Genomic DNA, 72,089 nt, shown 5'->3' on the forward strand with positions numbered 1-72,089 from the left:
AGCATGAACATTATATCTGGATCTTGTTTATTGCGAGACGGTTACTCTTTTAAGTCTGAGAATAATGGTTGTTCTATTTCTATGAGTAACATCTTTTATGGTCATGCACCGAATGTGAGAGGATTGTTCATATTGAATCTTGATAGCGATACGCATATACATAACATTGAGACCAAAAGAGTTAGAGTAAACAATGATAGCGCCATATTTTTGTGGCACTGCCGCTTAGGTCATATTGGTGTAAAGCGCATGAAGAAACTCCATGCTGATGGACTTTTGGAGTCACTTGACTTTGATTCACTTGACACGTGCGAACCATGCCTCATGGGCAAGATGACTAAGACTCCGTTCTCCGGAACAATGGAGCGTGCAAGTGACTTATTGGAAATCATACATACCGATGTGTGTGGTCCAATGAGCTTGGAGGCACGCGGCGGATATCGTTATTTTCTCACCTTCATTGACGATTTGAGTAGGTATGGTTATGTCTACTTGATGAAGCACAAGTCTGAAACATTTGAAAAGTTCAAGCAATTTCAGAGTGAAGTGGAAAATCATCGTAACAAGAAGATCAAGTTCCTATGGTCTGATCGTGGGGGTGAATATCTGAGTTTCGAGTTTGGTGATCACTTAAGAAAATGTGGAATTGTTTCACAGTTGACACCGCCTGGAACACCACAGTGTAATGGTGTGTCCGAATGTCGTAATCGTACTTTGTTAGAGATGGTGCGATCTATGATGTCTCTTACTGATTTGCCGTTATCATTTTGGGGTTATGCATTAGAAACAGCTGCATTCACTTTAAATAGGGCACCATCAAAATCCGTTGAGACGATACCATACGAACTGTGGTATGGCAAAAGGCCAAAGTTGTCGTTTCTTAAAGTTTGGGGATGTGATGCTTATGTCAAAAAAGCTTCAGCCTGAAAAGCTGGAACCCAAAGCGGAAAAGTGCGTCTTCATAGGTTACCCAAAAGAGACAGTTGGGTACACCTTCTATCTCAAATCCGAGGGCAAAGTGTTTGTTGCTAAAAACGGAGCTTTTCTCGAGAAGGAGTTTCTCTCGAGAGAATTGAGTGGGAGGAAGATAGAACTTGACGAGGTTGTCGAACCTCTCATCCCTCTGGATGGTGGCGCAGGGCAAGGGGAAACCTCTGTCGTTGCGACGCCGGTTGAGGAGGAAGTTAATGATGATGATCATGAAACTCCAGTTCAAGTTTCTGTTGACCCACGCAGGTCGACGAGATCACGCGCTGCTCCAGAGTGGTACGGTAATCCCGTCTTATCAATCATGTTGTTAGACAACAATGAACCTGCAAATTATGAAGGAGCAATGGTGGGCCCAGATTCCAACAAATGGCTAGAAGCCATGAAATCCGAGATAGGATCCATGTATGAGAACAAAGTGTGGACTTTGGAGATACTACCTGAGGGCCGCAAGGCTATTCAGAACAAATGGATCTTTAAGAAGAAGACGGACGCTGACGGTAATGTGACCGTTTATAAAGCTCGACTTGTGGCAAAGGGTTTTTCACAAGTTCCAGGAGTTGACTACGATGAGACTTTCTCACCCGTAGCGATGCTTAAGTCCGTCAGAATCATGTTAGCAATAGCTGCATTTTTCGATTATGAAATCTGGCAGATGGATGTCAAAACGCCGTTCCTTAACGGTTTTCTTAAGGAAGAGTTGTATATGATGCAACCCGAAGGTTTTGTCGATCCTAAAAATGCTGACAAGGTGTGAAGCTCCAGCGATCCATTTATGAACTGGTGCAAGCATCTCGGAGTTGGAACAAACGCTTTGATGAGGTGATCAAAGCATTTGGGTTTATACAAGTGGTTGGAGAATCCTGTATTTACAAGAAAGTGAGTGGGAGCTCTGTGGCGTTTCTAATATTATATGTGGATGACATATTACTGATTGGAAACAACGTAGAGCTTTTGGAGAGCATAAAAGGTTACTTGAATAAAAGTTTCTCTATGAAGGACGTAGGAGAAGCTGCTTACATTCTAGGCATTAAGATCTATAGGGATAGATCAAAACGCCTGATAGGACTTTCACAAAGCACATACCTTGATAAAGTTTTGAAGAGGTTCAAAATGGAACAGTCCAAGAAAGGGTTCTTGCCAGTTTTACAAGGTACGAGATTGAGTAAGACTCAGTGCCCAGCAACTGATAAAGATAGAGAGCATATGTGCTCCGTCCCCTATGCTTCAGCCATAGGTTCTATCATGTATGCGATGCTGTGCACTAGACCGGATGTTAGCCTGGCCATAAGTATGGCAGGTAGGTTCCAGAGTAATCCAGGAGTGGATCACTGGACAGCGGTCAAGAATATCCTGAAGTACCTGAAAAGGACTAAGGAGATGTTTCTCATGTATGGAGGTGACGAAGAGCTCGCCGTAAAAGGTTACGTTGATGCAAGCTTTGACACAGATCCGGACGACTCTAAGTCGCAAACCGGATACGTATTTATTCTTAATGGGGGTGCAGTAAGCTGGTGCAGTTCCAAGCAAAGCGTCGTAGCAGATTCTACATGTGAAGCGGAGTACATGGCTGCCTCGGAGGCGGCTAAGGAGGGTGTCTGGATGAAGCAGTTCATGACGGATCTTGGAGTGGTGCCAAGCGCACTGAATCCAATAACCTTGTTCTATGACAACACTGGTGCCATTGCCTTAGCAAAGGAACCACGGTTTCACAAGAAGACCAGACACATCAAACGACGCTTCAACCTCATCCGCGACTACGTCGAGGAAGAGGACGTAAATATATGCAAAGTGCACACGGATCTGAATGTAGCAGACCCGCTGACTAAACCTCTTCCACGGCCAAAACATGATCGACACCAGAACTGTATGGGTGTTAGATTTATTACAATGTAATTCACATGGTGATGTGAGGGCTGGATTATTGACTCTAGTGCAAGTGGGAGATTGTTGGAATTATGCCCTAGAGGCAATAATAAATATAGTTATTATTATAATCCTGTATCAAGATAATAGTTTATTATCCATGCTATAATTGTATTGAATGAAGACTCATTTACATGTGTGGATACATAGACAAAACACCGTCCCTAGCATGCCTCTAGTTGGCTAGCCAGTTGATCAATGATAGTCAGTGTCTTCTGATTATGAACAAGGTGTTGTTGCTTGATAACTGGATCACGTCATTGGGAGAATCACGTGATGGACTAGACCCAAACTAATAGACGTAGCATGTTGATCGTGTCATTTTGTTGCTACTGTTTTCTGCGTGTCAAGTATTTATTCCTATGACCATGAGGTCATATAACTCACTGACACCGGAGGAATGCTTTGTGTGTATCAAACGTCGCAACGTAACTGGGTGACTATAAAGATGCTCTACACGTATCTCCGAAGGTGTTAGTTGAGTTAGTATGGATCAAGACTGGGATTTGTCACTCCGTGTGACGGAGAGGTATCTCGGGGCCCACTCGGTAATACAACATCACACACAAGCCTTGCAAGCAATGTAACTTAGTGTAAGTTGCGGGATCTTGTATTACGGAACGAGTAAAGAGACTTGCCGGTAAACGAGATTGAAATAGGTATGCGGATACTGACGATCGAATCTCGGGCAAGTAACATACCGAAGGACAAAGGGAATGACATACGGGATTATACGAATCCTTGGCACTGAGGTTCAAACGATAAGATCTTCGTAGAATATGTAGGATCCAATATGGGCATCCAGGTCCCGCTATTTTATATTGACCGAGGAGTCTCTCGGGTCATGTCTACATAGTTCTCGAACCCGCAGGGTCTGCACACTTAAGGTTCGACGTTGTTTTATGCGTATTTGAGTTATATGGTTGGTTACCGAATGTTGTTCGGAGTCCCGGATGAGATCACGGACGTCACGAGGGTTTCCGGAATGGTCCGGAAACGAAGATTGATATATAGAATGACCTCATTTGATTACCGGAAGGTTTTCGGAGTTACCGGGAATGTACCGGGAATGACGAATGGGTTCCGGGAGTTCACCGGGGGGGCAACCCACCCCGGGGAAGCCCATAGGCCTTGAGGGAGACACACCAGCCCTTAGTGGGCTGGTGGGACTGCCCACAAGTGGTCTATGCACCAAGAGAAGAAAAATCAAGAGGAAAAGAAAAAAAAAGGAGGAGGTGGGAAGGGAGGAGGACTCCCTCCCACCAAACCTAGTCCAACTCGGTTTGGGGGGGAGAGTCCTCCCCCTTGGCTCGGCCGACCCCCTTGAGGGTCCTTGGACCCCAAGGCAAGGCCCCCTCCCTCCCACCTATATATACAGAGGTTTTAGGGCTGATTTGAGACGACTTTTCCACGGCAGCCCGACCACATACCTCCACGGTTTTTCCTCTAGATCGCGTTTCTGCGGAGCTCGGGCGGAGCCCTGCTGAGACAAGGTCATCACCAACCTCCGGAGCGCCGTCACGCTGCCGGAGAACTCTTCTACCTCTCCGTCTCTCTTGCTGGATCAAGAAGGCCGAGATCATCGTCGAGTTGTACGTGTGGTGAACGCGGAGGTGCCGTCCGTTCGGTACTAGATCGTGGGACTGATCGCGGGATTGTTCGCGGGGCGGATCGAGGGACGTGAGGACGTTCCACTACATCAACCGCGTTCTCTAAACGCTTCTACTGTACGGTCTACAAGGGTACGTAGATCACTCATCCCCTCTCGTAGATGGACATCACCATGATAGGTCTTCGTGCGCGTAGGAAAATTTTTGTTTCCCATGCGACGTTTCCCAACACTCCACACCGCTCCAAATGGAGATTAGCATCTGCAAGGGTGTGAACTTCGGGATACATCATCGTCTCCATGTGCCTCCGTTGTCTCTTACCCGAACCCTTTACTTATGCACTTTACTTTGTGATAGCCATATTGTTTCGTGTCATATATCTTGCTTTCACTTAGTTGTTTATCTTGCTTAGCATAAGTTGTTGGTGCACATAGGTGAGCCTAGTTGTTTTTGGTTTTGTGCTTGACATATTAAACGTTAGTTTTTTTCCGCATTTGATCAAGCCTAAACCGTAATTATTTTAAAGCACCTATTCACCATCCCCTCTAGGCGACATTCACGTCTTTCAAGCATGATCAGTGTGAATACTTACTTAAAAATCAACAATGTAAGGTCTGAATTTATCACAAGCAAACACAACTGCTAAAAAATATTTTTCAGTAGTAGCATAATTTCGTTGAGTAGTGTCTAGAGTTTTTCTAGGATAATGAATAAAGTTTAATTTTTATATCCACTCTTTGTCCTAGAACAGCACCAATAACATCGTCACTAGCATCACACATAATTTCAAAAGGCAAGTTCCAATCAGGTGGTTGAACAACAGGTGCAGAAGTTAAGGATATCTTAAGTGTTTCAAAGGCTTCTATACAATCATCATAAAAAACAAATGGAACATCCTTTTGTAAAATATTTGTAAGAGGCCTAGAAATTTTAAAGAAATCTTTAATGAACCTCCTATAGAAACCAACATGATCGAGGAAACTACGAATACCTTTAATATCTTTAGGACATGTCATTTTCTCAATTGCATCAACTTTAGCTTGATCCACCTCAATACCTCGTTCAGAAATTTTATGACCCAAGACAATACCTTCATTAACCATAAAGTTACACTTCCCCAATTCAAGACAAGATTAGTTTGCTCACATCTCTGCAAAACTCGATCAAGGTTGGTCACACAATCGTCAAAATAAGTTCCATATACATAAAAATCATCCATGAAAACCCCAATAATATTTTCACAAAAATCAAAGAATATAGCAGTCATACATCTCTGAAAGGTAGCAGGTGCATTGGATAAACCAAAAGGCATATGTCTATAAGCATAAGTTCCAAAAGGGCAAGTAAAGGTGGTTTTCTCTTGATCAGATTGTGAGACAAGTATTTGAAAAAAACCAGAATATCCATCAAGAAAACAAAAGTGTGTGTGCTTAGATAATCTTTCTAGCATTTGATCAATAAAAGGCAACGGGTAATGATCTTTCCTAGTTCATTTGTTTAATTTTCTAAAGTCAATTACCATTCTATAGCCAGTAATAATCCTTTGTGGAATAAGTTCATTTTTATCATTAGGAACAACAGTAATACCTCCCTTCTTAGGGACACAATGAACGGGACTTACCCATCTACTATCAGCTATGGGATAGATTATACCTGCTTCTAGAAGCTTTAATATTTTAGTTCTTATGACTTCTTCCATTTTTTGGATTCAAACGACGTTCGTGATCAACAACGGGTTTAGCATGAGGTTCCATATTAATCTTGTGCTAACATAGAGTGGGACTAATGCCCTTAAGATCATCAAGAGCATATCCAATAGGAGCTTTGTGCTTCTTCAGAATTTTCAATAATCTTTCTTGTTCATGTTCTGAAAGGTTAGCACTAACAATAATAGGATATATCTTCTTTTCATCAAGATCAACATATTTCAAAGTGTCATACAATTGTTTAAGTTCAAACACATGATCGCCTTTAGGTGGAGGAGGACCTCCTAAAGTTTCAATAGGCAGATTGTGCTTAAGACATTGTTCAAAGAAAATTCTATTTATTTCATTTCTTTCATGCATATGCATATCGTTTTCATGCTCTAGCAAATATTGTTCTAGTGGATCAGTAGGAGGCGCGACAATAGAAGCAAGAACAATTATTTCATCCTTACTAGGCAATTTTGTAGGATCGAAAGTATGTCTAGAGGGGGGTGATTAGACTACTTGACCAATAAAAACTTAGCCTTTTCCCAATTTTAGTCGTGGGCCAGTTTTATCAATTATGGCAAATCAAGTACACCCTACACATGCAGTTTTAAGAGTATATCAGCGGAAAGTAAAACATGCAAGTGTAAAGTAAAAGAGTAAGGTAGGGAGATCAAACGCATGAGGTTAACATGACGATTTTTGGCATGGTTCCGATAGGTGGCTCTATCGTACGTCCATGTTAGTTGAGACTTCAACCCACGGAGGCTAAAGGCTGCAAGAGTCCATGGAGGGCTCCACCACGAGGGGTCCATGAAGAAGTGACCTTGTCTATTCCACCACGGCTTCCATCCACGAAGGACTAGCCTCACTCAGGGTAGATCTTAATGAAGTAGGCGGTCTCCTTGCCCTTACAAACATCTTGGTTCAACTTCACAACACGAAGTAGGAGGCTCCCAAGCGACACCTAACCAATCTAGTAGGCACCACCCTCCAAAAGGTAATAGATGTGGTAGAATGATGAACTCCTTGCTCTTGTGCTTCTAAAGATAGTATCCTCAACACTCAATCACTCTCTCGCAGATTTGGCATGGGTAGGAGAGATTGATTTGGTGGAAAGAAACTTGGGGAGTCTAGAGATCATGTTTCAAATAGATGGATTAGAATATCTTGATCTCAACACATGAGTAGGTGGCTCTCTCTCAGAAAAATGAATCTGGTAATGAAGTGTGTGTTCTGAGTGCTTCCTCTACTAATGAGAGGTAGGTGGAGGGGTATATATAGGCAGTCCCCAAAATCCAACCATTACACCTAAAGTGACAAATCCAGTGACACCGAAGTCATAAACTCTGTGGTACTGACTTGCACAAAAGGCAACAACTTTTGAATCTCGGTGGAACCGATATACACAACTCGATGACATCGAAAAGGTGGCTAACAGCCAGATGACCCAACTCGGTGACACCGATACCCAAACTCGAAATTTTTGATTTTGTGTACCGAGGCAACAGAAGGTTGGTCACGTGAACTCGGTAGCACCGATGCAGAATCGGTTGCACCGAAATGGCGAGTTTGGCTAGGGTTCTGTCTGGGTTGAAAATTCGTAGGACCGAAATGGGAATGTTGGTGGCATTGATTTTGTATATGTGGCTTTGGATAGTATAGTTATGTGGGAAAATGACTGAGTATTTTTGGTGGCTATGTGTGAGCACTTGAGCAACTAGTTCATTTTAATACCTCACCCCCTTTTAATAGTACTGGCTTTCCTATGGACTCAAAATTGATTTCTCACAAATATAAAATGAAGAGTCTTCTAGCTTCAAGCTTGGGCCAATCTTATTCCTTTCTTGCATCAAGGGGCATCTCCACATAAACCTTTAGCCAATGCATCTTTTGAACTTTTCTGAAATATACTTGGATAGAATCATTAGTCCAGTGATGCATATGTTGTGATCAATTATCAAAACCACCTTAGGGAGCAATTGTGTTTTCAAATTCCTCTTTATGAGGTTTCCTATTAAACTTGGAAAAATAAAATTCATGAGACTCATCACCAAAACTCACACTAACAGTTTCCTTTTCACAATCATTCTTAACATTGACAGTGTTCAAGAAAGGTCTACCAAATATAATGGGACAAAAATCATCTTGTGGGGAACCAATAACCAGAAAAGCAGTAGGGTATTTTATTTTTCCACACAAGGCTTCAACATCTCTAACAATCCCAAGTGGTGTGATGGTGTCTCTATCGTTTAATAGTAACATCTATGTCTTCTATTTCAACACGTGCTATTTCATCCATAATTTCTTGATATAAGATAAAAGGAATAGCACTTACGCTGGCACCAACATCACATAAACCATGATAACAATGATCTCCTATTTAAAATGAGACAACAGGTAAGCCAACAACTCGTCTATGCTTATCTTTATCATCAAGTTTAGTAATTCTAGCAGCTTCGTCATAGAGGTGAATGACATGCCCATCAACATTTTAGAGATCTTTAACCATCGCAACACTAGGTTCAACTTTGATTTGTTCCGGTGGTTTGGGTGCTCTGGTATTACTTTTGCGAACCATAGTTGAAGCTTTAGCATGTTGCTTTATCTTAACAGGAAAAGGTGGTTTTTCAATATAAGTAGTGGGAACAACTGGGCCAACATTGTAAATAGTAGTTTCCTCCTTAGCTATGTCTGGTTCTTTAATTTCTTCTTTAATAGGGGGGTGATATTTAAACCACTTCTCCTTAGGGAGTTCAATATGAGTAGCAAAAGATTCACAGAAAGAGGATACTATCACAGAGTCAAGTCCATATTTAGTGCTGAACTTTTGAAAAGCATCGGTATTCATAAAAGATATAACACAATCTAATTCAAGCATAATACCTAACTCGTTATCTTCGTCGAGTTTCCAAACTTTAGAGTTGCGTTTAATTCTTTCCAAGAGATCCCACCTGAATTCGATAGTCTTCTTCATAAAAGAGCCACTACAAGAAGTATCGAGCATGGATTGATTATCAAGAGAAATTCGAGCATAAAAGTTCTGAATAATAATTTATCTTGAGAGCTCATGATTGGGGCATGAATATAACATTGAATCAGCCTCCCCAAGCTTGATCGACACTTTCTCAACGAGGCCAAAAATTATATATATAATTCCGCTCACAATGAACTATATGCATATGATAATTTTTTTTTGGTGAAACTCCAATTTCAATCAATTCCAGTTCCAAGATCCAATATCATCGTATAGCCTATACCATGCCAATGCTCTTCCCTTAAAAGATAAAGGGGAAACCTTCTTCTTAGCTTCATCTCTAGGCAAACCTACAAGCTTAAATAATCCACAAATTTCATCCACAAATATGAGGTGAATATCAGGATGTTCGGTTCCATCTCCTGCATAAGGATTAGCTAACAATTGCTCTATCATACCCGAAGGAATTTCATAACCAATATTTTTAGTAGGTTCAGTAGGTTGAGGGGTAACTAATTGTGCTTCCGGTCGAGGTGAAGATACTGCAAACAAGCCCCTCAAAGGATGATTCTCCATAGTAACAAGTAACAATAAATTTCAGCATGTAGTAATAATTTTTCCTTACCGATTTCCACTTACCAAGAGCACTTCACTCCTGGCAATGGCGCGAGAAAAGATTATTGATTACCCACAAGTATTGTTGGAACTATGCCCTATAGGCAATGATAAATAAGTTATTATTATAATTCCTGTATCAAAGATAATCGTTTATTATCCATGCTATAATTGTATTGAATGAAGACTTAGATACATGTGTGGATACATAGACAAAACACTGTCCCTAGCAAGCCTCTAGTAGGCTAGCCAGTTGATCAAGGATAGTCAGGGTCTTCTGACTATGTACAAGGTGTTGTTGCTTGATAACTGGATCACATCATTGGGTGAATCATGTGATGGACTAGACCCAAACTAATAGACATAGCATGTTGATCGTGTCATTTTGTTGCTACTATTTTCTGCGTGTCAAGTATTTATTCCTATGACCATGAGATCATATAACTCACTGACACCGGAGGAATGCTTTGTGTGTATCAAACTTCACAACGTAACTGGGTGACTATAAAGATGTTGTACAGGTATCTCCGAAGGTGTCCTTTGAGTTAGTATGGATCAAGACTGGGATTTGTCACTCCGTGTGACGGAGACGTATCTCGAGGCCCACTCGGTAATACAACATCACACACAAGCCTTGCAAGCAATGTGACTTATTGTAAGTCACGGGATCTTGTATTACAGAACGAGTAAAGAGACTTGCCGGTAAAACGAGATTGAAATAGGTATGCGGATACTGACGATCGAATCTCGGGCAAGTAACATACCGAAGGACAAAGGGAATGACATACGGGATTATATGAATCCTTGGCACTGAGGTTCAAACGATAAGATCTTCGTAGAATATGTAGGATCCAATATGGGCATCCAGGTCCCGCTATTGGATATTGACCGAGGAGTCCCTCGGGTCATGTCTACATAGTTCTCGAACCCGCAGGGTCTGCCCACTTAAGGTTCGGCGTTGTTTTATGCGTATTTGAGTTATATGGTTGGTTACCGAATGTTGTTCAGAATCCCGGATGAGATCACGGACGTCACGAGGGTTTCTGGAATGATCTGGAGACGAAGATTTATATATAGGATGACCTCATTTGATTACCGGAAAGTTTTCGGCATTACCGGGAATGTACCGGGAGTGACGAATGGGTTCCGGATATTCACCGGGGGGCAGCCCACCCCAGGGAAGCCCATAGGCCTTAGGGGTGCCGCACCAGCCCTTAGTGGGCTGATGGGAAAGCCCAAGAAGGCCCCTGCGCAGGAGAGAAAGAAAATCAAAGAGAAAAAAGGGAGAAGTGGGAAAATAGAGAAGGACTCCACCTTCCAATCCTAGTTGGACTAGGATTGGAGGAGGAATCCTCCTCCCCCCACTTCGTCCGACCCCTTGGGGCTCCTTGAGCCTCAAGGCAAGGTCCCTCCCCTCCCTCCTATATATACTGAGGTATTAGGGCTGATTTGAGACAACTTTTGCCACGGCAGCCCGACCACATACCTCCACGGTTTTTCCTCTAGATCGCGTTTCTGCGGAGCTCGGGCGGAGCCCTGCTGAGATAAGATCACCACCAACCTCCGGAGCGTTGTCACGCTGCCGCAGAACTCATCTACCTCTCCGTCTCTCTTGCTGGATCAAGAAGGCTGAGATCATCGTCGAGCTGTACGTGTGCTGAACGCGGAGGTGCCGTTCGTTCGGCACTAGATCGGAGCGGATCGTGGGACGGATCGCGGGACGGTTTGTGGGACGGTTCGCGGGGAGGATCGAGGGACGTGAGGACGTTCCACTACATCAACCGCGTTTATTAACGCTTCCTGCTGTGCGATCTACAAGGGTACGTAGATCTGAAATCCCCCTCGTAGATGGACATCACCATGATAGGTCTTCGTGTGCGTAGGAAATTTTTTGTTCCCATGTGACGTTCCCCAGCAAGTATAAGGTATCAATCATAGTCCTTTCGATAAGTAAGAGTGTCGAACCCAACGAGGAGAAGAAGGAAACAACAAATGGTTTTCAGCAAGGTAATTTCTGCAAGCACTGAAATTGTAGATAATGAGTAGTTTGATAGCAAGGTAATTTGTAACGAGCAAGTAACGGTAATGTTAAATAATATGTAGAAAGGTAGCCCAATTCTTTTGAGGAAAAGGACATGCCAGAACAGTTTCTTATAATAGGCAAAGCGTTCTTGAGGGCACACGAGAATTTCATCCACTCACTTTCATCATGTTGGATTCATTTGTGTTTCCTACTTTGATAATTTGATATGTGGGTGGATCGGTGCTTAGGTGTTGTTCTTACTTGAACAAACCTCCTACTTATGATTAACCCCCTTGCAAGCATCCGCAATCACGAGAAAAGTATTAAGATAAAATCTAACCATAGCATTAAATATTTGGATCCAAATCGGTCCCTTACGAAATAGCGCATAACCTAGGGTTTAAGCTTCTGTCACTCTAGCAACCCCTACTCCACAATGCATCCTCTTAGGCCCAAGTATGGTGAAGTGTCATGTAGTCGACGTTCACATGACACCACTAAGGGGACCACAACATTCGTATCATCAAAATATCAAACACATATCAAGTTCACATGATTACTTGCAACAAGGTTTCTCCCGTGGCCTCAAGAACAAATGTAACTACTCGCAAGTGATAAACATGCTCAAGATCAGAGGGGCATTAAATAGCATAATGGATCTTAACATATAATCTTCCTCCAAATAAACCATATAGTAATCAACTACAAGATGTAATCAACACTACTAGTCCCTCACAAGTACCAATCTGAGGTTCCGGTACAAAGACTGAGCACAAGGGATGAACTAGGGTTTGAGAGGAGATGGTGTTGGTGAAGATGTTGATGAAAATTGGTCTCCCCAAGATGAGAGGGTTGTTGGTGATGACGATGGCTTTGATTTCCCACTCTCAGAGGGAATTTCCCCTGGCAGAATCACTCCACCGGAGGGCAAAAGTGCTCCTGCCCAAGTTTCGCTCCACGAGGGGCTGGCTTGCCCTAGCCCCCGATACTTCTTTCTTCTAGTATTTTTTATTTATTACAAAATAAATCTCCATGAAGTTTCAACCCATTTGGAGATGTGTAAAATAGGTATGTGTGACGTAGATTTTTCAGGTCCAGAACTTGATCTGTCGGCATTCTCCCTCTTGATGTAAACCTTGCATATTATGAGAGAAAAGGCATTAGAATTACTCCAACAAGTGGAAAAATGCATAAAAACACTATAAATAACAGTAACAAAACATGATGCAAAATCAACGTATCAATGCCATAACCAATATTTAGAAAAACAGCAAATTAAATCCTTCAACTATTGATATTTTTACTAACCAACAACCGTGCACTCACACTCTTTAATATTACCACATCAAGATCAATAACCCTCGATTTCTCTTTTATGTGCTACATGTGTTTTTGATTATGCACTCCTTGAATACCAATTATTTTTGGACTAGTCTTATAACCCATGCAAATTATCATCACTATTTATTAAATATCAAACAAATTTAATTGAAGAATGAGGGTGCAATTATTTCTATAAAATCTATACGCCACCGTGTTGTACAAGATATAAGTCAAGCACTAGAGCAAATGCTTAGCTCAAATGATATTAGTGAAACACATAAAGTATTCTAACAAATAATGGTGATCATGTGTATCTCTCAAATGGTTGTGTCCATCAAACAATGATTGTGGGAAACTAAAATAAAATAAAATTAAAATATGCGACGCTCCAAGAAAAATTCATATCATGTGATGAATAAAAATATAGCTCCCACTAACATACTGAAGGATTGAGATGAAAGAGGGGATGCCTTCCGGGGCATCCCCAAGCTTAGACGCTCGAGTCTTCCTAGAATTTGACTTGGGGTGCCTTGTGCATCCCCAATCTTATGCTCTCTGCCTCTCCTTATTGCTCCATCCATCGTGACCAAAAACTTGAAAACTTTGGCACAAAACTCAACAAAAAACTCTTGAGATTCGTTAGTAGGATAGGCGAACAACAAACATTAGGTAATGTTTTAAATTGATTGATATTTTATTATTGCATAAGGTACTGTATTCTAACTTCTCCATGACTTATACCTCCCGATATAGTCCATATCATCATCAAAACAAGCAAAAACAGAATATGTCTAAAACAAAACAGTCTATAGTGACCAGCAAAGACACCCTACTTATGTAACTCCGAAAATTCTGAAAAATAGGAAAACCTGAGAAATTTGTATAACAATACTGCGTAACAAATTAAGATCAAGAAGATGTTCTGGTAAAATCAGAGAAATCCTGAACTGGCCGCAAAATTTTCTATTTTTGCACTTTATTAATTCTACCCATCATTCAAATCACCCCAAAGACTTTAATTGGCACACACTAATTTGAACATAAAAACACAATAATTACAATAGCAATAATCATGTAATATCACACAAACATAAATTAGAACAAGAAAAATAAGATAACTATTGGGTTGCCTCCCAACAAGCGCTATTGTTTTACTTCCCTAGCTAGGCATAATGCATAGTTTCAAGTGTTGTCATCCCTCTTATCAAGCTCCTCAATAACACAACCATGCTTCTTAGGAAAAATAGGAGGCTTGCAAATAGGGTCTATTATCAAGTTTATAAAATTGGGATGCATAGTAATCATTTTAAGATCCTAGTTTCTTTTGGTAGGAGTGATACTAGTATTCTTGGGAACACATATAACCTTGGAAATTTTCTTTTGAGAGGTACTAGCATTAGCTTTGGAGGGAGTGAAAGCGGAACCATCTTTATCAATGAATTCCTCCATTTTATCAATTCTATTTAAACCTTGCTTGTCATATATTTCTCCTTTAATGCTTTCAAAGTAATTCCTACCTTTGACCCAAATTGAGTGATAAGATTATGAAAGTTTTTATCCAACTCCTCAGTTTGCTTTGGTAGTCATTTTACTTTCAATAACATCAATCCTTTGCATAACATGCTCCAAGTCAAAATAGTTTCATTAATGATAATAGGTGGTGAGACAACTAAATTTTCCATGGCTTTAAAAGCATCTGAAGTATGACTCATTACGAAATTACCATCGGTAATAGTATCAAGTACAAATCTATACCAAGTAGTAATACCCACCTAGAAATTATGAAGCAAGATGTTGGGGGATTGCTTTTGAGTTCATTTATTTTGAGCAATGCAAATCATATGCCAAGCATCTCTTAAACTTTCTTCTCCCCTTTGTTTTAAATTAAACACCTCATTATCGAGAGTGAAAGGAACAAAGGAAAAACTAGCCATAGTAACAAGCAGACAAGTAAACTAGCAAAGATAAATATATTTTTTATTTTTTTAGAAAGAAAAATATGACATCAAATAAAAATTAGAATAACTGAATGTTAATTTGTGAGAAGATACTTGATAGGAAATTGATGATACTCCCCGACAACGTCGTCGGAAATCCTTCTGGATACTTGTGATCTGCGTTGGGTTTTTTCCCAAAGAGGAGGGGATGATGCAACACACTATATATAAGTATTTCCCTCAGTGACAACCAAGGTTATTGAACCAATAGGAGAACCACACAATTTCATGTCTACAACGCGTGCACACAAAAAGAGCACACACTTGCATCCAATGCGGGCAAGAGGGTTGTCAATCTCCTTGAACTCGTTACTTGCAACTAATAAGTAGTGATAAATAGATAGATGAAATATATTAAATATAAAAGGTAAATGCAAATAATAAAATTCAGTGAGTATTTTGTATTTTTGTAAATATATTTGTGAGTTGATCCGGGGCCCATAGTTTCCATTAGAGGCTTCTCTCTCGTAGAAAGCATATGATGGATAAACAAACTACTATTGACAATTGATAGAAAAACCCATAGTTATGCAATAGTTATTCATGGCAATGATCATTACATATAGGCATCACGTCCATAAGCAAGTAGAACGACTCCTGCCTGCATCTACTACTATTACTACATCCATCAACGGCTATCCAACATGCATCTAGAGTATTAAGTAAAAGAGAGTAATGGTCGGAGAAGAATGACATGATGTAGACAAAGTAAATCAAATAATATGAATCAACCCCGTCGTTTTATCCTTAGTGGAAGCAATACAAATACGTGTATTGTCCCTTACTTTTTCACTGGGATATAGAGCACTGCAAGATTGAACCCACTACAACGCACACCTCTCACTGAAGATAGATCATTCTAGTTGGCCAAACTAAATTAATAGATTGGAGAGAATTAAGAATCTATCACAATCATGCATATAAGAACTTAAAGAAGACTCGAATATATTTCATGAATAATATGAACATAAACCTACAATTCGACGGATCCCAACAAACGCACCGCACAAAGTTATTATATAAGATAGATCACCGCAAGAATCACGGTGATCACACACACACACACATATATATATATATATATATTATATATATATATATAGAGAGAGAGAGAGAGAAAGAGAGAGAGAGAGAGAGTCATCTTGGTACTACCTGTGGACTCGTAGGTCTGTGATGAACAACTAACATATCACCATGGGAGCAGCAAGGTTGTTGTAGAGGCCTTCCATAATCGATCTCCCCTCACTAGTAGAAAATGGTCCATTTGTCCCGGTTCCAGAGGCCCATTAGACCCGGTTCTGGAACCGAGACTAAAGGATCGGGACTAAAGCCCAAAACCTTTAGTCCCGATTTGCTTACCAACCGGGACAGAAGGGTCTCTATGTGGCCGTTGCGGGGAGCCCAGGCAGGAGGGCCTTTAGTTCCAGTTGTTCACACCAACCGGGACCAAATGGCATCCACGCGTCATCATCTGCCCGGAGCTGGGTTTTTTGAATGGGGGGTGGGGGGTTTGGAGGGTTAATTTAGTTGTTTCATATTGTGTTAGCTAGCTAACAGAGAGAAGTGTCCTCTCTTTCTCCGTGCTTGATTGACGCTAGCTACTATACCTATAGAGATAACTCGACGCTAGCTAATAAGAAAATGAAGGAAACCATTTACAATCCCTAACATCTTTTACAATATAACATTTTTTACAATCCCTAACATCATCTACCTAAGATCCAATCACAAATAATCCACATAGTATTCTCCGTCCTTAGGTATGACGTGGTTAAGAAAGAACCCTGCCAATTCCTCTTGAATTGCTCGTACGCGATTATGTGTTAGGAGTTCATCCCGTATCTGCCAGATCTAATTTAAAGAAAGGGGTCAATGCATGCATATATACGAGTAAAACTCAACACAATTGATGGTAATATATAAAATAAAATTGTGAATATTATTTACGTACTTGATATTATTTCTCAGATAAGCCCACCCGCTCAGAGGTCGAGAGGCGAATGAACTCGCATACATAGTATGCACATAAATGAGTTCCACCTTCTTGGTACAAGCACTTTACGAGAATAGAGTTCAATCGAACTGATAAGCAAGCATGGTAATGATATATTGATGAAAATTTGAATAAATTAGAGATGCGCGGAACTAGCTAGTACTACTTACATTGGGTGCGTAAATTGCGGTCCTTATTTTGTCCAGAAAAAATCGTCACAAAGTTTCAGGGTATTTGGACTTTGTTTGGTAGAGTGTTCTTGAATAGCCAAAAACATGCAGAAAACAACAACTGACACTTGACACTGCGTGAATAGGTTAGTGCTAAAAAATAATATAAAACAATAAATAAATACCTAAAAAGCATCCTAGATTGATAATATAATAGCATGAAACAATAAAAAATTATAAATACGTTGGAAACGTATCACGAGCATAACATCTTAAGACGTGCGCGTTGGTCGTCGTTAATACATTGCGCTCTTAATAGGACCTTCCAAGCGCGTAATTTATTTTGTTACCGGGGGACGGCCGAAGTGGTTTTCTACTTCACTTCTCTAGATGGGCTGATTCCCAAGGCCAGCCAACTAAGAGCAAGTACAATAGGATGACGTAGGCGGACTGTAAGACTTAAAATAATATATTTGTGATGAGTTGGAAGAGAGAGAAGAGAAGAGAGAAGAGAAGCGGACTACAAACTAACAGCCGGCTGTAACACGTGCTCCTAGACACTTTATGAGAGAGGAAGGTGGGCCTTGTATCAATAAAGTAATATTCATTTACATCTACCTATTGTACTTACGGGCTATAAGCTTAGCTATAGATAACGTGTCAACATCATATAGCCACCAGTTGGCTGTACTATTAACCATGCTCTAAAGAGAACATCCTGGGATTGGGATGTGTGTGATTTGGTCCTCCTTTAGTGCGTTGCATGCTAAATAGGACCTCCCACGTGTGTGCGTCATTTCTGTTAGTGAGTCGTTGTATCAAGGAGCCGGAGATTAGAGCTAGAACACCTGGAGCTGGAGATGCTAGCCGACATGATCATCTGTTAGAGAGTCGTTAACGTTGTATCAAGACTATGGCATTAGATCTAACCTCAAGGTTGGTAGGCGACTAGGTCAATAGATTGGATGGTGACGAAAAATAGTGCAAGAAGAGTGTTTCTCATAGATGGCCATTTCGGTTTATGTACGATGAAAACCGGTAATACACTCGAACAAAATAATTAGTAATGAAAATACCAAACTCAACACCATAAACTGAATAAAACAGTGATATCAGTCAACTTAATTTAGTTTGATTCTTTGATTTTTGGTATAAAAGTGCTCACCTCTTATCATAATAACCGGGAAAAAAAATACTTAACTTAAGACCAAGGAACGACACGACAAAGTGTGAATTAAGCTCAGTACATTGAAGGCCCATGAATTAAATTTGTGAACTCGGGTTTTCGTACGGTGGTACATATTGTCTTGTATGAACTCGCTTAAGCTTGTGAGAATTCGAGTTTAATTTGTTTGTTTAATAATGTTGAAAAACTTTGCATGGGAAACATATTTTTTTCTACGCTCATCAAGATCAATCTAGGAGATGCACATCTACGAGAGGAGAGATTGTACCTACGTACCCTTGTAGATCGTTAAGCGTAAGCGTTCAAGAACGCGGTTGATGTAGTGGTATGTCTTTGCGATCCAGTCACGATCCGTCTCGTGAACTCCCGATCAAGCGCTGAACGTACGACACCTCCGGGTCCAGCACACGTACAGCTCGATGACGTCTACGCCTCCTCGATCCAGCGAGCAAGGATGGAGTAGTAGATGGGTTCTCCAGCAGCACGACGGTGTGGTGGCGGCGGTTGTGGTGCTATCCCGGTAGGGCTACGCCTAGCGCTACCGAAACCGTTAACGGAGGAGAAGACGATCTAGGAAGAGAGAAGGGCTCCAAGGGCTTCATGTGTGCTCTCGGGGCGCCCCTCCCCTCTATATATAGGTGGAAGGGCGTGGGGAACAACCCCTTCAAGAGCTAGGGCGCAACCAAAGGGGAGGAGTTGGAATCCTAGACCCCCTCCTTCCCTTCCATACAAAGGTGGACTTTCCACCTTTCCCAACTTCATGAGTCTTGAGGGACTTGTGCGCTTGGCCCGATAAGGCCACGACGTCTCCCCTCAGCCCATTCAAATACTTGGGATGTGGTGGAACCGTTGGTGGACTTTCGGACTCCTCCGAAAATTTCCAGAACCTTCTAGAAGCTTCCCGGTACAATATCAAAAAAACCTGAAACTTTTTCGGTAGCCAAAATATGACTTCCCATATATAAATCTTTACCTCTGGACCATTTCGGAGCTCCTTGTGATGTCCGGGATCTCCTCCTGAACTCCGAGCAACCTTCGGTCACCAACATATATAACTCAACAATAACATATCATCACTGAACATTAAGTGTGCAGACCCTGCGGGTTCGAGAACTATGTAGACATAACCGAGACATTCTTCGGTCAATAACCAATAACGGGACCTAGAGGCCCATATTGGCTCCTACATATTCTATGAAGATATTTATCGGTTGAACCACGATGTCAAGGATTCAATCAATCCCGTATGCAGTTCCCTTTGTCTATCGGTATGTTACTTGCCCGAGATTCGATTGTCGGTATCTCCATACCTAGTTCAATCTCGTTACCGACAAGTCTCTTTACTCGTTCCATAATGCAAGATCCCGTGACTAACTCCTTAGTCATATTACTTGGAAGCTTCTTGTGATGTTATATTACCAAGTGGGCCCAGAGATAACTCTCCGTCATACGGAGTGACAATTTCCAGTCTCGATCCACGCCAACCCAACAAATATCCTCGCAGATACATGTAGAGCACCTTTATAGTCACCCAGTTACGTTGCGACGTTTCATACACACAAGGTACTCCTCCGCTGTCAGTGAGTTACATGATCTCATGGTCGTAGGAACAGATACTTGACATGCAGAAAACAATAGTAATAAACTGACACGATCACATGATACGTTCATAGTCTGGGTCTTGTCCATCACATCATTCTCCGAATGACGTGATTGTGTTATCAAATGAGATCTCATGTTCATGGCCAGGAAATCTTGACCATCTTTGATCAACGATCTAGTCCATTAGAGCCTTCACTAGGGATATAGTGTTGTCTATGTACCCACACATGTATTTGAGTTTCCAATCAATACAATTCTAGCATGGATAATAAACGATTATCATGAACAAGGAAATATAATAATAACCAATTTATTATTGCCTCTAGGGCATATTTCCAACAAATAGAGAGATGAAGTCATTGATTTATGCGAGTATGATTGCTTATACTATAGCTCACCAAATGGGCCAGCATACGAGCACGCCGACACGGCTCGCCATGGGCCAGACACAACACGGGCTAAATGGGCTAGGCCCGTCACACGACACGCCCTGGGCCGTGCTTGGGCTGATAGGCCGAGGACGCGGGCCGACACGACACAACCCGTTTATCTTTTTTATCTTTTTATGTATGTATATATGCTAAATATAGTCGAATTGATAAAAACATGTCAATAGGCTAAAAGTAAGGTGGGCTTATGTGCCTGGCATGCGAACGGACCAGCTCGATTAGTACCTAGGTCGTGCTTGGGTTGTAAGGTGCAACACGAGGATCAGCATGGGACAACCCGTTTATTAAACGTCCCATAGCGGGACGGGTCGTGTCAGTCACAATTACGGCCGGCCAAGCCATGCCATGCCGGGCCGGGCTGACCCGACCCGTTTGGCTAGGTCTGACTTATACCACATGATTTTGTTTTTGAAGTCATGCCTCATTAGAAAGAACAGAAGATAGTCATATGGTTTATTTGCAGAAACCCAAGGCAAAATAGCTACGACATGTCCATAAAATAGGGCACAAATGGTCGACCTAGCTACCCACAAGGCATACACCCCACTAATGAGAGGATGCCGTCGAGGTTGAGCGCGGATGTTTGGTCTATGGAGACATCTACATCCTATATGGGAAAAATAGTAATTCAATAAACAGTCAAAGAATTCTAAAAATATTTTAACAATAAACTTGACCTTTTGTTGTATTCGTGAAAAAAAATTCACAAAGAAATAAAACTTTTTTGACTTCTTTCAAAAAACAAAATTTTAGTCTAAATAGTATGAATAGTGACCTGCAATAGTAAAAAAATTTGTTTTTTCATGTGAAGTCAATGTTTTTTTTGTTTTGAAAATTTATATACTAGTACAAAAGTGTCATAGTCTCTAGGATGTTAGCAGCCTCCTTTGCCTATTGAACCATCCTGACAATGACTGCCATTTGAAGCCTAATGGGTTCACGGTATTGAGTGGTACCTTGGAGGAGGTAAGAGTAACTCCAACAGCCACGCTAAAACGACTCTGCGCGAAAAAACGTCAATATGCCGCTGTGCGCGGGAGAAAACGACGCTCCAGCAGCCGCTGCATAATCGCGCGCGTGTTTTTTTTGCCAGCGCGCCGGATCGAGGGAGTCATATGTTGGGCTTTCGCTCCAGCGCGCGAGCACGACATGCTCGTCGCGCGAAAGCCAACTGTCGTTGAAGTGTCCGTCCCTTGCTCGCGCCGCCGCCCTATCCAATCCTCCGACGCTGCTCTGACGCGAGCCGCGGCGAATCCCGACGCTGGCGCTGTCTTGCCGCTCGCCAAGCACTCCCGCCGTCGACCGCATGGTCGCGCGGGAGCCGCCACCGCGCTGAATCGGACATTTGCCGGCCGCTTCCTCCGTGTGAATCCGGCGCTGGGGCGGTCACTCCTAGTTGCGCTGTGGCTGCGGAAGGCCCGCGCAGGAGCTCGCCGCCGTCGCTGCCATTGATTTCTGCACGCAGTCCGGCGAGCAGCGCCAGGCAAGAGTGGACAAGGTTTAGACTACTCTCAGTATGAATTGATAGGATGTCCCGTGCGAAGTGCGGAGGAGGGAAGAGAGGATTGCCCGCTTTCTGACCTCGTATCATTCCATTCGAGAAACCGATACGCACGATGAGCTTCAAAAGATCTCATCGAGGTGTGGTGGTCATGGAGAGGGCAACAAAACAACTAATGCATGAACTAGTTGTTTGTTCGTGTGTTTATTTGATGGTAACTTTGTGAACTATTTGTTTTATTTATTGTATTATTAAACTATTTATTTATTTATTGATGCACTATTGTTGTATGAATGATAAACTATTTGTCTGTGTTGTAATAATAATTAAACTATTTATTCTTGATTTATTTTTGATTTATTTCGTTGATCTTTGATGTTGTATATATGTTTGCAATTGTTGTTTGTGCTGCCGCGCAGGCTGCATAGAATCGTTGCGTTTCTTCCGCACTGTATTTTAAAGCAGTTGTTGAACCGCTCAAGTGTCGCGCGCGCTATACCATCGAATGCAGCGTTGCAAACGCAATTTACCGCGCGACACGCGTGTTGGAGTTGCTCTAAATTTTGGTGTGGAGAAGTGCCGTTTGGGCCGTTGTGATACGCTAGAGTTGCGGAGGTTCCTAAGCTCACCATGATCTTCTTCTTCCTCAAGCGTATCGATTCCGCCTCTGTTGTGATCGTGTTGCTGCTTATGCGCGCGGATCTCTCCAAGCTCTCTTCCGGCGTGGTGGACTTCGGGCCCTCATATATGCTCTCCGCTCAAGCTTTCTTCTAGCTCAAGGTGCCAATAAGATGGCGACAGCGAGAGCTCGACCCGCCATGGCCATCGTCCTCCTCATCACGCTCTCGGCCTCCCACACCGCGACATGCTTGGTCTGGCACGACCTCGTCGGCTGTCAGCCCAGCGGCTACCTCCCGGGCAGGTCCGGAAACTGCGAGATGAGCAACAGCCCGGACTGCTGCGTCGACGGCAAGCAGTACCTGCAGTTCCTCTGCTCGCCGCCGGTCTCCGCCACCACGTGGGCCGTCCTCACGGTGAACGGCTTCAGCAAGGGCAAGGACGGCGGCCTCCCGTCCGAGTGCGATGGCGCGTACCACGACGACTCGGAGATGGTCGTCGCGCTCTCCACGGGCTGGTTCAGCGGCATGTCCCGCTGCGGCCGCAGCATCAAGATCACTGCTGCAAAGGGTGGCAGCTCGGCGTACGCAAAGGTGGTGGACGAGTGCGACTCCGTCCACGGTTGCGACGCCGAGCACAACTACGAGGAGCCATGCGCCTACAACGTCGTGGACGCATCGCCGGCGGTGTGGGACGCCCTGGGCCTCGACCAGAGTCTCGGTTTGCAGGACGTTACCTGGTCTGATGAGTAATCAGTTGATACGCGAAAATTCATAGTTGAGGCCGAACACCTCGATGCGCTACATCTGGTCCGTTCAGTATCGTCTCCCTGTATTACCGGGACTTGCCTCCCGTATCGTCTGCACGATTCATTGTACGACGGGAGACACAGGAGAGAATCCGGTGCAGAATCTAGTCCATATCATCAACATGACGATCTGCACATGCATGTGAGCAGTACCAATGCGCAGGTCCAAATAGTGTACATCGTGGAAATAGTGTGTGGAATCCTGTCCAACAGGATGGTCAGGTCAAATCAATAATACTTTTCTATTTTTTATTAGGCCATTCATGAGGGAATGCATTTACCCCCAAACGCCCATCCCACCTGCATGCAACATCGCCTTCTTCCTCCTCCACTTGTGCACAACAATCAGCAAGCATGAACTGCCGACCCTACTGCAGTTGGAAAATGGATTATAAGCAAAACGATTATTCATTTCATCAAAACAAATTCCAGCTACACATCGGCCATTAAACAAACCACACACGTTATATGAAATCAATCCAACAGTATACGTCAAACTAAAATTATGAAATCAATTCCTCAACTAGTGTTGTTCCATAAAACCAATTCAAGATCCAGTCATTCACAATCATATCAAATCTAGTTACTTGCAGGCTCACAACTAAATTGACGGCAAACTAAATTCTGAACCTAAAATCAAAAATTTATATAGTCCGAATTATCAATGGTTAAGCATGAGTGAATTTTATCATTCAATTTAGTCCCCAGTTAAGGATTCATGTCAGCTTCAGGCCCACAACCCATCTACAAAAGTATTGAGACTATTTTTTCTTTAAGGATTCATGTCAGCTTCAGTCCCATGTCAGCTTCATGTCAGCTTCGGTTGAACACTTCGCGCCTGGACCAAGGGGCAAACATTTGTGCCAAGTAGTGACGCCTAGACAAATTAGCTCCTATTGCTAGTGCGGCATGCAAGGGGACAGCCACCTCACAGTTTGGAATCCCCACACACGCTTGGACGTACCAGATATAGTGCACAGAGGTGCTCGGTCACACAAACTTCGCACTCGTTGATATGGCCATATAAAACCCTGTTTTTGATCCAAATCTAGCACTTCTATCGATGGTTGTTCAAGAATGGGATTCTCCTATTCCGTTAAATTCATTTTGGGATACACGAAACTGTAGACTACTTGATAAATCAGTCTAGGACGCCACTACCTAGCGCGCCGCACCAGCCCCTTGTCGTGCGGCGGCTTTCCTTCATGCATGCAAATTAATACATCAGTGATGTCAGCAAAGATTCTTTCAATATTGAATTTTAATAAAGTTTTATCTCTTAAACTGTAAATTCAATTGACGATTCGCTTTCATCATTAGCTTTCTCGCAACGATATCTTCGAAATTAGATCCCATGTTGGCATATTTCAATAACTTTTTTTTCATTGATGGTTGCCAGATTATTATTATTTAGTTATCAGATTATGAACCACTTACTAACCATATTTAATTAACTTAGTTGTCAGAGAAAACTACATTCCAGTTCTCAGTTTCTAATTGTATCCAAGTTGCCATTTTATTTCATACAGTTTGCCAAAAAAATTACATTAAATTATTGGAATTACTTTTCAGATTATGAGCCACTTAATGGTCAGACTAAAGATAACTTAGTTGCCAACTATTTTTACATCTTAGTTGTCCAGTGTTTAGTTGTGTCCATCTTTAATTCATGTAGCTTGTCAGAAAATATTACATACTAGTACATGTCATTTGTATTGTGCCGAGTTGTCATTTTATTCATATAGCTTGCCAAAATAATTATATCAAATTACCATAATTATATGTTGTACTTGCTTACTTGATTAATTATGTTTAAAAAAATGCATATTTAGTCATATTAAAAATACCTAGCTATCAGGTTTAGACATTTATAATCCTATATTATAAGCTAGGACACTGTGTCTGTTGCAAAGAAAAAAAAAGAATAATATCCAAATTTATGCAAAGACAATAGCACCAGCATGTGCATGCCTCGCAGATGTGTAAAATGCGGTACTGTAGCAGGCTATAGATAAGTATTGTACTGTATAGCAGACTATAAACATCGTACTGTGTAGCAGGCTATAAACAGACAGTGCCCTGTATCTGCTTGCGTACGACGCGACCCGCCGCACGGAACCGTCAGCATGCGGCACTTCTAGTTAGATTTCCTCATCAGTCTAAGGACGTCTACACAAAACAATAGGTTAATGTAGGACCCGATGGGCGGATCAGTGCGGATGAGCGAATCAGCCACCTCGCCCCCGCAGAAGGACGGATCTTCCACCGCGCCGTGACGGACAAGCGAATGTGCCACCAAGTCGTCTCGGATATGTTTTTTTTAGGAAAGGATGTGTTTGGTAGAATGATGGAGTATGCATGAGTTTAACAAAGTTCTTTTCTCGACCTGTTTTTAAGTGTTTTGGTAGTGGATCTTCTTAACCTGCATGACATCAGCCCAAATACCCTCTTAGCATTTATGAAGAGTAAACATCCCAACAACCGTTCATTGGTCAGCATGCATTAACGAAGCGGTCGACAATGTGTTTCAAAAAATGTTTAAATTTTCTAAACAATAATTTAATTTCCAAAATACCAAAAATTATCCAGATTTTCAAAATGTGTTCAAATTTGCAAAAAATGTCCTGATTTTTAAAAATTGTTCATTTTTTCTAAAATATACAAAAAATGTACAAACTTTCATTTTTAAAAAAATTCAAAAAATGTTTTAAAATTTAGTTTTCCCATAAAATATTCAGATTTCAAAATTTCGAAAAAACTTCAGAATTTACAAAATGTTTCAATAAAAAAATAGTTTTCCCATGTTTCAAAAAATTGTTTACATTTTTGAAATGTTTTGTTGACTTATTTAAAAATACCGGTTGTTATAGTATTGGTCGGCATGTCTAAACAGATGCAAGCTACCAAATAGATTCCTAGCTTAACATGTCTTAGCACATACTCCCTCCGTTCGGATTTATTAGGTGTCGTGGGTATAAGTCTGACAGTAGATGTGTGGGGTACGAATGAGATGGGCAGAGTCCTAGCTATGGCGAGGTTGTATGAGTTCAGACCCCTCTACGGTGGAGGTAACAGCCCTACGTCTCAGTGCTCTCGGAGATTGTTACCGAGTGCAATATGGAATACAATGATTTTCTAACCCGTCTACCAGTGGGGGAGGGCGGCTTATATAGAGTGCGCTGCCCTCCACAACGGTTCCGGTATAAGGGCGGAGTAGTGGGGATTGAATGCAACGTATGCTCTAAATGCTAATGAATACACCTGGAAACGTACGACCGGTTCCCTCCAGGGAGGTTACGATGTACCGAGTGTATCCAGTCGGTTAGCTCAGTATTCTCCGAATGCTAGTATCCGACTGGATGATACAGGACCTGTCCCCGACTGGGTGATGGGGATTCCTTAATTCAGTCGGGGTAGACTTAGGGTCTTGTCCTTTGTGTGGGGTAGTCCTTGGGTAGGACCTGTATGGCAGGCCTATGACCCTACCCTAGGACTATGACCCCATCATTAGTCCCCGAATGGATTGGGGTTGATACGACGAAGCAGTGCTTGAAGTTCGGATCCGACTGGATTAGATTCGGCTTGGGCGTTGCTTGCCCCTATCCATTTTACCTTTTCTGACCAACGATCCGAGTGGAAGTGCTTGCGAAACCGACTGTCGGGAGCCGAGTGTTTCCGCGGCATCTTTTGACGCGACCGGTCAACTGACAGCGGCGGATTTTCCGGGATCTCAAATTTCGGGTTCCGCGCGCTCAGCGGGGACGACGTCAGCGCACTCGAGTAGCACCTGACGCCTCGATTCTCGCGCCTTCAAGTCCTCCACTGATATCGCCGCGGCCGGTCGGGCGGATAAGGTTTCGGGGCCACCCGCAAGTGACCCAGTCGGAACCCTATTTAAATCTGGGCGGCGAGGCTTCTTCGTTACGCTCGCCGAACCTTTCGCTCTCGCCTGCTCCGTCTTCCTCGCCACCTCCAGCGCTCCAACACTCCCTCCTTCCCCTTCCTCTCGAGAGTTCGTCGTCGCCTCCATGACCAAGGGTCAGACCAGCAAGATGGAGGCGAGGAAGAAGAAGGGCAAGGCGGCGGCAGCGGCCGCTGCCGGCGGGGTGGATCCAAGGAGACTTCCTTCCCTCTACGGTGACGGAGGGAGATCTGCTGGAGCTGGTGGAGCACGGAATGCTCGTGCATAAGTCCTGGAGACTGCCGACGGACGACGAGGTCGAGCCAGCGCCTCGGGAGGGGGAGCGCGTCCTGCTCCTCAGCCATGTTCACAGAGGTTTTTCTTTGCCCCTGCATCCCTTCTTTAAAGGCATCATGAATCACTTCGGGGCTCAACTCCACCACTTTCCTCCGAATGCCATCGCCCATCTTTCTGCCTTTATTGTTTTGTGCGAGTGTTTCATCGGTTGTCCCCCCATTGGGGTTTGTTTAAACACATCTTCTCCGCCCGATCCCAGACTATCAAACGACTTAGCCAGTCGGATGATAAGACTCACCTCCTCCAGCTCTGCGGAGGTTTAGGATTCCAGAAGAAGAGTCGGAGTAGCTATCCTGCTCTCCAGTTGAGTGAGTCAGTTAGGAACTGGCAGTCGACGTGGTTCTACTGCCAGGACATCGCGTGTCCGAATGCGCCGACTGGGCTGCCTCCTTTTAGCCTAGACCGGCCCGCCCCGCCTAAGCAGCTCGCGCTCTCGAAGGCCGAGAAGAACGGCATCCAGCCTTTGGTTGAGGCACTTGTGGATGTCGTCAGGAGGGGGGTCACCGGTATAGACCTGCTGGAAGTCTTCCTTGGTCGGCGAATCCAACCTCTGCAAGCTCGCGACCATGCTATGTGGCATTACACGGGGCCCGAAGATTCCACTCGGACCAACGTGGTGGGCGTGACCGAGGAGAGGGTAACCTCGTGGGTGCTCCAAATCACGGGTCCCTGTGAGAATCCCAAAGGAGCTCGCCAAGTGAAGCCTTACAGCGCGGATCATCCCCCACCGAATCAGGTGAGTGGCATTAGTCGAGTGCACTGAACTGTCTTAATTCCAGTCGTTTGCTTATATCTCCGTGTGATGCCTACTATTTCCGACTGAACTTCATGCAGGCGTGGACCAACTGGTTCTCCCCCGTTTTGAATGGGAATCCGGAGGAGGAGGAGGAGGAAGGCAGCCAGGCCGAGTGGGCCTAAGCCTCGGAAGGCTCTGCCGCGAATGAGGGTTGCTATCCCTGTCACCTCCACGTAAGTGTATCTAGCTTTCGGCTCTTTCTGATATCCGAGTGAACTTCTGCTTACTGGCTGACTGGATCTCACTCGACAGGGTCGCTACTTCTGCCACCTCCCCGGCGCGTCAGGAAGACGACCCCATGGACATGGACAACGTTGTCTCGTCTCAGCCAGGTGCGTTGTAGGAACGTCGAGTGTTTTATACCATTGCTTCTTTCTTTTTCTGAGACCTCGTGTCATTCGGCCTGTCAGGGGCGATCTGCCTGGATGAGGGCGACCGGGGGAGAGTCGACCCAGGTGTGGAGCCTGTTCTTGAGGCTGCTCCTCCCGCTGCCGCTCTCGCCGCCGACGTGCTGCCGACGGAGGCACTGCCGCCGACTGAACCAGTGCCGGTGGAGGAGGAGCCGACTGGGGCGGGCCTTGGGATGCCTCAGGAACCTCCGACGATTCCAGGTTCGCCGCATGCTGAATTCAGCATCCAGCGTCTTCCGGAGGAGCAGGTGGGAGCGGCCAAGGGGGCTATGGTGCAGGCGGAGCTGATGACTGGAGAGGCCAAGAAGGCCTATGACTCCATTGCGGCCTTGTACCAGCGGAGCTTGGAGCTGTGCGATGATATTCGAGTAAGTGGTCTAGTAAGTATTTACTTTTCCTCTGTAACCCACTGGGTGTTCTTGAATAGGAGCTGTTATTTGCAATGGGTTCACTCTGAGTGAACCCAGTGGGTGTAGTCCCCGAGACTTCTGTCGAGTGCTTGCACCGACAGTTGTCTTTATACGTGTCTGTAGATAGGAGTACCGAGTGCGCGTAGTTGATGTAGTCGGATTGCACTTACGGTAAGAGTCCCCGAGAGTAAGTTGTACTCAGGTCGGGTAGTATTGGCCTCGGAGGCATAGTTGATAACATGCATCTCAATAGGGCATGCCTGGTTGAGGTGCATGCCAGTGGGGTCACGCTTAGTGAACCCATTGGGTGTAGTCCCCGAGACCGCTGTCGACTGCTTGCGTCGGCAGGGGTCTGAAGAACTTAGACTGTTAACTGTTGAACTTTCTGATTGTCTCTTGTTTGTTGTTTGCAGAAAACTTGTGCAATGGGATCAGCCTATGAGAATCTCAAGGCGGAGAGAAATCAGTTCACGGGCGAACTTGATGCGGCTATGGTTGCAATGGCTGGCATGAAGGATGCCCTGGCGGAACGGGAGAAATCATTGGAGCAGGCGCGTGAAGTGAACAAGGTGTTGACTGAGGAAGTGGAAAAGATGGGGAAGCAGAGGACTGCGCTGGTGAGTCAGATGGATGTGCTGAACAAACGATGTAGAGCACAAGAGAAATATGTCAGCGACTGGGCTCGGCAAATGATGGCGCGTCTGGCTGGTAAGTCCGTATTTTTCCGAGTGGTTGTGCTATGCGCGTAGCACTCGGCGCTTATTGTCTGTTTGTCCTATTGTCGCAGATTTTTGCTTTGACGCCGAAGCTGAAGCGGCTGACGTGGAGCGTTCGATTCTTGAGAACGTTCCACTCAGCGACGACGCCAATCGGGATCTGCTCCGTGCGCACACCCGCGTGGGCAAAGTTGGTCCTTTCATCGGTCGACTGAGAGAAGTCGTCGGCCGAATCGACAAGGAGCTTTGGCCAGAAGATGAGTCGCGGCAGGAGATGGAGAACCTGATGAGTCGACTGGCGGAGATTCCCAATAGAGTGCAGTCGTGGAAGAAATCTGCAGCTCGTTGCGGTGCAGATGTTGCACTGTCCCTGGTCCGAGTCCATTGCAAGGAGGTGCGTGAGGAAAAACTGAAGACGCTGAAGGTCGCCAACACGAAGAAGCTTCGATTCGAAGACTTCATGGAGACGTTCCTTGAGAGTGCTACCCGCATCGTCGACGGAATCGACTTGGACACTTTCGTGGAGCCCACCAGTCCTGGTGCCGGCCCAGCTGACGCGTAAGAAACTTTATCCTCGGTATGCCGAGTGTTTATCTGTAAGGTACTCTGGCCACTTCTGTTGGCCGTCACACTTTTAAATCGGTGCGGGTAAACTTGATCCGCATCGAGTTAGCTATCTTTGCGAGAATTTTGGAATCCAATTTTTGCTCTTCTGTTGCAATGTTGATTCGAGTTTTTGGTTGGCGTTTCTTGGTGAAGCCAAAGGCAAACAGCCGATGCTGGATCGCTGTTAAGCTCCCTCCGAGTGTGACGTGAAGTGCACGCTCGGAGAAGGTTATTACTTAGGCGATGCTGGATCGCAGCTAAGCTCCCGAGTGTGACGTTAAGTGCACCCTCGGAGAAAGTTAATACTTAGGCGATGCTGGATCGCAGCTAAGCCCCCGAGTGTGACGTTAAGTGTACACTCGGAGAGAGTTAATACTTAGGCGATGCTGGATCGCAGCTAAGCCCCCGAGTGTGACGTTAAGTGCACACTCGGAGGGAGTTAATACTTAGGCGATGCTGGATCGCAGCTAAGCCCCCGAGTGTGACGTTCAGTGCACACTCGGAGAGAGTTAATACTTAGGCGATGCTGGATCGCACCTAAGCCCCCGAGTGTGACGGTAAGTACACACTCGAAGAGAGTTAATACTTAGGCAATGCTGGATCGCAGCTAAGCCCCCGAGTGTGACGTTAAGTGCACACTCGGAGAGAGTTAATACTTAGGCGATGATGGATCGCAGCTAAGCCCCCGAGTGTGACGGTAAGTCCACACTCGGAGAGAGTTAATACTTAGGCGATGCTGGATCGTAGCTAAGCCCCCGAGTGTGACGTTAAGTGCACACTCGGAGAGAGTTAATACTTAGGCGATGCTAGATCGCAGCTAAGCCCCCGAGTGTGACGTTAAGTGCACACTCGGAGAGAGTTAATACTTAGGCGATGCTGGATCGCAGCTAAGCCCCCGAGTGTGACGGTAAGTACACACTCGGAGAGAGTTAATACTTAGGCGATGCTGGATCGCAGCTAAGCCCCCGAGTGTGACGTTAAGTGCACACTCGGAGAGAGTTAACACTTAGGCGATGCTGGATCGCAGCTAAGCCCCCGAGTGTGACGTTAAGTGCACACTCGGAGAGAGTTAATACTTAGGCGATGCTGGATCGCAGCTAAGCCCCCGAGTGTGACGTTAAGTGCACACTCGAAGAGAGTTAATACTTAGGCGATGCTGGATCGCAGCTAAGCCTCCGAGTGTGACGGTAAGTACACACTCGGAGAGAGTTAATACTTAGGCGATGCTGGATCGCGGCTAAGCCCCCGAGTGTGACGGTAAGTACACACTCGGAGAGAGTTAATACTTAGGCGATGCTGGATCGTGGCTAAGCCCCCGAGTGTGACGTTAAGTACACACTCGGAGAAAGTTAATACTTAGGCGATTCTGGATCGCAGCTAAGATATTTTTTTTGAGACCGGAGTCTGCGACCGCGGAAGAACTTTGAACCTGCAAAAAACTCAATCTGCTTTATATTATTTCGCCAATACTTGTTCTTTACATCGCTTCACACGACGGTCACGTGTAGAAGCGCTTCAGGAGGTCTCCGTTCCATGCGCGCGGCTCGTCTATCTCTCTCTGAATGTTGTAGAGTCTGTATGCTCCGTTGTTCAGCACCTTGGAGATGATGAAGGGTCCTTCCCAGGCCGGAGCCAACTTGTGGGGTCTTTGTTGATCCACTCGGAGCACCAGGTCGCCTGCTTGGAATGTCCGACTTCTGACGTGGCGCGCATGAAAACGTCGTAGATTTTGTTGATAAATGGTCGAGCGAGTTAACGCCATCTCGCGCTCCTCTTCCAGAAGATCCACTCCGTCTTGCCTTGCTTGTTCTGCTTCGGCTTCGGAGAAGAGTTCGACTCGTGGCGCATTGTGTAGCAAGTCACTCGGAAGGACCGCTTCTGCTCCATAAACGAGGAAGAACGGCGATCGCCCTGTAGATCTTTTCGGGGTTGTTCGAAGTCCCCAAAGCACTGAAGGTAGCTCGGTAACCCAAGCGCCAGCGGCATGTCCTATCTCTCGCAGGAGTCGGGGCTTCAATCCTTGCAAAATAAGCCCGTTTGCCCGCTCTGCTTGTCCATTGGACTGAGGATGTGCTACGGAAGCAAAATCCACTCGGATGCCCTGGCTTGTACAGAACCCTTTGAATCTGTCCGAGTCAAAGTTTGTCCCGTTGTCCGTAATTATGCTGTGAGGTACACCGAATCTGAAGATGATGTCCCTGACAAACTTGACGGCTGTCGAAGCGTCGAGCTTCTTGATGGGCTTCGCTTCGATCCACTTCGTGAACTTGTCGACTACCACCAACAGATGTGTGTATCCACCTTGGCCTGTCTTGAACGGGCCGACTGTATCTAATCCTCACACTGCAAACGGCCACACTAGAGGGATCGTCTTCAACGCGGACGTTGGCTTGTGGGACTTGTTGGAGTAGAACTGGCAGCCCTCACATCGATCAACCATATCCTTAGCCATCTCGTTAGCCTGCAGCCAAAAGAAGCCAGCCCTGAATGCCTTGGCTACGATTGCTCTCAAAGAGGCGTGATGACCACAGGTCCCCGAGTGAATATCCTCCAGAATCAGCTGCCCCTCCTCTGGGGAGATGCATCGTTGAAGAATGCCTGAGATACTCTCCTTGTACAATTGGCCTTCAATGACAGTGAATGACTTCGATCTGCGGACGATCTGCCTGGCTTGGACTTCGTCTTCTGGAAGTTCTTGCCTCAAGATATATGCCATGATCGGCACAGTCCAATCGGGAATGACAGCCAGAATCTCCATGACCAGATCAACCACAGCAGGTACATCGACTTCAGTCGGATCTGTTGTGCTCTTGGGTTGTACCGGTTCCTCTGTGAAAGGATCTTCTTTGACTGAGGGGAGGTGGAGGTGCTCGAGGCAGACGTCACTCGGGACTGGTCTCCGAGTGGATCCGAGTTTTGCTAACTCGTCAGCTGCTTGGTTCTTCAGTCTTGGAACATGGTGGAGCTCTAGACCTTCAAACTTCTTCTCCAGCTTCCTCACTGCATTGCAGTATGTGGTCATGGTGGGGTTCCTGACGTCCCACTCTTTCATCACTTGATTGACCACCAAATCCGAATCGCCGTAGACCATCAAGCGACGGACGCCGAGTGAGATGGCCATGCGCAATCCATAGAGGAGAGCTTCATATTCTGCCTCGTTGTTGGAGGAATCAAAGTGTATCTGCAGCACGTACTTGAGCTTGTCGCCCTTTGGTGATACGATCACAACACCAACGCCGGAGCCATTCAACATCTTAGACCCATCGAAGAACATTGTCCAATGAGCCGAGTAGATGTGGGTCGGTTGCAGTTGTTCTACCCATTCTGCTATAAAGTCAGCCAGGGCTTGAGACTTAATAGCTTTCTTGGCCTCGAACTTGATGTCACAGTACAACATCTCCATTGCCCACTTCGCCACTCGGCCTGATGCGTCTCGATTGTGGAGAATTTCTGACACGGAGCATTAGAAATGACAGATACCGAGTGGTCTTGGAAATAATGAGCCACCTTCTTCGCAGTCATATAGATCCCATAGATAAGTTTTTGATAATGGGGATACCTCTGCTTGGAAGGGGTCAGGACTTCGGAGACGTAGTACACTGGCCGCTGAACTTTGTATGCTTTGCCTTCTTCTTCTCGCTCGATTGTAAGAACAGTACTGACAACTTGATTTGTAGCCGCGATATATAGAAGAAGGGGCTCTTTACTGAGCGGGGCAGTAAGAACCGGCTGGATGGAAAGTAGGACTTTGAGGTCGTCGAATGCGACTTGGGCTTCGTCTGTCCACTCGAAGGTATCTGATTTCTTCATGAGTCGGTACAGAGGAAGTGCTTTTTCGCCGAGTCGACTGATGAACCTTCTTAAAGCCGCTAGGCAACCTGTGAGCCGTTGAACATCGTGTATTCTGACCGGCCTCTCCATTCGGATGATGGTCCCGATCTTTTCGGGGTTGACGTTGATCCCTCGTTCGGAAACGAAGAAACCGAGTAACTTTCCGCTGGGAACACCGAATGAACATTTGGCTGGGTTGAGCTTGATATCGTACCTACGAAGGTTGGCGAATGTTTCTGCCAAGTCAGTCAGCAGGTCGGAACCTTTGCGTGACTTGACTACGATATCATCCATATATGCCTCCACATTGCGACCGATCTGGTCGAGGAGACATTTTTGGATCATGCGCATAAAGGTAGCTCCTGCATTCTTCAGACCGAAAGGCATAGTGATGTAGCAGAAGCACCCGAATGGGGTGATGAAGGCTGTCTTTAACTCATCGGGACCATACAGACGGATCTGATGATAACCCGAGTAGGCATCGAGAAACGACAGACGCTCGCAACCCGCAGTCGAATCGACAATTTGATCTATGCGGGGGAGCGGAAAATGGTCTTTCGGGCAGACCTTATTGAGATGCTTGAAGTCGATGCACATTCGGAGCGACTTGTCCTTCTTGGGCACCATGACGACATTGGCGAGCCACTCGGAGTGGTGAACCTCGCGAATGAAGTTGGCTGCCAGCAGCTTGGCCACCTCTTCCCCGATTGCCTTCCTCTTGTGCGCGGCGGACCGGCGCAGACGTTCTCGGACAGGCCGAGCCGTGGAATCCACGTGCAGTCGGTGCTCAACCAACTCCCTGGGTACACCTGGCATGTCGGAGGGTTTCCATGCGAAGATGTCCCAGTTCTCACGGAGGAATTGGGTGAGCTCGGCTTCCTATTTAGGATCGAGGGTGGTGGAGATGTTCGTCGGGGCAGCAGTGGCGTCCGTCGGGTGGATGCTAACCTTCTTCGTCTCTTCCGCCGACTGAAATGCAGACTCTGAAGCTGGCTTCTTCGAGCGCATCAGGTCGGCGGGGTCGACTATTTTCTTGTACTCGTCCAGCTCGAGGACGGCCATCTGCTGGTCGGCAATTCTTGATCCCTGCTGCAGACACTCTTCAGCTCGCTGCCGATTGCCTGTGATGGTGATCACGCCTTTCGAGCCTGGCATCTTCAGCTTCAGGTACACGTAACATGGACGGGCCATGAAGTGCGCATACGCTGGGCGACCCAGAATTGCGTGATAAGCGCTCTGGAAGTCAACCACTTCGAACGTTAGCCTTTCCTTGCGGAAGTTCTTGTCGGAGCCGAAAACAACGTCCAACGCGATCTGGCCGAGTGATTTGGCCTTCCGTCCAGGGACGACTCCGTGGAACTGCATGCTGCTTTCGCTGAGTCTGGACATCGGAATGCCCATCCCCTTAAGGGTGTCGGCGTACATGATGTTCAAGTCGCTGCCACCATCCATGAGGACTTTGCGCAGTCGGACTCCTTCTACTACCGGGTCGACGACCAGGGCCTGTCTTCCCGGGGTGGGTACACGTGCCGGATGATCCGACTGGTCAAAGGTGATCGCAGTCTGGGACCATTTGAGGAACTTGGGGTTGGAAGGGGTGGCCATGTTGACCTCTCGGTTCACTAGCTTCAGTCGGCTCTTGCTCTCGACGTCAGCAAAGATCATCAGGGTGGCGTGGACCTGGGGGAACGGATCTTCCTTATCCTCCTCATCCTGTTCATGGTCCTTCTCACTCGGCTGCCCTTCGCTGAATCCCTGGATCAGGAGGCGACACTGTTGAGTGGTATGCTTCGCATATATGGGGTTGCCTTCTTCATCCATCTTCGTGTGCACCGGACAAGGCTGGTCCAGGATGGGATTATTGAACGGCTTCTTCTTGGGGGTAAACTGCGCCTTTCCTTTGCCCTTGAACTTAGCATTGGTCACGGCTGCAGCCTCTGCTTGAGGTGTGGGCGGAGCTTTCTGTTTCTGCTTCCGAGTGTTACCTCCGTCAGCATCGCCGACTGTCTTGTGCTTGCCGCTCCGGATGCGGTCCTCCTCTTCGCCATTTGCATAGCGCGCCGCTATCTCCATCATCTTGCTCATGGAGATGTCGCCTGTTCGACCGAACTTTAAGTACAATTCTCTGTACCGCACGCCTGCCTTGAAGGCGCAGACTGTTTGATGCTCGGTGACGTTCTCCACCGTGTGGTAGAGAGTTGTCCAACGCTGGATGAAGTCGCGCAGGGACTCATTCGGCTTCTGGACACAGTGCTGGAGCTCCACAAGGCCTGCAGGGCGTTTGCACGTCCCCTCGAAGGTCCTGACGAATACTCGGGCCAGATCTGCCCAACTGTAAATGCTCGAGGGGGCCAACTGGTTTAGCCACGCTCGTGCCGAGCCGTCGAGCATCAGAGGGAGGTGCTTCATAGCGACATGGTCGTCCCCGCCTCCGATCTGGACTGCCACTCGGTAGTCGTCCAGCCATGTTTCTGGATTGGACTCTCCTGTAAACTTACTGATTCCCGCTGCCAATCGGAAGTTGGGCGGGATGTTAGCCGAGCGGATGGCTCGACTAAAACACTCGGGACCGGACACGATGGCCCTGCTTCCACTCGGACGGTCCATATCGTAACCATCACGGTGGGCTCGACCCCTGTCGACTCTTCGTTGGGCGATACGTCCTCTTGCGTCGGGTCTTGGGTCGTGAGTGTCGCCGACTGAACGTCGATCATCCTGATGCCGGGACCCATAGGACCCACCTCGCGGAGGGGTGCGTGAGCGGCGGCGATCTCCATGAATCAAGGAACGACTGCCTCCCCTGTGGCGCTGATGGGATCCAGGGCTGTGAACCGACCGATGTGTGTTGGCGTGGACGGAACTATTGTAGATCCGGTTGTGCGACTGGGAGACTGCCGAATTCTGCTGCTGCGCCGTGTGCAACAGGGCTCGGATCTGCTCGATCCCTCTACCAGCCTCTAAATCAGTCGGCTGGAGGGAATCGGCTATCTTGGCTGCAGCAGCCAAGTTGAGGAGGGGCGTGCGGAACAACTCTACGTTGCTCCGCCGAGTGTGTCGACTGGCAGAACGGCGAGGTGGACGGCGCGCACCGGATGCTTCGCCAACCTCGCGCTCGCTTCGACCAGCTTGACGGGGATCTTCATGGGTGTTGGCCATGTGAACTTCTGCTGCAGGCCCGCGGCCCGCGTACTCGGAAGGAAACTCAGTCGGAACTGAGCCCGAGTGCTGGGAACGCGGGGCAACCACAACAGACTCCAGAACTGCCACTTGAGAAGACGCGATCTGATGCGCTCGGGCATGCTGCACCCAACGTTGGAGACGCGGACGGCGGGACCGCTTGTTGCGGCGTATGATGGAGGTGCGGGCCAACAACGGAGCCGATTGTTGGAGAAGAAGAACGCCGCGGGCGCCGGCACGGAAGTGCGTGGCCCCACGACGGGGAAGCGCCTCAACTTCGAGAGGTGCCTCCCGAAGCAACACCGAATCGCCGACGGTGAAGGAGAGAGCGCCGAAGAAGATCTGGGGACCCATGCTCGAAACTCCACCGGACGACATGACGAAAGGAAGTAGTCGCAAACTCGCCGGAAATCGCTTAGACGCCTGCCCCACGGTGGGCGCCAACTGTCGTGGGTATAAGCCTGACAGTAGATGTGTGGGGTACGAATGAGATGGGCAGAGTCCTAGCTACGGCGAGGTTGTATGAGTTCAGGCCCCTCTACGGTGGAGGTAACAGCCCTACGTCTCAGTGCTCTCGGAGCTTGTTACCGAGTGCAATATGGAATACAATGATTTTCTAACCCCTCTACCAGTGGGGGAGGGCGGCTTATATAGAGTGCGCTGCCCTCCACAACGGTTCCGGTATAAGGGCGGAGTAGTGGGGATTGAATGCATACGTTACAGGTAACGTATGCTCTAAATGCTAATGAATACACCTGGAAACGTACGACCGTTTCCCTCCAGGGAGGTTACGATGTACCGAGTGTATCCAGTCGGTTAGCTCGGTATTCTCCGAATGCTAGTATCCGACTGGACGATACAGGACCTGTCCCCGACTGGGTGATGGGGATTCCTTAATTCAGTCGGGGTAGACTTAGGGTCTTGTCCTTTGTGTGGGGTAGTCATTGGGTAGGACCTGTATGGCAGGCCTATGACCCTACCCTAGGACTATGACCCCATCATTGGGCCCCTGGGTGGAGGGAGCGCGCCCGCTCCTATTAGGCCCCTTCATCGGTGTACGGTTTGTCTTCACGAACATAGTAATTTTTCATGCATGAGCTCATATACATTGAACGACTAGTACTACTCCTAGCACAATGTCATGGCTAGCCAACCAATGCATGCACTTTTAGTCCTCTTTCGATTGGCCTTGCATGCACCATGCGTCATCCGAGGCGGCCAAGTAGAAGCATCACTGTGCACGTGAGCTGGCGCTGGCTTCCGAAGTGTCATGAAATTAAACGGCTGCATACTTTCAAGGATTAATCATCTTGCCTTGGTACATGCGATTTGGTCAGGGGGCCTAATAAACTCGGACGGAGGGAGTACATCAGTACCAAACAACACCAAATATATGTATTCAACGTGCCTACAGTAAACATGTATTAGAGAAAAACAACCATGCTAGGTTGAGAATACTACCAAACACATCCTCGGATCCGAGGATCAGCTACCTCGCCGCAATGAATGATCCCTCATCCCTCAGATGGGCAGACATGTGACTAGATCGATGGTGCTATGATTATCAAGATTGTATTGACCTTGTTGTCTTCAACCGCATTCAACCCCATGACACGACAAAAGGGAGCGTATGATGCTTTTGAGAGATTGCACAAGGGCACCTCAAGTCTCAATACCTCCAATCTCGTCATCCTGAAGAGCAAGATGGATTTGCTTAAAATGAGGAATGGTGAAACACCAACTGACATATTTCACAAGACTAAATAATCTAGCATGGGATCACCTTGGCCCAGGAAGATTTCATCAAGGAGAAAATTTGAAGGGCCATCATGCCTACTCACTCGGACATGGTGTTTGATATCCAACAAAGACCCGACTATGTTAATCTATCACCGAATGACTTGTTCACATTGTTTGTCTCACGCGCAAACTTTTCCAGTGTGGCCAAAGAGATGCGAGTGGCTCAATCAATCACGGTCAAGGCTTCATCGACACTCGCAATAGTCCTTGCCCAGGTGCAGGGGGGCTAGACCCTCCATAACAAATTGATTTTTCTACTATGATAATGATTGTTGCAGTCAATTTTTTTACTTCATATGAATTTTGCCCCCTCATAAACAGACTTGCCCCCTCTATGCATTGTCCAGGTGTGAATTCATACGCCCTCGATAGCTATATATGGTTGCAGAGTGATGGTCAGGGAATGCCAAGTCATGGTTCATTGATTCTGACCTGGGACAATGCGTTGTAGGATGGAAGAGATCAGGCCTAAACATGGATTTTTTTACTTCATATGAATTTTGCCCCCTCATAAACAGACTTGCCCCCTCTATACATTGCCCAGGTGTGAATTCATACGCCCTCGATAGCTATATATGGTTGCAGAGTGATGGTCAGGGAATGCCAAGTCATGGTTCATTGATTCTGACCTGGGACAATGCGTTGTAGGATGGAAGAGATCAGGCCTAAACATGGACCGAAAGTGGGCTATAATTTATTTTTCGCCAGTCGGGTCTTGAACTCGAGACCTCTTGACTCTGATACCATGTAGAAGTGCATGCTTTAACCAGTGCAACCAAAAGACCGGTCTGATAAAAAAGACTAGACAACACATTATATGTCAACAAAGAATCATCTTGTGACTACAAAAATGTAGTGAAACTATACAAAATATTATGCGTTGATACTTTGCACCACATCATAGGTAGCGGACTACGTTGCATCCATTCATTCGGTCCGTCGGGAAAGTCTCTTTTTCTAATTTAAAAATGGATAACTTAATTGCATGCCGGCCCATTGTCAACAAGTATACATGTAACACATGTTTCATCAAAATATACCATTCAAAGAAGATGTAAGAATCACATCGACCGTGTACAGAATTGACTTCAATAAAAGTGACAGAGCTCTATTAACTATGGTAATGATGTGTATTTTACATACTCCTCGATTGCTTGATGCATTCCTTGATTACGAACAGGACACTTTGACGGCAACCCACAAAAATCTGCCACGGTTACATTGTGACCAAGTGTATTTCTGGAGTTGTAGTGCTTCGACCATTCGGCAACATCTTTTATAAGAACAGAAAAAATACCTTGCGTTAGTATTTAATTAAATATATAATAAAATATGTACAGAAATGAACCAGAATATAATGTATGGTTGCGTACCATATAAGCTTCGCTGATGAAGACACTAGGCCATCCAACATATGAGAGATGTCTGTTAGCATTGGACAAAACACAAATTAGCAATGCAAATTCATTACTTGATTGGAACGATAGACCGATGTACATATAAAGCCAAATTAAACTTGTTCCTAGTTCAGTAGTAGATGCATCAGATGAGATAATAAATCACATACCCCGCAACCCGTCCAATAATGTCGTGCGGCTGAAGCCATTGCTGCCCAATCGGATAGAGAAATCGATCGTCCACTGAATTGTTGTCTCCTTTGGTGAGTACTTGAATTTCTCCTGTATCCGGGTGCTTGTGAACCTATAGCAATTTAAGAAAAATATTCAGGTAAATTCAAGTCAAAACAGAAAATGACGTACAAACAGCGAATCAAGTAGGGGAGGAAATGTTTGATCGGTGTGTAGCGACAGATACTAGCTAGAAGGTTTGTCGTTACCTCGATCACACGATGGACAACCGGAAGTTCGAAGCCATCAACTTTGAAAAGAATGATCTCCCCTACGTGGAAAGGTTGATTGCTCTTGTTGTGCACAAACACCATATCGCCCTGCAAAACAAGCACATATTCCATGCATGCATCCATCAACATGTCGGTCGAAATTAACTGGGGCGGCAGATTGATTGAAGTGCACTTAGAGAAACCGTGTACCTTTTTAATTCCAGGCTCCATACTTTCCGACAAAACCGCCATCGCCGGTGCCTTGACACCCGTCACTAGCATCAGTCCCTCGGGCACCAGCACCAACAGTGCGACGACCATAACTGCATTCCAAGTTTAGTTAAAAAATCTCCAAAAGGAGAAGAACATATAGGCGCATTAGCAACGCTGAAGAACATTGAACAAAGAGGCCTATATATGTATGTATATACCGAGGAAGGTGACGGATTGCGTGAGCACATGCCGGATCTTCATGGTCTCCTCTTGACCGGACGATGGGGAAAACACAAACTAGTTTCCTGATCGATTATATCTAGTATATGTTTCCAGCCAACGTCTAGTCTTGCTTTGCAGCCATGGAGGTAGGTTATGGATATATAGACAAAGCTGAGGAGGATAGAAGCTAGGTAGGTAGATTGCTCGATACGAATCGGTGACGGACACCATCGATCACCTCATCACCACACGTACAAGATTCGGTTTCCGGGTCCGACTCCGATCGTGCGATGGAATCATATACGGTGTCTGTCCGTATGTGCGGTTTGCAACTGATTTATGGGAAACGCTTCCAGGCGCGTCGTTCGAATTGTTCGGCCGGTCGCACGCGGCTGCGCGCCTCGCTGGTCAGGGGTATGTAATATTTTTTTGTCAGATTTGCTGCAACTATGTGTAAATTTGATACAAACGTTTTTTATTCTGCGACAATCTGTCCATTCAAAAGGCTACATCCATGTTTTTTTGTTGCCACTCGAGTTCGTTGAATTTTTTTGCTATAACCGTGTTAATTTTTGCTACAACCGGCATCATTTTTTACTGTAACCGTTCACTAAAAAAGTTGCATACGCGTTCGTCAGAGCTGCAACCCGAGTTCGCTGGATTATTTTGCTACAACCCTTATTTTATTTAGCTACTACGCATTATCTGCTTCGTTTTTTTGCTACGATCACATTTTTTTTCTATAACTATATTTTTGTTGCAACCGTTGACTAAAATTGCTGCATCGTGGACGGAATTTGTTGCATCAAGAAAAAATTGCTGCATGGATAGATCTAACGGTGCGCCCCGTAGATCTGACAGTCACGCTGCGACCGGCACGAGCGTTCACGCCGGCGCGCCGACGCCCAGTACTGGCCCTGATTTATCTGTTCTGTTTATTAAAAGTTAATTACGTGCACGTGATAATTGTTGTTGAGTAAATAGGCAGAATTTCCATGATTAATTTCAGAATATAAAGCATGACGATACTAGCTACTAACATGTAAAATTCTAACGTACTAGATGCAGTAGACAACATGAATAGCAGCAACACAGTATAGCAAAACATGTACGCATCTAACATGTTCATTAGGCCAACGGAAGCACGACGCACGTACCGAACGTTTGCAGATGAAGAAGATGTGTTCGGTGCAGTTATGTTGTTTACGATGACGGAACAAAGTAGACGACGCTTGAGGCGGCGGTACGCAGCAGCCCCCGACTTGCTAGGTAGACGACCCGTTGTGGAAGCAACGAGCAGTCGCGCAAAGCGCTTTCCAAAAACCTAATTTGCCCTTTCACGTACAGGATCACAAAGGCGACTGGTTCCGGAGACCTGCTCTCCCATTCGCCGGTGAACGCCGGCGCTCGGGATGGAATAGACTACGGAGGCGGCGCAAGGAACAAGGAGCAGCAAAACCTAGATTGGTTTCGATGTGTACAGCGCCCACGGCGCGTTCCTTTTATAGTGCGGTTCAGAAAACCCTAACGGGTGCGACGTGGCCCACGCCGCACATCCGAGTCGGTTGCAGCACACGATTCGGGAGCGACCCGAACCGACCCAGCTGTGACGCGTCCGTCACGACTACGAATTCAGTTTTCCAAAATAGTAAAAATAAAGACAGATGTTGTCCCGGCTAGAATTCACGAAACGATGATCGCGATGTGTCGTGTCATGTTGAGCAAGCGGCGAAGGAGGAGGAGTGCGCGAGAGGCTCTCCTCTTCCCACTCACTTACAAGTGCTACAACACTCCACCTTATAAGGTGGTGTACATCTCCTCCAACTTTTCATGTGGGACTAAACTTCCCACTTCCACCACTTGCTTGTACACATGGGCCACTCTGAGATTTCAAAATTTGCTAGTTGGGCTCCCCATGTATGGGCCCAAATTCTAACAATTGCACCCAGCTACAGGTTTTTTTGAATGTTGACAAAAAAGCTGTCAGATTCATTGATTATTAGATATAAAAGAACGAAGAGGCAGATCCAACTCGCTATCTCAATCGTCTAATTACATTATCAACGATCATAAAGCATCGTTAACAATCGTTAATGAAACCCCACCCTAATCCCCTCGCTAACGTCACCCCCACTCTCCACGGCCGAGAACCACTCCCACCGTCCCACGCACGCGAAGTCGGCCGCTCGGTCCGCCCCCGTCTCGCGCAACCGTTGTTGCTCCCACCGCTCGCACCTGCCCGCCCGCGCCCCCGCTCGCACCTCTCGCTTGGTCCGTCGCCGCTCTCCCCCGCCCGCATCGCTCGCTCAGCCCCGCCACCGCCTCACGTCGCCGCTGCTCAGCGCTCGCCTCCGCACCGCCGGATCGGCTTGTCCCCGCCGGTTCCGCCGCTCGCATGCGCCCCCACCCGCGCCCCCGCCCGGCCTGTCGCCGCTCGCCCTGCCGGCCCTCTGTGCGCCAAGCCGGGCTCCTCGCCCCGCGCCCATCTCCCTCCTCGTCGAGGCTCCTCTCCCTCCCCGTCGGCCTCCCTCTCCGCCTCTCCACCACCACCGCGCCCCGTGATACGTCCTTTTTGAATCATGCTTTCATGTTGATATTTATCGCTTTATGGGTTGTTATTACACTTCACGATACAATACTTATGCCTTTTCTGTCTTATTTTGCAAGGTTTACATGAAGAGGGAGAATGCCGGCAGCTGGAATTCTGGCCTGAAAAAGGAACAAGTTTGAGATAGCTATTCTGCGCAACTCCAAAAGCCGTGAAAATCAACGAGGATTTATTTTGGAATTTATGAAAAATACTGGGCCGAAGAAGTACCAGAGGGGAGCCAGCAGGAGGCCACAAGCCTGTTAGGCGCGCCCCCCTGGCCGCGCCTAGGGGGCTTGTGGGCACCCTGGTGGCCCTCTGGCCCCCCTCTTTTGATATAAGAAGGGTTTCGTTCCGAAAAAATCAAGGGGAGGCTTTCGGGAGGAATCGCCGCCGCCATGAGGCGGAACTTGTGCAGAACAAATCTAGAGCTCCGGCAGGGTCGTCCTGCCAGGGAAACTTCCCTCCCGGAGGGGGAAATCGTTGCCATCGTCATCACCAACACTCCTCTCATCGGAGGGGACTCGTCACCACCAACATCTTCATCAGCACCATCTCATCTCCAAACCCTAGTTCATCTCTTGTAAACAATCTCCGTCTCGCGACTCCGATTGGTACTTGAAAGGTTGCTAGTAGTGTTAATTACTCTTTGTAGTTGATGCTAGTTGGATTACTTGGTGGAAGATTATATGTTCAGATCTTTGATCCTACTCATTACCTATCTGGTCATGATTATGATTATGCTTTTTGAGTAGTCACTTTTGTTCCTGAGGACATGGGATAAGTCATGCTATAAGTAGTCATGCGAATTTGGTATTCGTTCGATATTATGATGTGGTGTATGTTGTTTTTCCTCTAGTGGTGTTATGTGAACGTCGACTACATAACACTTCACCATTATTTGGGCCTAGAGGAAGGCATTGGAAAGTAGTAAGTAGATGATGGGTTGCTAGAGTGACAGAAGCTTAAACCCTAGTTTATGCGTTGCTTCGTAAGGGGCTGATTTGGATCCACTAGTTTAATGCTATGGTTAGACTTTGTCTTAATTCTTCTTTCATAGTTGCGGATGCTTACGAGAGGGGTTAATCATAAGTGGGATGCTTGTCCAAGTAAGGACAGTACCCAAGCGCCGGTCCACCCACATATCAAACTATCAAAGTAGCGAACGCGAATCATATGAACATGATGAAAAGTAGCTTGACAGAAATTCCCGTGTGTCCTCGGGAGCGTTTTACCTCCTATAAGGGTTTGTCCAGGCTTGTCCCTTGCTACAAAAGGGATTGGGCCACCTTGCTGCACCCTTGTTACTTTTGTTTCTTGCTACTTGCTACGAATCATCTTGTCACACAACTACTTGTTACCGATAATTTCAGTGCTTGCAGAGACTACCTTGCTGAAAACCACTTGTCAGATCCTTCTGCTCCTCGTTGGGTTCGACACTCTTACTTATCGAAAGGACTACGATAGATCCTCTATATTTGTGGGTCATCAAGACTATTTTCTAGCGCCGTTGCCGGGGAGTGAAGCGCCTTTGGTAAGTGGAAATTGGTAAGGAAACATTTATATAGTGTGCTGAAATTTATTGTCACTTGTCACTATGGAAACTAATCCTTGAAGGAGCTTGTTCGGGGTATCTTCACCTCGAACGGAAGCACAAGGAGTTGCTCCTCAACTTGCTGCATGATGTCTACTACGCAACCTTCTTCTTGTAGACGTTGTTGGGCCTCCAAGTGTAGAGGTTTGTAGGAGAGGAGCAATTTTCCCTCAAGTGGGTGACCTACGGTTTATCAATCCACGGGAGGCGTAGGATGAAGATGGTCTCTCTCAAGCAACCCTGCAACCAAATAACAAAGAGTCTCTTGTGTCCCCAACACACCCAATACAATGGTAAGTTGTATAGGTGCACTAGTTCGGCGAAGAGATGGTGAAACAAGTGCAATATGGATGGTAGATATAGGTTTTTGTAATCTGAAATTACAAAAACAGCAAGGTAACTAGTAATAAAAGTGAGCACGAACGGTATTGCAATGCGTGGAAACAAGGCCTAGGGTTCATACTTTCACTAGTGAAGTTCTCTCAACAAAGATAACATAATTGGATCATATAACTAGCCCTCAACATGCAACAAAGAGTCACTCCAAAGTCACTAATAGTGGAGAACAAACGAAGAGATTATTGTCAGGTACGAAACCACCACAAAGTTATTCTTTCTGATCGATCTATTCAAGAGTCCGTAGTAAAATAGCACGAAGCTATTCTTTCCGTTCAATCTTTCATAAAGTTCATACTAGAATAACACCTTAAGATACATATCAACCAAGACCCTAATGTCACCTAGATACTCCATTGTCACCTCAAGTATCCGTGGGCATGATTATACGATATGCATCACATAATCTCAGAGTCATCTATTCAACCAACACAAAGAACTTCAAAGAGTGCCCCAAAGTTTCTACCGGAGAGTCAAAACGTGTGCCAACCTCTATGCATAGGTTCCCAATGTCACGATCCCGCAAGTTGATCACCAAAACATACTTCGAGTACTCACATGAATCAAACGTGTGCCAACCCATATGCATAGGTTCCCAATGTCACAAACCCGCAAGTTGATCACCGCAGATAGACACGTGCAAGACATACATCAAGTGTTCTCACAGACTCAATCCGATAAGATAACTTCAAAGGGGAAACTCAATTCATTACAAGAAGGGAGAGGGGGAAGAACATCATAAGATCCAACTATAGTAGCAAAGCCCACGGTACATCGAGATCAAGACATCTCAAGAACACGAGAGAGAGATCAAACACATAGCTACTGGTACATACCCTCAGCCCCGAGGGTGAACTACTCCCTCCTTGTCATGGAGATCGCCGTGATGATGAAGATGGCCACCGGAGATGGATTCCACCTCCGGCAGGGTGCCGGAACGGGCTCCAGATTGGTTTTTGGTGGCTACAGAGGCTTGTGGCGGCGGAACTCCCGATCTAGGCGTTTCCTTTTGGGGGTTTCTGTATTTATAGGAATTTATGGCAGTGGAATTACGTCGGTTGGGCCCACGAGGAGGTCACAAGCCTCGTAGGTGCGTCCTAGGGGGTGGTCGCGCCTCCCGGGCTTGTGACTCCCTCCTGGCTCTTCTGACCTTCTTCCAAACCTTCGGGGGTCTCTTTCGGTCCAAAAAAATCATCGCAGAGTTTCATTCCATTTGGACTCCATCTGAAAAAGGGTCAAAAACACGGAAAAAACAGAAACTGGCACTTGGCACTGAGTTAATAGGTTAGTCCCAAAAAAGATATAAAATAGCATATTCATGCATATAAAACATCCAAAGTTGACAAGATAATAGCATGGAACCATCAAAAATTATAGATACGTTGGAGACGTATCAGTGCACCTACTGAAAAAATTTGCTATGAATTTCCTTCGGGTATGCTTGAGAAACTGCTAGCTAATCCTTTTACAGGAGATGGAACATCACATCCCGACTGGCATCTAATCTATGTAGATGAAGTTTGTGGTTTATTTAAGCTTGCAGGTTTGCCCGAGGATGAGGTCAAGAAGAAGGTCTTTCCCTTATCTTTGAGGGATAAGGCGTTGACATGGTATAGGCTATGTGATGATACTCGATCATGGAACTACAACTGGTTGAAATTGGAATTTCATCAAAAGTTGTATCCTATGCATCTAGTACATCGTGATAGGAATTATATTTATAATTTTTGGCCTCGTGACAGAGAAAGCATCGCTCAAGCTTGGGGGAGGCTTAAATCAATGTTATATTCATGCCCCAACCATGAGCTCTCGAGAGAAATTATCATTCAGAACTTCTATGCTCGGCTTTCTCATGATGATCGCACCATGCTTGACACTTCTTGTACCGGTTCTTTTATGAAGAGAGATATTGACTTCAAATGGAATTTATTGGAAAGAATTAAACGCAACTCTAAAGATTGGGAGCTTGATGAAGGTAAGGAGTCACGTATGAATTTCAAGTTTGATTGCGTTAAATCCTTTGTCGAAACAAATACTTTTTGTGATTTTAGCACTAAATATGGACTTGGCTTTGAGATAGTAGCTTCATAGTGTGAATCATTTGCTGCTCATATTGATCTCCCCAAAGAGAAGTGGTTTAAATATCATCCTCCCTTAGAAGTCAATGTAGTTAAACCCAATCCAGTTGAAGAGAGAGTCATTGCCTATAATGATCCTATTGTTCCTAGTGCTTACATTGAGAAACCACCTTTCCCTGTTAGGATAAAGGATCATTCTAAAGCTTCAACTGTGATACATAGGGGCCACATTAGAACACCTACACCCCTGAGCAAATTAGAGTTGAACCTAGCATTGCTATTATCAAAGATCTCCTGTCCGACAATGTTGATGGCCATGATATTCACTTCTGTGAAGATGTTGCTAGAATTGCTAAACCACATGCTAGAGACAAACATAGGCCTGTTGTTGGCACGCCTGTTGTTTCTGTTAAGATAGGAGATCATTGTTATCATGGTTTATGTGATGTGGGTGCTAGTGTTAGTGCAATACCTCAATCCTTATATGATGAAATTAAAGACGAGATTGCACCTGTTGAGATGGAACCTATTGATGTCACTATTCAGCTTGCCAATAGAGATACTATCTGCCCTCTGGGAATTGTTAGAGATGTTGAAGTCTTGTGTGGTAAAACGAAGTATCCTGCTGATTTCCTCGTTCTTGCTACCACACAAGATAGATTTTGTCCCATCATATTTGGCAGACCCTTCCTCAATACCGTCAATGCTCATATTGGCTGTGAGAAGCAAATTGTCACTGTTGGCTTTGAAGGTGTGTCACATGAGTTCAATTTCTCAAAGTTTGGGAGACAACCTCAGGAAAAAGAGTTGCCTAGTAAGGATGAAATTATTGCCCTAGCTTCTATTGTCGTGCCTCCTACTCATCCTTCAGAGCAATACTTGCTTGAGCATGAAAACGATATGCATATGGATGAAAGGGATGAGATAGATAGAGTTGTCTTAGAACAATATCCTATCCTTAAGAATAATTTGCATGTTGAACTGCTTGGAGATCCAACTCCACCAAAGGGTGATCCCGTGTTCGAGCTTAAATAGTTGCCTGATACTCTTAAGTATGCTTATCTTGATGAAAAAGAGATATATCCTGTTATAATTAGTGCTAGCCTCTAAGAGCATGAAGAAAAGAAGTTACTAAAAACTCTGAGGAAGCACCGTGCTGCTATTGGATATACTCTTGATGATCTTAAGGGCATTAGTCCCACTTTATGCCAGCACAAGATTAAAACTGATCCTGATTCCAAACCAGTTGCTGATCATCAAAGGAGATTAAATCCTAAGATGAAAGAGGTAGTAAGAAAAAAAATATTAAAGCTCCTGGAAGCAGGTATTATTTATCTTGTTGCTCATAGTGATTGGGTAAGTCTGGTGCATTGCGTCCCTAAGAAGGGAGGTATTACCGTTGTCCCTAATGATAAGTATGAATTGATCCCACAGAGGATTATTACTGGCTATAGGATGGTGATCGATTTTAGGAAATTGAATAAAGCCACTAGGAAAGATCATTACCCTTTGCCTTTTATCGACCAAATGCTAGAAAGACTATCTAAACACACACACTTCTGCTTTCTAGATGGTTATTTTGGTTTCTCCCAAATACCTGTTGCACAATCTTATGAGGAGAAAACCACTTTCACCTGCCCTTTTGGTACCTTTGCTTAAAGACGTATTCCTTTTGGCTTATGTAATGCACCTGCCACCTTTCAAAGATGCACGATGGCTATATTCTCTGACTTTTGTGAAAAGATTGTTGAGGTTTTCATGGATGACTTCTCCATTTACGGGTCTTCTTTTGATGATTGCCTCAGCAACCTTGATCGAGTCTTGCAGAGATGTAAAGATACCAATCTTGTCTTGAATTGGGAGAAGTGCCACTTTATGGTTAATGAAGGCATCATCTTAGGACATAAAATTTCTGAAAGAGGTATTGAAGTCGATAAGGCTAAGGTTGATGCAATCGAGAAAATGCCATGCCCCATAGATATCAAAGGTATAAGAAGTTTCCTTAGTCATGCTGGTTTCTATAGAAGGTTCATTAAAGACTTCTCTAAGATTTCTAGGCCTCTTAACAATATCTTGCAAAAGGATATTCCTTTTGTTTTTGATGATGATTGTGAGGAAGCCTTCGAAATACTTAAGAAGGCTTTGATAACTGCACCTATTGTTCAACCACCTGATTGGAACTTACCTTTTGAAATCATGCGTGATGCTAGTGATTATGTTGTTGGTGCTGTCCTAGGACAAAGAGTTGATAAGAAGTTGAATGTTATTCACTATGCTAGTAAAACTCTAGACAGTGCCCAAAGAAACTATGCTACTACTAAAAAGGAATTTTTAGGAGTCGTGTTTGCATGTGAAAAGTTCAGGTCTTACATTGTTGATTCCAAAGTCACTATTCACACTGATCACGCTGCTATTAAGTACCTCATGGAAAAGAAAGACGCTAAACCTAGACTTATTAGATGGGTTCTCTTGCTACAAGAATTTGATTTGCATGTTGTCGACAGGAAGCGTGTTGATAACCCAGTAGCAGATAACTTGTCTAGGTTGGAGAATGTTCTTGATGACCCACAACCTATTGACGATAGCTTTCTTGATGAGCAATTGAATGTCATCAATGCTTCACGTAGTACATCGTGGTATGCTGATTATGCAAACTATATCGTTGCCAAATATATACCACCTAGTTTCACATACCAGCAAAAGAAGAAATTCTTCTTTGATTTGAGACATTACTTTTGGGATGATCCTCACCTTTATAAGGAAGGAGTAGATGGTGTTATTAGACGTTGTGTACCTGAACATGAACAGGGACAGATCCTACAGAAGTGTCACTCCGAGGCTTGCGGAGGACACCATGCGGGAGATAGAACTGCACACAAGGTATTGCAATCAGGTTTCTATTGGCCCACTCTCTTCAAGGATGCCCGTAAGTTTGTCTTGTCTTGTGACGAATGTCAAAGAATAGGTAATATCGGTAAATGTCAGGAAGTGCCTATGAATTATTCACTTGCCATTGAACCATTTGACATTTGGGGCTTTGATTATATGGGACCTTTTCCAAAATCCAACGGGTATACTCATATCCTAGTTGCTGTTGATTACGTTACTAAGTGGGTAGAAGCTATCCCAACTAGTAGTGCTGATCACAACACCTCTATCAGGATGCTTAAAGAAGTTATTTTCCCTAGATTTGGAGTCCCTAGATATCTGATGACTGATGGTGGTTCACATTTCATTCATGGTGCTTTCCGTAAAACGCTTGCTAAGTACGATGTTAACCATAGAATTGCATCTCCCTGTCATCCTCAGTTCAGTGGTCAAGTAGAGCTAAGCAATAGAGAGATTAAACTAATTCTGCAAAAGACTGTCAATAGGTCTAGAAAGAATTGGTCTAAGAAGCTCGATGATGCACTGTGGGCTTATAGAACTGCCTATAAGAATCCCATGGGCATGTCTCCGTACAAAATGGTTTACGGCAAAACATGTCATTTACCTCTTGAGCTAGAGCATAAGGCTTATTGGGCAATCAAAGAGCTCAACTTTGATTTCAAACTTGTTGGTGAGAAGAGGTTATTTGATATTAGCTCACTTGATGAATGGAGAACTCAGGCATATGAAAATGCCAAGTTGTTCAAAGAAAAGGTTAAGAGGTGGCATGATAAAAGGATACAAAAATGTGAGTTTAATGTAGGTGATTATGTCTTGCTATATAATTCTCATTTAAGATTTTTTGCAGGCAAGCTTCTCTCTAAATGGGAAGGTCCTTACATTGTTGGGGAAGTATATTCTTCCGGTGCTATCAAGATCAACAACACGGAAGGTAATTTTCCGAGAGTAGTAAACGTGCAAAGAATCAAGCATTATATCTCAGGTACTCCCATAAATATTGAAAGCAATGTTATCAATACCATAACTCCAGAGGAGTACATAAGGGATATTTACCAGCCTCTTTCAGACTCCGAAAACGAAGAGGTATGTGATTCGGTAAGTAAACCGACTCCAAAACTTTTCTAGTAGGATTTTTTCTCCGTTTTGGAATTTTTAGAAAAATAGAAAAATGTAACGCAGTCCGGAAAGCGCACGAGGAGGCGACAAGCCTGCCAGGCGCGGGCCACCCCCTGGCCGCGCCTGGGGGGCTTGTGACCACCTCGTGTGCCTCCCGGACTCCGTTTTCTTGCGGAGTACTCCTTCTGGTCGGAAAAAAATCATTATATATTCTCACGTAAGGTCTGACCCTCGTATCACGCAAATTTCCTATGTTTTCGTTTCGAGCCTGTTTTCTGCCGCAGATTCAGAGCAAAATGTCGTCTGAGGAATCTGTGGGGGAGAACGATCTCCCTCTAGTCTATGAAGAAGTAAATGTTGATCTGAAAAGAATGGAGGTCATGGAGGCAAAGGAAAGGCTACCTAAAGAAACTAAGGGCAAACGTAAGGAGAAGAATCCGGCGTTGGACGAAGGGCAATCTGTACTCAACAAGGAAGAAGCTGAGGAAGAGGATTTTCTTCAACCTTACCTCCACCCTTTACCTCCATCCTTGATCGAGCTCTTGAGGTTATGTGAAATAACTCGTGTTCGTAATACTTATCTCACGCGTGAGGTTGTTTTGCTGGAGAAACATATCGCAGAGCTCCAAGGTATAAATCAAAGATTGATGGCCCTCTTGGAATCGAAAGACAAAACAACTCCACCACCATCACCTCCAAAGGAAGACAACTAAGCATGGGTATGGGCAATCCCCTTGGCTTGTGCCAAGCTTGGGGGAGTTGCCCCGGTATCGTATCACTATCACATCTTTTGCTTTTACCTTTTCTTAGTTCGATCCTTTTTGGTTTTATCTTTCTCTAGTAGAATAAAGTTCTTAGTGTTTTAGGCTTGACTTTTGCTTTGTGTCACCCCCGATGTATTCGAGCTCGTGAGCCATATAATAAAGAGAGTTTTAGTTAAGAGCCATATGATAAAGAGAGTTTTAGTTAAGGGCCTTGCCTCATGCCATGATCAAAAGAATGAGAAAAGAACAAAAGCATGAAAGATCATGTAATGATCTTATGGGAAGTGATGACTTCACATATAAAAAGAATGTTGATTGAAACTTGTTGAGGGTGGACAAACGTAGACCTTGGTCATTGTTGCAATTAATAGGAAGTGATAAAGAAGGAGAGGTTCACATATGAATATATCATCTTGGACACCATCTATGATTGTGAACACTCACCAAACTATTACATGCTTAGAAGTAGATGTTGGACAAGGAAGACAACATAATGAATTGTGTGTGCTTAGTTCCGAACAATGTTATATGACTAGAGATTCCTTAGCATGTGAAGCTTGCTTCCACCTCATATTAGCCAAAACTTTCGCACTAAGTAGAGATACTACTTGTGCATCCATAAACCTTCAACCCAGTTTTTCCATGAGAGTCCACCATACCTACCTATGGATTGAATAAGATCCCTCAAGTAAGTTGTCATAGGTGCAAGCAATAAAAATTGCTCCCTAAATATGTATGATCTATTAGTGGGTGGAAAATAAGCTTTGTACGAACCTGTGATGAGGAAGACATAAAAGCGACAGACTGCATAATAAAGTTCTTTATCACAGGAGGCAATATAAAGTGACGTTCCTTAACACTAAGAGGTCGCACATCCAAACCTTAAAAGCGCATGACAACCTCTGCTTCCCTCTGTGAAGGGACTTTCTTGTATCTTTACTTTTTGCCCTTGAAAGAGTCATGGTGATCTACACCAATTCCTTATTCCGCCTTTATCTTGGCTAACGTCATATGCTAGTGAAAGATATATATTCATATGTCAACTTGGAAGTAAGTATTCATGAATTGTTATTGTTGACATTACCCTTGAGGTAAATAGTTGGGAGGCGAAACAATAAGCCCCTGTCTTTCTCTATGTCCAACTGAAACTTTGATCTCATGAGTACCATGTGAGTTGTAGCAATTGTAGAAAACGAAAAGATGATTGAGTATGTGGATTTGCTTTACAAGCTCTTACTTGACTCTTTCCTATGTTATGATAAATTGCAATTGCTTCAATGACTATAGGCTATTGGTTGTTAATTCTCATTAAGGTTCTTGATCCTTACTTTACTTTGTGAAGGAATTATCACTTTAGCATGAGAGATTATATGTTTGTATTGCTGTTCTGAATATGATCATGATGCCTCCATGTCTGTATCTTGTTTTGTCGACACCTCTCTCTCTAAACATGTGGGCATATTTATTGATCTCGGTTTTCACTTGAGGACAAGCGAGGTATAAGCTTGGGGGAGTTGATACGTCCTTTTTGCATCATGCTTTCATGTTGATATTTATCGCTTTATGGGCTATTATTACACTTCAAGGTACAATACTTATGCCTTTTCTCTCTTATTTTGCAAGGTTTACATTAAGAGGGAGAATGCCGGCAGCTGGAATTCTGGCCTGAAAAAGGAGCAAGTTTGAGATACCAATTCTGCGCAACTCCAAAAGCCGTGAAAATCAACGAGGATTTATTTTGGAATTTATGAAAAATACTGGGCCGAAGAAGTACGAGAGGGGAGCCAGCAGGAGGCCACAAGCCTGCTAGGCGCGGCCCCCCTGGCCGCGCCTAGGGGGCTTGTGGGCACCCTGGTGGCCCTCTGGCCCCCCTCTTTTGCTACAAGAAGGGTTTCGTTCCAAAAAAAATCAAGGGGAGGCTTTCAGGAGGAATCGTCGCCGCCACGAGGCGGAACTTGAGAAGAACCAATCTAGAGCTCCGGCAGGTCGTCCTGTCGGGGAAACTTCCCTCCCGGAGGGGGAAATCGCCGCCATCGTCATCACCAACACTCCTCTCATCGGAGGAGACTCATCACCACCAACATATTCATCAGCACCATCTCATCTCCAAACTCTAGTTCATCTCTTGTAACCAATCTCCATCTCGCGACTCCGATTGGTACTTGAAAGGTTGCTAGTAGTGTTAATTACTCTTTGTAGTTGATGCTAATTGGATTACTTGGTGGAAGATTATATGTTCAGATCTTTGATGCTACTCATTACCTCTTTGGTCATAATTATGATTATGCTTTGTGAGTAGTCACTTTGTGTTGGGTAACGTAGCATAAATTCAAAATTTTCCTACGCATGTTCAGATCTTCCTATGGAGAAACCAGCAACGAGAGAGGGGTAAGAGCATCTTCGTACCTTTGAAGATCGCTAAGAGGAAGCGTTTGCTAGAACGCGGTTGATGGAGTCGTACTCGCGGCGATTCCGATCTAGTGCCGAACAACGGCACCTCCGCGTTCAACACACGTGCAGCCCGGTGACGTCTCCCGCACCTTGATCCAGCAAGGAGGAGGGAGAGGTTGGGGAAGAAGACCAGCAACACGACGGCGTGGTGTTGGTGGAGAGACGAGGTCTCCCGGCAGGGCTTCGCCAAGCGCCGGCAGAGAGGAGGAGGAAGAAGTGCAGGGTTGCGCCGAGGGAGAGGGAAAACTGTGTCCTCCAAAGGCCAAAAGTGCCCACTATATATAGGGGAAGGGGAGAGGGGGTGCCACCCCTAGGGTTCCCACCCTAGGGGGTGCGGAAGCCCTCCCAGATGGGGAAAGTGGCGGCCAGATGGGGAGGAGGGGGTGGCGCACCCCTCTGGTGGGCCTAAGGCCCACCTAAGTTAGGGTTCCCCCCCTCTCCCCCTTTTTCTGATGCACATGGGCTGGGTGGGGGGCGCACCAGCCCACTTAGGGGCTGGTTCCCTTCCCCACTTAGCCCATCTAGCCTCCCGGGGTCGTCACCCCCCTTCGGTGGTCCCCCGGGACCACCTCCGGTGGTCCCGGCGGTCCCGGTATGTTACCAGTGATGCCCGAAACACTTCCGGTGTCCGAAACCATCCGTCCTATATATCAATCTTTACCTCCTGACCATTCCGGAGCTCCTCGTGACGTCCGGGATCTCATCCGGGACTCCGAACAACTTTCCGTAATCTCGTATAACAATTCCCTATAACCCTAGCGTCATCGAACCTTAAGTGTGTAGACCCTACGGGTTCGGGAGACAGGCATACATGACCGAGACACCTCTCTGGCCAATAACCATCAGCGGGGTCTGGATACCCATGGTGGCTCCCACTAGCTCCACGATGATCTCATCGGATGAACCACGATGTCAAGGATTCAATCAATCCCGTATACGATTCCCTTTGTCTGTCGGTATAGAACTTGCCCGAGATTCGATCGTCGGTATACCTATACCTTGTTCAATCTCGTTACCGGTAAGTCTCTTTACTCGTTCCGTAGCACGTCATCGTGCGACTAACTCCTTAGTCACATTGAGCTCATGATGATGTTCTACCGAGTGGGCCCAGAGATACCTCTCCGTCACACGGAGTGACAAATCCCGATCTCGATTCGTGCCAACTCAACAGACACTTTCGGAGGTACCCGTAGTGCACCTTTATAGTCACCCAGTTACGTTGTGACGTTTGATACACCCAAAGCACTCCTACGGTATCCGGGAGTTGCACAATCTCACGGTCGAAGGAAAAGATACTTGACATTAGAAAAGCATTAGCATACGAACAATACGATCTAGTGCTAGGCTTAGGATTGGGTCTTGTCCACCACATCATTCTCCCAATGATGTGATCCCGTTATCAATGACATCCAATGTCCATGATCAGGAAACCATGATCATCTATTGACTAACGAGCTAGCCAACTAGAGGCTTGCTAGGGACACATTGTGATCTATTCATTCACACATGTATTGGTGTTTCCTGTTAATACAATTATAGCATGAACGATAGACGATTATCATGAACAAGGAAATATGATAATAACCATTTTATTATTGCCTCTAGGGCATATTTCCAACACTTTGTTCCTGAGGACATGGGATAATTCATGTTATAAGTAGTCATGTGAATTTGGTATTCGTTCGATATTATGATGTGTTGTATGTTGTTTTTCCTCTAGTGGTGTTATGTGAACGTCGACTACATAACACTTCACCATTATTTGGGCCTAGAGGAAGGCATTGGGAAGTAGTAAGTAGATGATGGGTTGCTAGAGTGACAGAAGCTTAAACCCTAGTTTATGCGTTGCTTCGTAAGGGGCTGATTTGGATCCACTAGTTTAATGCTATGGTTAGACTTTGTCTTAATTCTTCTTTCGTAGTTGCGGATGCTTACGAGAGGGGTTAATCATAAGTGGGATGCTTGTCCAAGTAAGGGCAGTACCCAAGCGCCGGTCCACCCACATATCAAACTATCAAAGTAGCGAACGCGGATCATATGAACATGATGAAAAGTAGCTTGACAGAAATTCCCGTGTGTCCTCGGGAGCGCTTTACCTCCTATAAGGGTTTGTCCAGGCTTGTCCCTTGCTACAAAAGGGATTGGGCCACCTTGCTGCACCCTTGTTACTTTTGTTTCTTGCTACTTGCTACGAATCATCTTGTCACACAACTACTTGTTACCGATAATTTCAGTGCTTGCAGAGACTACCTTGCTGAAAACCACTTGTCAGATCCTTCTGCTCCTCGTTGGGTTCGACACTCTTACTTATCGAAAGGACTATGATAGATCCCCTATACTTGTGGGTCATCACCCCGCGCCACGTCGAACGTCATCTCCCTCCCCGTTGGCCCTCCTCTCCCTCCCCGCCTGCCCTCCCCGCCGGACCTCCCAGGTATGTTACCCAGCTCCTTTGGCGAGATGTATCTTTCTCTGGACTGAAGTTGACTCAAAAATATCATACTGTAGGTGTATGCACCCTCGACCCATTTGATGAAATGCCCAACCACAACGGTCATAGTGTTAGCTTTGTACACTGGGATTAAAAAGGTACGTGCTTGTGGATGCTTTTGATTTGTGGCTACCCTACTTTGGATGTGCATCAAAGAAGACCCATGTCTTGAAAATAGTTTAGATCATGTGGTGTAAGGTGGATCACTTGTTATTGGAAGTTATGAATTAACAGTACTAATTGTGGAATGTAGAGGCATGTACCAAATTACAGATGAAAAATGTGTTGGATATTATTGGTTAAATGTGTTAAATGTACTTCGTCATTTATGTTTACTATTGGTTGCTTTTATTTTGCTAATCATGCCTCTTTGTTTTCTTAAGTACATTATGTTGCATATTATAGTTCAAAATCAACAACTCACGATGCATGTACCTAGATCAGAGATGGCGAAGGACTACTACGCCGTGTACGTTGGGAGGGTTCCAGGAGTCTACAACCACTGGCCAGCCGCTCAGGCTCAGGTGCACAGGTACCCGGGTGCTAGCCACAGAGGGTTCAACACCAGAGCCGAAGCGGAAAGTAGTTACTTGAGGTGGACACTCCAGCATGAGCAGGGGCGGGACCGCCGGTACTACATAGTCGCGCTCTTCCTCATGCTGATCGCTCTTCTCTTCTACATCATGTTGTAGATACAGATGATGAAACTTGTGGGTGTGCCATGACCATGCAGTTGCACTTATTCGAGACATGACATGATCGCACTTATGTATCGCTATTTTCGAGATTATGTGATGATATTTTGTGTTGAATGATGATGATGATGGTATGACGAGACTATTATATGTCTATGATATGTGAGAATGGCGTATGTTTAATATGATGTGATGAAATTATTATATATAATATGTATAAATACATCATAAATACGTAGAGGATGCAAATCTGTGAAAGTAGTAAAAGTTAGCAGTAGCACTGGTAAATACTTACCAGTAGTGCTGCTGCTATGGTAATGCGCTACTACTATAGTTAGCAGTAGCGCTGGACAGGGAAGCGCTACTGTTAATACTACTTACCAGTAGCGCTGCCCATACCAACGCTACTACTAGGGTTTAGCTGTAACGCGATAGCAGTAGCGCTTGGCCCGACGCTACTTCTATGCATATTTCCAACGCTACTACTAGGGTTTTCCCTAGTAGTGCTTGGAATATCTTATTACCTAATATTTGAGTTCTGGCTTTTCAAAAACAAACGCCTGGCAATGGACCTTTCGATATCCGTCTCGCTTGTTATTCGCTAAAAAGTGCATTGATATGTATCAATCATCACACATCACCATGTAACCCTAGATTTGCTGCATGCTGTGGCCAGTAGGTGCAAATCTGACAACTCTAAGATCATTCAACTAGACACTTGGTTAATTACCGTTTTCCTTTACCTATATTGCATTTCTAACTTGTGATTCAACGAGTTAAAATAAATATATTTATACTACACTTTTATATCTTTTAATGTTAATTTTATCATATTACAACCTTATTGATATAATTCTAGATTACTAATTGAAATAGTTAATTACATAATAGTGTTGCTAAATACTTGTTACAATGTTTTTTTGTTATATAGTCGCAATGCATATCTTTCTATATTTTGTTCATGAGAAATTCAAACTATATGTTGTATTAAAAGTTATGCTTTGAATTATCTTTTGGTAATTGAATAAATTATCTAGTGTATATGTATATAACCGTGCATCTAGCAGATATCCTTGAAGTGTCTTCTAGTGTATTAGTGTCTAAGCATGTTTATAGAAATGATCAGGTTATAAATTGAATCATTGAAAAATGTATCTAGTAAATTAGGTTTGGTAATAAGTCAAAATGTGTGTACATTTTGTATTTCATTTCTAAATAACTTCACGTATAGTAATGACAACCCACATAAAACTAGTATCGCTTAAAAAAATCATTGATGAACATAAATCATTGATGAACATAGAAATATCATCACTTATGGTAAACAAGTTGCAAACCAACTTCAAATTATGGTAAATATGTTTGAAATGTTATTGAAATGATCTAAAACTTGTGGGAACTGTGCATGAAACCAGGCAAGGTCGTGAAACCCGATTGAGTAATGAATAAATGAGCAAAGAAATCGTTTAGATATTTTCCGGACATGTCCGCACCCACAATCGACTGAGATAATCTTATGTCTTGATCATCTTTACATACTTTCATACAAGTCTATTTTGTTCACGATAATTTTTTAGTTTATCTAGTAGCAAAATATAGCATCACCTCGGTCCGTTGAATTGTTTTTTTACTTCTCAGTTGACTTTAAAAACCTATTTTTATATATTTACAAAATGTTTGTCATCATGTTGTAGCAATTTGTTCAAGTGCAAAACATGAAGTATTTATTCCCAACAAGAACATGTGAAACCATGCATGGATCTTAATATTGGATCAATGGTTCTCGGCATCAAATGAGCGCTAAGAGATTCTCAAGTGACTAAAAAATAGCAAACCATATGAAATATATGTGTTAACACTTGCCATCAGCTTATAGGTGGAGAGGACTTCACCATCTACATGGCAGTCGTTCCGTCCGAAAAAAGCTTTTCTCTAGTGCATGTTGGTCCATTCTCAACATCATGCACGCTACCTACATGTTTCATTAAAATCTACTTCCTTCGTTTTTAAATATAATTTTTTTAGAGATTTAATATAAATTACATATAAAGCAAAATGAAATAACCTACACTCTAAAATATGTCTATATACACTTGTGTATAGTTCATATTAAAATCTCTAAAAAAACTATATTTAGAAACGGAGGGAGTATCTTTCAAAGAAGGTGTTATAATCATGTCAAAAATGCCTTCAACAAGATAGGCGTAGCTCTATTAGCTCTCTTGTGAGGACTATGATAATGGGAGAGCGGCGTTACTGAGAGTGGGACTATCTGAACATGGTATCCTGGACGTTCGTCCATGTCTGGGGATGTGCGCTAGTGGGTCCTCTAAAGCATATACGGTGAAGAGAAAAAGGTGCGGTAGACGAGAATACATAGGTGAACAGTAGCGTATGGCGGTCCGCGGGCTTCGCGTTTGAAAACGAGGTTAGGGTGACAACCCGAGCCGTGGGTCGCCTCCGTCACCAAATTCTGCACGGGGGGTCTGATGTTGGAGTTAAACCCGACGTGGATTTCTCCCATACATGTGTACGCAGGTGTACGGATAGGATACCTGACTATCACCTAATATTTGCATGTACGTGACCGAGTAGGATTAGTTTTAGTCACTGTATCGATTTGGTGCTATCTAGTCTAGCCTCTATATATATACATGTAATGATTCCTGTAAAAACCGTGAGACACAGAGATCAAAAAGCAATAAAAGTATAAGACTCGATATGAGCCTTTGGCCAACTCGGCGTGTCCCATGTTGTCGTGAATTAGAGCGACAGGCTTCCGGCGAGATTGTCTACTAGCTTAAGGCTAATTAGCTAGCTATATCACGTTCGCGAGTTACCAGCCAGATCAATCTGGTACTTTGGCTAGCTTGCTTTCAGCGTGTACCCACGGAAGAACTCGTCGGTTTATCGTACCAAGTCGCTCGTCGTCGTCGTTCGTCGTCGGTTGTTGCTGTCGCCGGAAAGTACTCGGTGCCGGGTTCGGACCAACATCGGAATCGTGTCGTCGCCGTGTGCTGCCGACAACACTGCCAATGGCTGAATTAATGCTTCCAGCCGGTGCGCGGAATCGCGGTGGACTAATAGATACTCCTGCTGATTAGGCGTCTTTCCCCTTTTTCTCCTCCTCACGAGCTCGGCGGCGGTAGGCGAAAGAACGGCGTCGGCGACTAGTATGGCCCAGATTGCAGGCCTACGCAACAACGGGCTCGAATTCCTGCCGGATCCGGTAGACAGGTAATGTGCCCCCGCTATTATTCTGTTGGATTCGATCCGGAGACTAGCAAACACGGCCCCCTAACCGACTGTTCTCCGATTTGCCGAGCACCCCGTATAATTCCCGTTGAGAGTGCTCCCGGGAAGTGTTTATGAGCAAGTTCCGTTGATTCTGATGGTCGCTACAGCTGGACAACATGGTGGCGCTGCTGAGCATGCCGATTCGAAGCGAAAGCACTCGCGTACTGAATATTTCCATTCCACTGAAGAGCTGAACCCAGTGTTTAACAGCAGGTATACGAGAAAAAAAATGCTTATGAATCCATGGTTATCTCTTGTAGGACCCATGTCCAAATAGGTATAGTTATCACTATTAGTGTTTCAGCGAGCTGGTTATTCTGGTTTTTTTTTTTGGTTATGGTGCTAGGATTAAACTGCCCATACGTAGTGTTTCCACAGCATATCATGACGATCATGCCCACATTCAACATGTATACTGATATATTAGCAGATCATGCAAAGCCAGATCACTGTATTTTGCATGCATATTTGTATTACTGCCAGATAATGGGGACGCGCCCACATGAAACACTTAGACAAATGTTTGTTCCGATGATTTGAATTTGTCTTCAGAAAAACGCTCTGACTAGAATTTCATTTGCTGAAAATGACTGCGGATGTTGAGCAGCCAGACCCATTCGTTTCAATGGTTCTCGGGCGTCGTGCAGACTCGTCATGCGCAGTTCTATTTGGACAAGTTGGTGGCGCTACTGACTCAGAAATACAGCCGATCCATCCGCAAATTTCCTATCCCGCTACGGCGCAGTGGTTGGAGGGCACTTTATTGTGTGGGACCCACATCTGAATACGTTCTAAATACATTAATTGGATGCATACGGCTCAGGAATACATGGTACACACGCATCCCTATAAAGACCAACGGACAAGATAACATGTTCAGCTGAGCTCCCTCTCAGAAACGAATTTTCGATGATAATGGTGCCTTTTCTACATACTCTTTGATCGTTTGATGCATTTTTCAACCATGAAAATTAGATAGTGGCGGCAACTCACCACGTGGAAGTTAATTTTGCCGACACTCACATGTAGGCAAAGTTCTTTTCTTCGAATACACCGAGAAAAATGCTTATGCCAAGAGTAACTTTACATGTACTGTACTCTGGGAGGAATCCTATTTGACACACGAGTCGTTAGTGACAGCACGCGTACCCCCTGCCCGTTGGCGCGTGTTTTTGAACGCACAGATCTATTTCCAGGTTTCAACCCTTTTTTGTGTGTTTTCTTCATTCTTTCTTTATTTTCATTCTATTGTTTCCCCTTTTTCTTTCATGTTTTCTTTTTGTTTATTTATTTTATTTTCCTTTTTCCATATTCATTTTTATTCTTGTTTTTTCAATTTATGGACGTGTTTTTAATAGTGATTTTTTGAAATCATGAATATTTTTTAATCTCATAAACATTTCCTGAAAATAGCGATTATTTAAAAAAATCATGAATATTCTCTTAAATAGTTTTTAAAATCTTGAAAACGTTTAAAAATATGAACATTATTTTAATCCATAAACTATTTTCTAAATCATGATCATTTTAAATTTGTAACATTCTTTGAAAACGTGAATATTTTCTGAATTCATGATTTTTTAGAAAGTTCATGAACATTATTCTAAATCATGGATATTTTCAATTTCATGAACATTTTCAAATCATGAACTTTTTTTAAGTCATGATCATCTAAATTTGTGAACAGTTTTTACAAATTTATGAACATTTCTTGAATTTCCATTTTTTGAAATCATGAACATTTTTTGAATTCATAGAAAAAACAAAGTTTGCAACTGTTTTGAAATTTAGAACTATTTGATATCCCAAATTATTGAAAAAAAAACAGAGGGGATCCGGCCCACGCATGGGCCAGCCCAGAAGGGTGCGCACGGGAGGGGGTATGTGCATGGTTGGTTTTCCGACGCATACCGCCCCAAATAAAGGCATGTTTGGGACTGCTTCAATTCATCAAAATTAGCTTCACTTCATCAAATTCACTTTAAAACAATTTCATGCTGAAGCTATAGCACTATTAAAAGAATGTTTGGCTTCCATCTAGCTCCAGCTTCAAAAATAAAAAATCTGATGGAAAGAATCTATCTGATTGGTTGAGGGGAAAGAAATGAAGGGGTATCCACTTACTGTTGGCAGTGGTGGGTAATTTCCCCTAACTCCAGCTTCTAGAGTTTTTTTAAGCACCCTCTCAGGAGCTTCATAAAAACTTTGAAGTTCTACCCCAGATTCTAATTTTTTTTGCGGAGCGGCATATCGTGGAGTTAACTTGTTTGGCTTGTCTTTTCTGAAGCAGAGTTGAATTTTAAGGAACAGAGCAGTTCCAAACAGGCCCTAAAAGTCCGAGTATTCGATGTACATGTGTCTTACGTGAGTACGCTTCTATTGCCAAGTGTTTTTATTTGGAAAAATTGTTTAAAATTTACTGACTGATCTTTCCACTCATAAACCGTCTCCTTTGCTTGACATGTGCCTTTGTGGGGCCTGCCCACCGCACCACACTCTCAATCTTATCTTCTTTCTCTACGAGCCTTTCTCCTCCACGCGTTTTCCTCTTTCTCTTTTCTGTCCGCCGCGCCAGCCATGGGGAGACGCTTCCGGCAGTGACCGCTATCCCCTGCAAAATCAATAGAGAGGTTTTACGTTGGCCACCGCTCCACCGCTGTTGCAAAATCGAGAAAGAGGTTTGACGCCGGTCAATCACAACATCTATGGCGTTGCGATGAAGCTTCACCGACCGCTGCAATGGAGCTTCACCGACGGCGCCCAGAGCATCCCGTCGCCGTCGCAGCCGCATGCACAAGGTGGTGTTGCAGTGGAGTGGTCGACGACGGCTCCAGGTGTTGTAGCGATGCAGCTTCATCGGCAGCGTCCAGAGCTACGATGCATTGTCCGGAATTGCAATGAAGCTCCACCGGCGCTACAATGCATCGCCCAGAGTTGCAATAGCTCCACCGACGCTACAATGGAGCTTCACCGATGAGCCAGAAGCTGCACTATAGTGGGTGGTGATGCATTGGAGCTTCATCGATGGCTGCATTGGAACTTCACCGACACCCTTGAAGTGCGCTGCATCTGGGCAGTCGCTGCAGTGTGGCATCATTGGCGCAGTGTCGCTGCGTTGCAACCGGGTAGTTGTTGCAGTGCAACATCGTCGATAGTGTCGTTGCGCTGCCGACGAGGACGATGCGACCATTGCTAGCGTTGACCTGATACCACGGTTCCGAGGATGCATCGAACGGCTGACGACCCGATTGATTTTGTCAGGAAATCAGTCGGATGAGTTGTAGCAGCGGCCTTTCATTTGTCCACTCGGTTTACAATCGTGTATGTTGAGCACCTTGTAAATTAGGCTTGGTTTATGGACAAAGACTAGACAATTTTTGTGCACTCGGCTTACAATGTGTGTATGCCGAGCAGGAGGGGAGTCCTATCTGCCACTCGTTGCGGCAGGGACAAGTTGGGACGCATAGGGGCTCGCCCCAACTCAGCCAGCCCAACTTACCTTTCTTTTTCCAAAAAATCCAATAAATTTTTTCTATTTTTTTTCCGTTTGTGCTTATTTCCTTTCCCTTTTTCTTTTTTTGTTAGTTTTTCTTTATTTTCTCCTTTTCCTTTCGTATTCGAAGCAAAAACATTTTATGAATTTGAAGAACAACGTTGAAAATCATGAATAAATTGTGAAGCGCAAATAATTTTTCAAAAGTCGAACATTTTTTAAATCTTGAGAACATTTTTTTTAAAAGGAGAACAATTTAGAAAAACCCGTTTGAAAGCGCGAACAAAATTTTAAAGTATGGAAGGTTTTTGAGTTTTGAGAACAAATTTTGAAACCAAGAACAATTTTCAAAAATTGTGAACAAATTTGAAAGCGTGTTTTTTTAAAAACACGCACATTTTTGAATCTTGAGAACAAAATTTTGAAACAGAGAACAATTTTTAAAAACCTTGCACAAATTTGAAAGCGTGAACAACTTTTTAAAATACGAACATTTTTTGAATTTTGAGAACAAATTTTGAAAATGCATAATTTTTTTTGGAAACACGAATAATTTTTTAAAGCACGAACATTTTTTTATCTTGAGAATAATTTTTTGAAAAAAATGAACAAATTTGGAAGCGCGAACATTTTTTGAATCTTAAGGATAAATTATGAAACCGAGAGTAAATTTGAATCTTAAGAATAAATTTTGAAACCGAGAACAATTTTTGAAAAATACAAAAAATAAATAAATTCGGAACATTTTTTAAAAAATCATTTTTTTAAATGCAGAACGTTTTTTGAAACAGAAACATAAACGAAAAAAATAAACAGAAAAGAATAAATAAAAATGATAAAGAAAAAAACCTATTGAGAGAAACTTCTAGAAGGTTTGTAAAACCAGAAAACCCCGTCTGCAAGGTGTAAAAGGTTCCTAAGAGCATCTCCAACAGCCGCGCTTCGCGCCGCGCTCGAAATATGTGTTTGTCGCGCGCGCTTCGGCTGGTTTAGTGCAGGGTTAGGCGCATGCTCCAGCAGCCGCGCTATAATGCAGCGCGCGCGCCGCTCCAGCAGTGACCAAAAATGCAGCGCGCGCAAACCATTTTTTAAATAGATTGCATTAAAATAAAAAGCATACAAAGTTATTTTACATAGATTGCAACTTGATAGGTAGTTGGAAAACATAGATAGATAATTCGGTGCTAGATAGTTTGAAAACATAAAAACTAATCCCAGTCGCTCCAATCATCTGCACCATCTTCATCGTCGATGGTGTCGTCAGAGGTTGACAGCCAGATGTCGAACCAACGCTCGTCTTCTTCAGTGAAGAAGGAGCTCCCGCCTGCATTGACGAGGTCAGCCTGCGCACTCGCCAATGACTTCCGCCGACGCCTGTCCAACCGCTCCTCGCGGCGCCGGCGCGTGTCCTCCTCGCGGCGCCTTGCCCAATAACTCTGCTCGTAGGCGACATCCTTCGGGTGGCGCCGGCGCCACTCCGCCATGACCCGCTCGTCCTCCTGGGCGACGAGGAGGCGGCGCTGCCGCGCAGTGTGCTCTGCACGGTCTTGTGCGGAGTTTACACGAGGCGGCGGGGCGACGTCTAACGCCTGCTGGAGCGTGTAGACGTCCTGGAAGTTTATTTGGCGGCGCGGTCTGCCTAGGCGCCACGCCGCCGCGGCTTCGTGCGCCGTGTCGTGCGTGCCGAGGCTAAGCCGGAGATCGCCAGAGCGTATCTTGGCGTAGAACCCGCCGTTGGGGCGCTCGCGGACGCCGCGGTAGCCGGACGCAGAACGGCGGCGCGGCAACATGGTGGCGCGTCGGGGGCGGGGCGCTGGAGCGGCGGTGGCGCGAGAGGCAGATGGAGAGAGAGAGTGGAGCGGTGGCGGCGCGAGGAAGCGGCAGAGCTGCGCTTTTATAGGCGCGCGCGAAGCGGTGCGGCAAAAATGACGCGCGAGCTGCCGCCTTTTCGCGCGCGCAACTGGTTACCGCGCGCGCTGTTTTCCCGTCGTCGCTGGAGCGCGCCATTCCGTCTCGCGCACGCTAAGATGACGGTTTACCACGCGCGTCCCTTTTGCGCGTCTTGGAGATGCTCTAAAGCCGGAATCTGTCAAACGCGCTAAACAAGCCGGTCCACTGTGTCCATCCCTCACGCCACCGAAGCTTCCACAATTGGAAGCAGCGAGCGCATATAGGATTTTCCGAGCAGGAGGGCTCGGTCCGGAGTCTCTCAATATGGTCACGGAGATGGGCCCAAAGCCTCTTAACCCAAAGCTAGCCCAGGTCGGGACCGTTAGAGACTACACGGGCCCCGACACGATCTCGGAAAAAAAATCCCGGCCCGACCCGACCCCCTCTCGCGATCCCGGCGCAACGGCCCGGAGGAGACGGCGGCGGCGGCGTGCTCCCCCTCCCTCCCTCCCTCCTTGTCGGCGCGAGCTCGGAGACGACCCAGAGGTGGACTGCAGCGGCGGTGCGAGCTCGGACGCGACCTGGAGGTGCAGCGGCGCGAGCTCGGCGGCGACCCCGCCTCCGGCGCCCCTCCCCCGGAAGCCGGCCTGCTCGCTGGTGCAGCCGGGCCGTCTCTCGCCTCTGTCCCGAACCGCACAAGGGAGGCGGGCCCGCTCATCCGTTCCGTCCAGACGGCCGACGGGGAGAGGACCTCGCCGCCCGGCGTTGGACTCCGACGAGCGGCGACCGGCAAGTCCCCGCTCCTTCTTTTTTTCCCCTTCTCTTTTCCCTTCTTTCAAATCTCAGTTTACAAATTGTCTTTCTGTCTAAACCTTAGGTTCGTGAGGTGAAATTTGATTGAGAAGATCGAAGGCTAACCAAGTCAGGGAACCATCAAATCTCCAGAAGAAGAAACCTGCTCCTGGGCTCGAACTCCAAATCGGAGATCTCGGGCGGCGCCGGAGAGATGGGGGCGGAAGTCGACGCACTGTACGAGATCGGTCGCCATGCGTCAGGATCCCACGAAATCCCTCGTGTGAGTGTGGAAGTCGAACCCGTCCATCCATCCATCCATCCATCCAGATTTTGCATCACCTCAGGGGCTAAACATGTTCGCTGCATTTTTGTTTTGTTTTGTTTTGTTATTTCTGCTGTTTATGTAATTCTTGCAACCGCAGGAAGGAGATGAAACCGCTCGCTCGAGCGGTGGCAGTTCAGGTGAAGGAGGAGGCGTCCTTTCGTATCTCTCCTTCCAAGGTTGGATCTTTTACCCCTTATAACCCTCGAATCAGTTTCAAAGCCTCCAAATATCCATCCAGGAAAGGCTCCTAACAACTAGCTTCCACTTGCTGCTACCGCCTTGGAAGGCGTAAGCAAGCTCAGGGAGAGGTGGACTAGGTACAGCACTCTTGGGGGGAGTAAGCGAAGGAAGAGGGAAAATGCAGCATCCTTGTTCGTCTCGCGGAATGCTGAGTATGTCGCTGTAGCTATTGGGAACCGCATCTATATCTTGAGAAAGAGCGACGGCTATGAATCACCCTGCGGCATATATACAAGTCAGTGAACTTCCTACTTGTTCCCACATTGCATCGAGTATTGTCTAGTATAATTCATTGGAAAAAACCGCACAAGCTCTTACTGGTACAAGTCCTTCTGCGAAATGTTATACCTGTGAATCTGTGATGCTCATACATTGCATTCTTAGACATTAGCTTACACTGGGAATTGTTTAAGCTGTCTTGCTTTTGTCTTGGCAATATGTTTCATGCTTGTAGTTTTGAATTAGAGTGTTATTCACGATTGGTGATGAGCTTTAAAGAATCTGGGTAGATTTTTTTTCATGCTAAGTATTCAGGAAGAAAATTTGAACTCCTATTGTAAGTTTTTTTTGTCCCTGAACATCTTGCTATTATTTGTTCATAATCACATGTTTCGCAGAAGTTATTACTTTTGAATCTCCTAAAAAATGTTGTATAAATTCAGACTTCATGGAGCTTAGGAGCCGTAGCAGTAGATTTTAATTTTCTATCATTGCCATTGATGCCAAAAAAAATGCCACACACACAGACAGTCCGATCTGCTTTCTTTGATCTGCAATTTTGTTTCATAAAAATGGCAGTGCATCTTGCAGTACTGTTTCATATGCATTGTTCTGCATTAGTTTCACATGATTATGATGCATGGGAGTTATTAAAATTGTTGTGATATGATAGTTTAACAAGTATGTCCAATTCTGTCTGGTCAGATAATAATAGAATGACCTCTTTTACAAATGGGGCCTGGCTGGAGGACCAAGGCATTTTTGGTGTGGTTGATGATTCAAGCTCACTGTGTCTGATAAAAGAAAATGGAGATATGTTAACTAGGAGAACAAGCAATCAGTTGAAGCTATCTTCTCCTATCATTGATTTGCTTGTGCAGGATGCTTCAAGTTCACAAAGGTGATTCTCTGTTATTTGCAGTTAAGAGCCTTTCCTTTAAAGATGCCACTTGTCATTGTTGCTAATATTTTGGCAATAGCTAATATGATCTTATTAAATTTTGTAGGGGTTTCTACATTTTTACTACTGATTGCAAGGTCCATAAATTTGATTACACTCAAGAACCAGAGGCAACTTTATATCAAGTTTCTATAGTGACTAAAGACATGCCGTCAACTAGGTCTCCTCAGTTACCTCAGAGTTTGTCGTGTGTTGATTATCATCAAGATCATTCATTGGTGGTCCTAGTTGGAGATTCCGGTCTCTCGTCAAGCTCCAATGGCTGTTCCGGTACACCTTTGCTGTTTTCTGCTTCTACATCCATCACTAGATATCTGTTTTGCACTATATAGCATATGTAGGGAAGTTCTGCATTAGATGACCATTGTATATATAATATTTTCATCCTCGAAGAACATATCATGATTTTCTGGGGTATCCTACAAGAATTTTTATAGTGGATTGTAAACACCAAAAGCTACTGCCCAAGGTTGCAGTTGTTTTTAGGGAACCCTTGTTTCTAACTTTTTCCTTTGTTGTGTTTTAGGAGCATATTTTCTATATCTATTGCATTTCGATGGATATCTGGAACTTAGACTTTCATTCCAGAGTGTGCAGTTGGAAGGGGTGTTTTCACCTCCTACTGATAGAAAAACCTTGCTCCCACTTCCAAAAGTCAGAATTTCACCTCAGGGCAAGTGTATTGCTACGTTGGATTTTAATGGTTCTGTCAATATCTTTGTGCTCGATGGTAATATGCGCTCTGTTTCGCTTCATCCTCACGGGAGTGGTGCTGGAACCCACCTGATTGGTGTGAAGGATATCAGTTGGTGGACAGATAATATTATCATAATAGTAAAGGAAGATGGTAAGATTAGCATGTACAATATTGATGAGGATATGGTGGTTTCAAAAGGTGACCTTGTTTTATCTACACCACTGTTGGAAAAGGCAAAGGCTATTGAAGGGTATGCATTTGTTTTGCAATCTAGCAGACAAATGGATAGTATTCCTGGGGATCATCAACACACTGAGATGGATAAAATATTCTGGAGTCTCGTATCATTCTCCAAAGTTACAGTACTGGAGATGTACTCCGTTCTCATCAGGAAGAATCGACAAAAGGAGGCTTTGGAGTTTGCCTCCCAGTATAATCTAGATAAGGATGACGTGCTTAAAGCATGCTGGCTGCACTCTGCTGGAGATATTCATGATATACAGTCATACTTGATGAACATCAAAGACCAAGCATTTGTATTGTCAGAATGTGTGAATAAAGTTGGACCTACAGAAGCGGCTTTGAAAGCCCTATTTTCTTTTGGCTTTCGTATAACAGACCGTTACAAGTTTTCGGAGCCAGATAATAGTGGTGATGGCTCAGTATGGGAGAGTCGTATCATTAGGCTTCGTTTATTGTGGTACAATGACTTGCTGGAGACATTCTTGGGAATTAATATGGGAAGGTGTGTTATTACCATTTTTACAATTTTCTCTTTGCATATTAAATGCAGTCAGTTCACATTGGAAGTGTTCGAACTATGCTCCAGCTGTTGAGCCATATTGATCCTGCAAAAGTGTACAAATAGAATCAATTTAACTTTCTCCATCATACATGTATTGGCTATTTTGAGTCTCAATGCAATATTTTAAAACGGGCTATAGATACTTTTGAATATAGATACTTTTGAATACTGATTTATTCCTCGAGCAAATCAATTACGCCTGTCACTTTTTTTGCAATTCCTAAATGAGCACAAAGTAATGCCAAGCTGGATCTTGGTTTGTTTACATGAAGTAAAAGGGAAAATAATAGGTAGTTAAACTTAAAGTGAATGCTTTGTGATTTTTCCAGTTTAGCTGGTGACTTGAACATGTATGCTTATAGGTTGATTTTTTCACTTCAGAATGTCAATTTCCAACTTCACAGCACAGTAGTGTTAGCTCTCATGGAAAAACACTTCGCAAGTTGATTGCACATGAGAGTTACGGACTTCTTGCAGCTAAATGTGTTGTTCTTTCTATTTAGGTTCTCAGCTGGCGAATATAGCAAGTTCCGTTTGGCACCCCTTGTTGA

At 44.8% G+C, this 72,089-nt stretch overlaps 4 protein-coding genes across 4 annotated transcripts in view; 3 read left to right on the forward strand and 1 right to left on the reverse strand.

Annotated features, from left to right (window-relative positions):
• The first annotated feature begins 22,868 nt into the window (after positions 1-22,868).
• On the forward strand, positions 22,869-23,420 carry LOC123405742 (putative ripening-related protein 5). Its single transcript, XM_045099319.1, has one exon. It carries the CDS (start codon positions 22,869-22,871, stop codon positions 23,418-23,420), a length of 552 nt encoding a protein of 183 aa, XP_044955254.1.
• Positions 23,421-40,555: 17,135 nt separating this feature from the next.
• On the reverse strand, positions 40,556-41,855 carry LOC123405966 (signal peptidase complex catalytic subunit SEC11A-like). The gene is made up of 6 exons (XM_045099474.1): positions 41,752-41,855; positions 41,531-41,643; positions 41,318-41,428; positions 41,048-41,181; positions 40,854-40,905; positions 40,556-40,753 (listed from the first exon to the last, which is right to left on the reverse strand). The coding sequence occupies exons 1-6, from the start codon at positions 41,792-41,794 to the stop codon at positions 40,697-40,699; spliced, it is 510 nt and encodes a 169-aa protein (XP_044955409.1). The 5' UTR covers positions 41,795-41,855; the 3' UTR covers positions 40,556-40,696.
• Positions 41,856-67,830: 25,975 nt separating this feature from the next.
• LOC123402999 (wiskott-Aldrich syndrome protein homolog 1-like) lies at positions 67,831-68,458 on the forward strand. Its single transcript, XM_045096975.1, has 2 exons — positions 67,831-68,285; positions 68,374-68,458. Exons 1-2 carry the CDS (start codon positions 67,833-67,835, stop codon positions 68,395-68,397), a joined length of 477 nt encoding a protein of 158 aa, XP_044952910.1. The 5' UTR covers positions 67,831-67,832; the 3' UTR covers positions 68,398-68,458.
• The window catches only part of LOC123402998 (MAG2-interacting protein 2), a 10,072-nt gene continuing 6,383 nt past the window's right edge, over positions 68,401-72,089 (forward strand). Inside the window, exons 1-7 of the mRNA XM_045096974.1 lie at positions 68,401-68,571; positions 68,714-68,792; positions 68,903-69,091; positions 69,781-69,976; positions 70,083-70,306; positions 70,563-71,478; positions 72,042-72,089. The exon at positions 72,042-72,089 is cut by the window's right edge and continues 1,159 nt beyond it. Of these exons, the coding sequence (XP_044952909.1) occupies positions 68,503-68,571; positions 68,714-68,792; positions 68,903-69,091; positions 69,781-69,976; positions 70,083-70,306; positions 70,563-71,478; positions 72,042-72,089 (1,721 nt within the window). The 5' untranslated portion in view covers positions 68,401-68,502. The remainder of the gene's footprint in view (positions 68,572-68,713; positions 68,793-68,902; positions 69,092-69,780; positions 69,977-70,082; positions 70,307-70,562; positions 71,479-72,041) is intronic.

The sequence above is a fragment of the Hordeum vulgare genome, chromosome 6H, assembly GCF_904849725.1.
Source record: "Hordeum vulgare subsp. vulgare chromosome 6H, MorexV3_pseudomolecules_assembly, whole genome shotgun sequence".
NCBI classification, from domain to species: Eukaryota; Viridiplantae; Streptophyta; class Magnoliopsida; order Poales; family Poaceae; genus Hordeum; species Hordeum vulgare.

What these genes read in the sequence shown, in the direction of transcription:
- LOC123405966 (XM_045099474.1), bottom strand. Translation starts at nt 41,794, where the DNA reads ATGAAGATCCGGCATGTGCTCACGCAATCCGTCACCTTCCTCG. An exon ending in ATTATTGGACGGGTTGCGGG is followed by an intron (nt 40,906 to 41,047) that starts GTATGTGATTTA and finishes CAATGCTAACAG; the next exon opens with ACATCTCTCATATGTTGGAT. An exon ending in TCATCAGCGAAGCTTATATG is followed by an intron (nt 40,754 to 40,853) that starts GTACGCAACCAT and finishes TTCTTATAAAAG; the next exon opens with ATGTTGCCGAATGGTCGAAG.
- LOC123402999 (XM_045096975.1), top strand. Translation starts at nt 67,833, where the DNA reads ATGGGCCCAAAGCCTCTTAACCCAAAGCTAGCCCAGGTCGGGACCGTT. An exon ending in ACTCCGACGAGCGGCGACCG is followed by an intron (nt 68,286 to 68,373) that starts GCAAGTCCCCGC and finishes TCTAAACCTTAG; the next exon opens with GTTCGTGAGGTGAAATTTGA.
- LOC123405742 (XM_045099319.1), top strand. Translation starts at nt 22,869, where the DNA reads ATGGCCATCGTCCTCCTCATCACGCTCTCGGCCTCCCACACCGCGACA.